The sequence below is a fragment of the Hibiscus syriacus genome, unplaced genomic scaffold, assembly GCF_006381635.1.
Source record: "Hibiscus syriacus cultivar Baekdansim isolate YM2019G1 unplaced genomic scaffold, ASM638163v2 tig00111996_pilon, whole genome shotgun sequence".
Lineage (NCBI taxonomy): Eukaryota > Viridiplantae > Streptophyta > Magnoliopsida > Malvales > Malvaceae > Hibiscus > Hibiscus syriacus.
The window spans coordinates 2,426,295-2,498,383 of NW_024063233.1; the positions used below are offsets into that span (position 1 = coordinate 2,426,295).

Here is a 72,089-nt window from a genome sequence, read left to right on the forward strand (position 1 = left end):
TTTGGGACTTATTAACTTAGGTGATTTTTAAATGCAAACATTGTATTATGTGTATTTTATGTGTGAATGCATACATTTTCAGTTAGACATTCATTAGTAACTTGAGTTTGAACATTGATATGATCTGTTCAGTTGTTATCATGTTGGGATTTTCTCTTGTGTTTGATTTTTTTGGATAGTTGTTCTCTTGCTTCTTCAAGTGTCCTTAACTTGTATTTATAGCTTGGAATATGTTTGATGTTGTATATACCTTGATGTTGTATGTTGCGATCAACGCGAAAGTAAAATTCGCAAACCGAAAATCGCGTTACGAATTTGTACCTTCAACAGGTCGTTTTTTCCTTCAAACATAATGCATATTGAATTTTTTAGAAACAACAAATCAACTTTTACAAATCAATTAAATAAGAAAAAAAAATAATTCTTATTTACAAATCAAATTAAACAAATCAACTTTTACAAATCAACTTTTACAAATCAATTAATCAAAAAATAAATCTTATTTCCTCATCAATTAAACAAATCAACTTTCAATGTAAAATTCAATTAAACAAAGAAAAAAAAGTGTACCCCAGACTGTTGTTTATGCACAAATACATTTCATGCAGCTCACTTCAGGATTAACCTGCAGAAACCAAACATTTGCTCAAACAACACTTTCTACACATCTAAAACCAACAAACAGCAAATTACTCTAGGTACTTAACCAAATATTTTCAAACCAATTAAAGAGTATATATGTTAACAACACTTGCTCAAACTTACCAATTGTTTATGTACAACTTTCAGCACGCGGATGCAGGTAGGCAGCGTCTCGCATATATCGATCTGGTCATATAATGCCGAAACCATAAGCCTACTGCAGCTCTATCTCTATCCGTGGGAGGTAGATACTGTATACTTCCTGTCGTCAAACGTTCCAAGCACAAGCATACGAGAGGACCATAATCCCCTCTGGCTCCCTGCATTTGTTGTGGCGCAGTATCGTATCTGATTATTGTAATTTTGAACTTCTTTGGCTTCTTGTTTCCAGAATTTGTCCAATAATCAATCGCATTCAAGTATTTAGCCAAATGATCGCTCCATCCCTTTGTAATAATATCTCTCAAATCAGACAATGGTATGTAATTCAACATGCTGTCATATACTATTGTCTTCAGGGATGGGAGCTGAAGCTCGACGAGAAGCCAATGACGATGTTTCATATAAACACCTGCAATCATAAATAATTGCATACATCAAATAAAATTTATGAAAACATTTAAAATATTCAAAAAATAAATACTAACCTTATCGACCTCCCACCACGCATGATAAAGTTTAGCTTTTCCATTAGCCAACTTATATGAAGCATCTCTCTGATCCTTCAAGTGAGCTGCGTGAAAAGTCGTCGACATAATAGTCCATCGAGTACCTCTTTTCTTCAATTTCCATATTATTAGAAGACGTGACACCCATGCATCAATATGCTATTTTATAAAAAAATAAATATATTAGTGAATTTATTAATAATTTTAAAAAAATTAATCAAAATTGAAATATAAGAAGAATATAAGACTTACCACCCCTTCGAGATAGCCATTATCTTCAACCCCTAATAAAACACCCCACCAAGACCGATCAAGAAAAAAATGAATAGCATCGTCGATTTGGCATAGGTCAGAATAACACCCCTTGCTCTGCTCATGTAGATAAAAATCAACTGCGGTCTTAGCCCAAAGGGTATTATCCGTAATTGTGTCCGGTAGTGTTTCCCTCTCCTGCTGAGGAATGGTACTGGCCGGTAACACATACGAAAGCCAACTCACATCCATCATATCGGACACGGGAGGGGGTTTATCAATATTTCGACATATGACGCCATATGAATCGGGCTCTTGAACGGCGGGCGGGACCTCTTGAACGATGACGATGACCTCTTGAACGGTAGGAGGGGCTTCTTTGATGATGAGAGGGGCCTCTTGAACGATAGGAGGCGCCTCTTGAATGATGATATGTGCATCGAGCTTATTCTTACGGAGTCTTGGCACTAGTGGGGTGAACGGAGACGTAATGGCACGTGCACGACGTCTGATGTGTGAACCCCATCGTGCAAGAAAAACTCGACATAAAGCATCTACCTTATAGGGCCGCTGAAAATAAATTAATATATAAATCAGTAAATAAATAAATAAATAAATAATGCCGAAAAAAATTTATTTGCATTTTTAGTATAGTATTAAACAAATTTACCTAATTGCGTAGAGTATTAACCTCATTCTGCAACAATGAAACAATCTCGCGTAGAGCAGCAACCTCATCACGTAAGGTAGATACCTCACCGCGTAGCGCACCATTGTCATCGCGTAAAAAATCCACCTCACCACGTAAAGATCGAACCTCATCACGCCATGCACCATTATCTTTACGTAAAGTACCGACCTCATGACGCAAAGCACCGACCTCATCACGTAATTCCCCTAACATCAAGGTCATCCATCCGAGTAAAATCATCTTTATCAAATAATATCTTCAAGTCATCGACATGTATACTCGGTTTCGACTTTGCCAGCTCAGGAAAAACCCGATATAACCATGATGGGCGGGCGATATGACTAGTGTACCGACCTACATCGTCGTGTCCGAAGCGTAGATCGGTGATTAAGCAAAACTCCTCCCGCCCAAAACAAGTATACGTCGGTGCCGGAGGAAAATGAAACCATATCTCCTCATCACCACGTTGTACCCCCTCGGGTAGATCGTTAGTCATGATCTGAATAAACAAATGTGTCAACAAAGCATCTCCACCCGTATGTTGCACTTTCAACCATGGCCCGAAGCAAGTATCATCAAACAATTTTCTTTGTAGAGGTGTAAGCGTCGACGCAATTTTAGTGGCTAGGCTTAATTTATTCCTTAAGGTCAATGCAGCCGAAAAAAATTTCTACAAAAACAATAATCATACCAAGTTAGATATACCAAAAACTACAAATTATACACTATAAACAGACATGATATTAAACAGTGAAAACAAAGCCAAATATGTTTCAAACTAGCATGGTATTCACCAAAGTCATTATTCCATCATAGTTCACAAAGTGCATCAGATAACATTCCGGAAGTAAGCACTTATATAAACATTTAAAAGGACAACATATAGGTTTAGTGCAGGTTCAAGGACAACATAAAGAGTAGTAGTTTATTCTTGAAACTTAAATTAGCAACACTGTGAAGTTAGTATTTGTCTTTGTTTTTTGGTTGAAGTAATGCAATTTATTCAAGTTTCAATTTGCAGAATAAAAGAAGTTTCTGAAACTTAAATTTGCAACGCGATTTTAGTTTCGCGTTGCGATTTTCATGTTCGCGTTGCGAATTTGGTGTTGCGATTTAGGGTTTCTTCAACAAAAAGACAAAACAAAGACAAATATTAACTTCACAAGGTTAAAGACTAAACAGTTTAGCAATATTGGCAGCAACCGAATGAATTTAGCAATCTCAGAGAAATGGTTAATCTAATAATAATACAAAATTTTCAAAATAAAAATAAGAGATTAAAAAAACTAACCCTCAGTGGTTGATTTTCCATTTCTGACCATGAATGGTTGTGAGGGTTGCTTTGAGAGATGGAGATAGACGGATTTCGTCGGAAATGTGGACAGATTTCGTCGGATATGGGGACGGATGTCGCCGTAGAGAGTGAGAGATGGAGATGAGACTGAGTTGTGCTTTAGGGTTTTAGGTTAGAGATGAATTGCGATAATACTGTTTACATTTGTGTTGCGAAATTAATATTGTGTTTCGCATAAAAACATTTAACTTTCGTATTACGAATTTGACTATCGTGTTGCGAATTTGACTTCTGTGTTGCGATTTACAAATTCGCGTTGCGAAATTGGAAACTGGGTTGCGAAATTGGAATTCGCGTTACGAATTTGTTGGTCATTTTGGTAAATCCAAAAAAAATTGGTTAAATTCGTATATTATAAAGTATTTTTAGTCACTGAGGTTATTTTCTCTAACGAATATCGCGTTCAAACAATAATGGTTTAAGATGTACCACTATCGCTATATAATATACGTTATTTTGATAACGAACTGCTATTTAAATTCGTGCTGCTAGGTTTCTTTTATTTAAATTCTCTTTTTCCTTTTACCAAGAATCAACAATCGATTAGTTCAATCAATTATAGTTCTTTTTTGCCTTCCCTCCCTCGGTTTATAAGCTTTCACCTGTATTAAAAAGTGTGAGAAAACTTTAAAAAAAAAAGGAAGATTGACATGAAATTTGATTAATTATAGATTTGCAGTACATTGCTATACATTGTAGGCTGCAGGGTGTAATAGTGCTCAAAGTGTAGTGTTATTGGATAACTCAGAGAGAGCCGAAAGGAGCACGAGTAATAAGAATCGGGTTTGCAGCAAATTTTTGTTTGGGTACAAAAATAGTGCGATGAAATGCTAAACAAAACCTACTCCTAGGCTATATAGATTTGAGTTATGAACCCAGCTGCATGCAACTATAGTGAATGATCCCAGGCCAAAACCTGCTACCACTTGAGTATGTTGGCCTTTTCGATGAAGTTTATCAATCATGATTACAAGGCTACATTTTGTTTGATGAATCCTATTAGAGAAAAATGAGGGATTTATGATTACTGTGCATTCTTGTATTCAATTGAGTTTTTGAGTGTGGTTCGGATCGGCCTTTGAAATATGAACTTTTTTTCATAGTTTGCGAACTTTCTTTTCATTTTTGGAGTTAGATGTGAATTTTCTATGGTTACTATTGGAGTCCATTTTGCATCCACTATAAATGGATTATATAATAAATAAAATTATGGTTGTGCTAAAAAAATTAGACGGCTTCTATTTAGTTTGCTGGTGAGGCAAACAACATTATTTTTTATTAATATGTAGTAAGTACAAAACAATAAATATTTAAAAAACATTCTCAACCTTTTGATATTGAACATTTACACTCTTGACAATCATGATACTTGAATTCGGATCTTAAAAAAATAACAACAATTCATTTACCACAAAAATTATTTGGTACATATATTAAAAATCACGAAAAAAGATTATCTAATCATCCAATCATGAAACCATGCTCTACGTGAGAGGGATTCCACCACCTCCTTTATTTGTTTTTTTTAATGTTTAATGTAGACCATTTTTATTTGTTGGATTTAACACTATGAGCACATATATATAATATGCAATACTATCATAAAATATGACCAAAAAATTAAATAATCAATTATATTATGTGCATGAAATTAAACTGCAAATATCATAAGTTTTAAAATCTGACAATGGGTAAGTCTGGCCTAGTATTCATTCTATATAAAAATGTAGTGGTTCTTAAGAAATATGTGTTGAAACGATCCATGCAGCTTTTTAGGGCTATAGAGGATCGATCTAACTTAATTTTGGGAAAATGTTAGGTTTTAAAATAAATGTGAAAATAAATAAATTTGGAGTCGCCATCGACCTTTGGGTTAGGTAGGTCGAATATCTAAAAATACATTTTAAAATAATTTTAAGAAAAATAATTTTAAAAGATAAAAAAATTGATATGCGTTTGACCATAAATTCATTTTAAAAAAGGGTTCAAGAGTTGGTTACGCGAGAGGAAGGATTAGCACCCCACAAAGCCCGAAATCAGTACCTAAGCGATTATATGTCATCTAAATATTGAAATTGGCAAAATCGAATAATATTTAAATTATGATACTTTTTTTAGAAAAATAAAGAGGATATTATTTTATACGAATAATCCTTGAAAATACCTCCCTAGTCAAATAAGGGGATATTTTTATGGATTCCTCATACAAAATAGTATTACCCTAAATTTTAGATACAATAAATATATAACAATAGATAAAAATAAATTCATTTAAAACATAAAAAATATTATTTTATTCAAGCAATCTTTAGAAATACACTCTTTGTTAGTTAAGGGGTATTTCTATAAATTACTCGTATAAAATAATATATAAAAATTTTATTTTATTAATAAATTTATAAATATGTACATTATTCAAAATTAAAATTTTAATTTAAGGATTAAACATCAAAGAAAATGAAATTTATGGCCATAAATAAGACTAACATGCAAAATAAGTATTGGAATTGTAATTTAACCATTATCACTATTAATGATTAAAATATAAACCACTAAAATAATAGGGACTAAATCAGATATTTATCCAAAATGCGTATAAATAAAAGCAATGTTTAAATCATAAATATAGAAAAATAGAAGCTCAAAACAAAAAGATAAAACTTTAATTCGATGACTAAAACATAAAGTTACAAAGCTCCAGGGACCTAAAACATAATTAACCCAAATATGGAAAATTACTGTTAGATCCCTTGCTAAACGGCGTCGTTTAGCCAGGGTATAAATACCTATTAAACCGGCCATTTGGCCTTCAACCTTTCATTTCCCTCTTTTCCTTCTCTCTCTTCATTTTTGAGAGAGAAAAATTATCTCCATTCTCTCCTCTCTCTTCCTCTAGCCAGTTATGGCGAACCCGACCAATCGTCGTACATCGGCGCCGGTGACCACCGCCGGCCACCGTCCATGGTGGCCGAAAACTTGAAAAATTACTCAAAATGATCCCGACTTTTTCTCTACGCAAATCTGAACACCACACACCATAAAAATAACCCAATTGTCCTAGATCAAAAGGTAAACAAAGTGTTACCTTCAGTTTTCTAAGGCTTTTTCCGGTTTTTCTCGCATTTGTTTATTGTTGTTGTTGTTGTGTTTGATTGTTGTGCTTGTTTTAGTTGTTGATGGTTATTTTTTGTCTGTTTTTGTTTGTATCTCATGTTCTTTGTTCCTCTTTTTGCTAGTTTTGTTGAGTTCCTTTTATAAGACTCTTAAGACCATCTTTCGGACCGGTAGAAGAAATGAGCCCTCTTAGTCACCGGGCTATGGCGGTGACTTTCTTAGGGACGGTGCCGATTTTAGGTAGATGGGGCATTTAATGCACCCAAATTTTCTTTGAATTGTTTGGTGATATCGATGGCGGTGGCTCGGGTTATACAAAACCCTTGCATCTTTCGATCTGGACCGTTGGATTGGTCTAAATCTGTGCGGTGACTAGGAGAATGATACAAAACCCTAGCAACTATCTTGTATGCGGGCCTGATCTACTGGGTTGCTTCCTGGGCCTTGAACGGACTCACATACTGGGTTAAGCCTTTGAGCCCGGTTGGGCTTGGACACTTACCAGACTTCTAGACTTGATTTTGGACCCGAACCCTACAATTAAATACAAATAAATATAATAATAATAATAATAATATATAAACTTTCAAAACCATAAATTATATTTTTAATACTATATTTATTTTTCAATTATATTATATATGTTTCAAAACTATTTTCAAAACTATATTATATATTATTTCAAAAATATTTTCAAAATTATACTATATACATATATTTTCCAAAATTATTTTCAAAACTATATATATTTTTAAAAATATATTATATATATATTTTTTCCAAACTATATATATATATATATATATATATTCCAAACTATATATTTTATAAAACTATATATATTTTACAAAACTATATATATAACCAAAATAAAACAAAAACAAAAAAAACTAAACAATAAGAAACTTTAGGATGAAAACACATGTCAGCTGCCCCTCTTTGTCCATTATCGTATAACGAAAATAGAACAAATATTAAAGACACAAGTTTTCATCCAAAGGCGACTCTTCTTTTAGTGGGAAATCCGCTTCAGTGCAATTTTAGGGTAGATCGGACGTGATCTGTTCCTCGTTTTCAGGTAGTCAAATTTGAAAAATTGTGATTCACTTCACTACTTTTCAGGGAAGATTGAGTCAAGATTGATTTTCTTCAATGCTCTTCAGAAAGATCAAATATGGAAAATGACGATCTGCTCTGCTACTCTTTACGAGAGATCAGATCAAAGGGAAGACGAGTCAGCTCCACTACTCTTTAGGGGAGATCAGACTCGAGAAAAGTTTTGATCCACATCGTTGCTCCTTTAGAAAGACCAAATCTGAATTAAGAAGAATATGCTCCACTACTCTTTAGAGGAGATTAGACTTGAGATTGATTTGCTTCTCTGCTTTTTCAGGAAGACCAAATCTAAAATAAGAAGAATCTGCTCCACTACTCTTTAGGGGAGATCAGACTCGAGAAAATTTTTGATCCATATCGTTGCTCCTTTAGGAAGACCAAATCTGAATTAAGAAGAATATGCTCCACTACTCTTTAGAGGAGATTAGACTTGAGATTGATTTGCTTCGCTGCTTTTTCAGGAAGACCAAATCTAAAATAAGAAGAATCTGCTCCATTACTCTTTAGGGGAGATCAGACTCGAGATTGATTTGCTTCGCTGCTTCTTCAGGAAGACCAAATCTGAAATAAGAAGAATGTGCTCCACTACTCTTTAGAGGAGATCAGACTCAAGATTGATTTACTTCGCTGCTTATGAAGACCAAATCTGAAATAAGAAGAATTTGTTCCATTACTCTTTAGGGGAGATCATACTCTAGATTGATTTGCTTCGCTGCTTCTTCAAGAAGACCAAATATGAAATAAGAATAATCTGTTCCATTAATCTTTAGGGTAGATTAGATTCAAGATTGATTTGTTTCGCTGTTTCTTCAGGAAGACCAAATCTGAAATAAGAAGAATATGCTCCACTACTCTTTAGGGGAGATCAGACTCGAGATTGATTTGCTTCGCTGCTTCTTCAGGAAGATCAAATCTGAAATAAGAAGAATATGCTCCACTACTCCTTACGGGGGATCAGACTCGAGATTGATTGGTTCGCTGCTTCTTCAGGAAGACCAAATCTGAAATAAGAAGAATGAGCTCCACTACTCTTTAGAGGAGATCAGACTCGAGATTGATTTGCTTCGCTTCTTATGAAGACCAAATCTGAAATAAGAAGAATTTACTCCATTACTCTTTAGGGGAGATCATACTCTAGATTGATTTGCTTCGCTGCTTCTTCAAGAAGACCAAATATGAAATAAGAATAATTTGTTCCATTAATCTTTACGGTAGATTAGACTCGAGATTGATTTTCTTCGCTGTTTCTTCAGGACGACCAAATCTGAAATAAGAAGAATCTGCTCCACTACTCTTTAAGAGAGATCAAACTCGAATTGATTTGCTTCGCTGCTTCTTTAGGAAGACCAAATATGAAATAAGAAGAATCTGTATCAATACTCTTTAGGGGAAATCATACTCGAGATTGATTTGCTTCACTTCTTCTTCAGAAAGACCAAATCTGAAAAATGAAGAATCTATTCCACTACTATTTAGGGGAGATCAGACTCGAGATTGATTTTCTTCGCTGCTTCTTCAGGAAGACCAAATATGAAATAAGAAGAATTTACTCTACTACTCTTTAGGTGAGATCAGACTCAAGGAAACTTTTAACATTATTCTTTGGTTACTCCTATCTTGAAGTTTCAATATATTAAACCTTCAGCTTTCTTTTCGGAAACCTGAAGATACCATATTACATTTGTTACCGTGCATTTATGAATGGCATGATCCTATTTATGCATAAAATGTGTGCAATGATATAATTTTAGTGTATTTTCTTTTTCGAATGAGGACCCTCTCTCGTTGGCCATCTTATGACTCGATTTCATCTAGAGAACAGAAAACATGTGTATATAACTATGCCAAACTCGGAAAAGATCAATAGGAAAGCAACATTTGACTCTTGAAATACATTAAAAAGATGGTATATCCTAATTCCTTTCATGTCTCCACATCTAATCAGATCTCAAACAAAACTGCTTGTACCATATCATGCTAAGAGGTTTAACAACAACCCATCATTCAATCTTAGTTGGCTCCACTAGTTTCTTGCTGTCAGAATTCCATCGTCCATTATGTGGAAAAAAATCTTCACTATTCCTTACTTTTAAACTTAGGGGTTGTAGAAGACAACCTTTATCTTGGGTAAAAAATGGAAACATCATATGATCGTAACATTGGTTCAGCACCATAGTTATTGGTTCGTAAAACATTTAACAACTCATTCATCCTTTCATGTGGCCTCTGTCTAGATTTTTCAACCAGGGAAGCTCTTTGTATGGTGTTCAGAGCTTTTGTATAGTGTTACAAGGATACCAAAACTCAGTGGGAATATATGTGGGACTCTTTGGCTCTCCAACATTAATGCATGTAAAATCATCAGAGTAATACAAACGTATGATGGACAAAATAATTATATATGTTAAGTTCCACTGTCTCTATTTCACTATTTTCATTCTTCACACCCTTATATCTAAATAAATGTCTGCTCAAATCAATGATCTTGTATTCCCGTATGATATGAGCCTAAAAAAAATGTCCCAACATTTATTTATTTCTTACTGTTATGGGCCTTCAAAATGCCCCAACATTACACGAGCCTTGAAAAACGCCCTACCATTCATCATTTCTTGCTCTAGCACTAAATCTAAGTATGAGCTTTGTATCTGATAGATGTGCGTCATCTATCAAGATCTACTCCACAGAGATTGTCTTGTTCAAAAATGTTTTTCTTCTTAATTTTATTTTCAAAATTTTAAAAAGGAATTTTGAAAAAAATTTAAAAAATTTAAAATATTGCCCTTTTTTAGGTTTCGCAATTGAAACAAATCATTAACATGAGTTCATAGAATATCAAAAGAATCTATAACTTTTTTAATATTTTCAAAGTTATAGCTTTTTGAAAAGTGTCAAAATTGATAGGTTGGCTTCAAGTTGGCTTTCCTATTTTCTATGTTTTTAGTGATCATTGAAGTCTTTTATTCCTTGGTTCTTGTGAACATTTCCACATGCTCCTCTTTCTTGGCTTGGTATTTTAACTGAATACAGACAAAATGACGCAACAAGCATATTCAATTACTAAACTTTCTAGAATACTTCTATTTGGTTCTATAAAATCTTCCATTTGTTCAAGCTTCACAGACTTCTTTAGCAGAGGTAGTTCATAGAAATCAATCTAAATATAAAATTCCCGAGTTCTTGTGTGAGGTTGACTATAACAGATGTTCCTCAACTCCCTTAGTCCATTTTACTGAAACTCGTTATTAGATAAATTTGATTTAATTTGTAATTATTTGGCTAGCTTAATTCAACTTTATTGTAATTACCTTTATTAGGCTAGCTGAAGGGTTCATCTCATCACAAAGTCTTTGACATGACAATTACAGTGGAGCTTTTGAGTTTCCTCTATAACCAATTGCTTTAGTGGAATAGCTCAACTTTATTGTATAATCTATAATAAATCTGTTAACCTTTTGAGTATTAAGATTTAGAATTTCTTAAGCTCATCAAGAAGAGCATGTTATAGTCTATGTGTCTTTGATGGTTAGACAATCCCATATTTAGAATTCAGTTCCCAAACAACTGACCTATATTAAATCCATCCACTCCACCATTCAATTTGTCAATATTAGGATCATCACTGAACATCCTCAACAGAAGTATAGTTTAGTTAGTTTGGCAATGTCATACACAAGAGTTATCCTATGTTGTCCACTCTTATGCATATCTAAATACCAAGTCTTTTCTTCACTTCCTTACGAGAGGAGAAGGCTATATTGGTCCCTGTAAGAGAATGGTATGGTGTTCGAATATATCTTTTGGGGTAAGGTTCAGGGTCCTTGTTTTATCAGTTTTCAATCTTGTCACTTTGTCAAAAGATTTATAACTCTAATTATTTAAAGAGTTTTTAATTCAATTGATACTCAAAGAATTTCAATATTGCAAATTTGATTCAATGCTTTCGACCTTTAAAAAGTAGCATAAATTTATTTAAATATCCTTACAAGATGCTTTCAATGTAAGATACAACTGTGGTAGATAACAACCTCCACTTGTTCATCTATAATGCCCCATTACTCCTAGAATGTTGGGTGTGTAATCGGACTAGGGTCTTTGTCCATATTTGCTCCTCATATCTTGATCATTTATCGTGTCAAGACTCCCTTATTGATGAGATTTTCTATTTCTTCCATCAATGGTATGCACTTGTCTGTGGGATGGGCCAATGCCCCCAGATGAAAATCGTAAGCACTATTCGGGTCGTAGCCATAACCAGATGGGCTAGTCTTCACTCATAAAGGCCTTGGAGTGAGGTATTGACTCTTGATTAAAGGGGATAGCAAGTCATAAATGGTCACTTGAAAAACCTTGAGGGTCGTATTTTTCCAAGACATCTTTTGCGGCCAGTCTCGGATTACCTCTCCTTTAACTTCTTTCTCATCATTTAGCATCAGAGAGATATCGAGAGTTGAATCTCTTATCTCTGCCTCAAATACCTCACTTTCCTTGATTTCATTATTTTCTCTTTTTACACTTTATTTCGTATGCACTTCACTCATTTTAACCCTATCAACTCCATTTTAAGGATTGACTCCCAATTGTTTGACCAAAACAGACTGATTGTTATCATCCATCTATATAAATCCATGAGCCAAAAGATCTTGGACTTTTCAGTTGAAGTTGCTGCAATTCTCAATGGAGTGTCCTCGGGGCTCCGGTGTGATATTCACAAGAAACTTTCTCATTATACCAACTCGGATAAAGGGGAAGCATAGGGTTAGCCGAACGTGGAGCAATCAGCTGGGCTTGGAGCAACTTGGGATATAATTTGCTGTAAGAAAATCAGGGAAGTTGGGTAGAAGCTCTTTTGACCTCATTTTCTCCTTGCCATTATTATGACCATCTTGAAGACCTTGTGACTGATCATAGAGATGTTTGCTTCGAAGATTTAACTTTTGACCAACGTTTTGGAAGTGACATTGGTTTGCAGATCTCCCTTCATCGACAAGTTTTCAGCTTCTGGGGACCTTAGGTTTTCCATCTTCAAAGAATATCAACCATTCCGTGATGAGGTTTTGAACTTTTAATCTCATAATTATACAACTTTCCGTAGAGTGAATAAATTCTCTAGAATGATAGCTGCATGAATTTTTGACACCTTGCCAATATGAAAGCAAATAAGTATTAGGCCTTAGAGGAAGGGGCATTAGGAGGACACTTTCGAAGAGAAAGGGTAACAAGTCTGAATATGAGATTGGAATTGGAACGAGAGGTGTCTTCTTCTTTTTCTTTCTGCTCTTTTTAGCCTTTTTTAATGGCACTTGAACCTTTTCCATGCCTCTCTTCTTTGAGACAGGCTCAACTTTCATGTTAGAAGTTTCACCCTCAATTTTTACTTTTCCCAGCATGATCTCTGTCACATTTTCTAGAATCATACCCGATTTTTGGAGTTGAATTAGATTACCACATTCCCTAACAGGTTCTTGATCCTTTGTTATCATCGCATTGGTTGCTCCACTAACATTCAAATTTAAAGTTTTCATCATTTCTTAAATAATAGGGTCCTCTACAATTTCTCCCATATATTACTGTAATCATCATACTCATCAGCTTGAACATCTGTTCCTTGGACTCAACTTGGAATTTTCTTGCTTCATCAAACATTTATTGTTGGATTTTTATGAGTTGCTCCAATTCTCTCGATCCTACTAACACGTGCTAATATTTCATTTATTGCTTTCGATCTTTTTAGAGACACGTACTGGGTGACTTTAATTTGCTTTCAGAACTTCTGTCATAATATACTTCACAAGTTACTCTTACGTTTTCATGATTGACGCATGTTAATATGCAATTTGTGCTATGCAATGTATGATGTATAGATGTGAATGTAAATATACAAAAATGCAAATACAAAAATATAGAAATTAGAATGCAAAATATGCAATGTATAGGCATGCAGAAAGGCATTGATTTATAAAACGTGTTCAATCTTAGAACAACTTTGATTTGGGACAAAAGCATCAACATTATAAGATGATTCCATTACAGAAAAGGCCTGACTCTATTATTCAGCTCGATTATCTCATTGACAATCCAAGTGACCCTTTTTCCCAAATCTAATGTTGGATTTACATAGTTTTCGATGACTCTTGCTTGGATATCCATCTCTCCCAGGCATCTTGCAATACCACTTAATTGATTCATGGTTTCAATTATGACCCTATTCATATTTGTTTTCTAGTTCTCAAAGTGATTACTTTCGTTTTGCCACTGTCGCCTGGTGCTTCGAATAGTGCGCTCAAGATCAGTGACCTGTACTTGACAACTCCGTAAGGTAACCTCCAGATCATGAACCTTTCTTTGTAAACAGTTGTTTTCTTTGAGGCTAACCCTTAGATCTGTCGGCCCGGGCTGACTATTTTCTGTAAATAAGGAATTTTCTAGCTGCAGAATATAAGCATTATACTTTTCATTTTTGCCTGAGCCTGATCTAACTCTTCCTCATGTATTTCTTCCATATCTTGCATCTCTTGATTGAGGACCTCTATTTACTCGTTCTTTGTCCCACATCTTTGTATCCAAAGGAAACTTTCATCGTGTTTACCTTGGAGCACATGATCTCGATGTTGCCTTTCTAATTTCAATTCTTCAATGCTTCACCTATTCCCAGCTTCAAGTTCATCTATTTTTTTCTTCCCCTTCTTTATATTATTTAATCTTCTCTAATTTTCAACTTTGAACCCCACAGTCTCAGCTTGGAAACCTTGTACTTGCTCAGGGTATGCCTTCGTTTCAATTCTTTAGCTTCTTTTCTTTCACCACTCAGTGTTCGAGCCTAGGATTTCTTCTCTATCTCAAGCTCTTATTCTCTTTTCTTCTTTTTTGCCTCTAGTTCTCTAACTCAGCATTCTCTTTTAGCTCTAACGTCCTTAACTCGATGATTCTTTTCGTCCTTAATTTCAAACTTCTATTATTCTCAAGTCCTTCCTAGTCCAGCAATTTCCCAGGCTCGATTCATTTTTCGGTAATCTTTCTGTAAATCTGCGAAATTGGCCTCAGCCTCATATTTCCTTTTTCGCATGAGCTGAAATTGTTTACTATGGAATCAATTATCAAGGTCTAACATGAAATTTTCTTGCCTAAGACTTTCATACTATTTTTCCTTCCTGGCAATTTTTGCTTCATACTCATTCCTTAGTATTTCCAACTCAGACGACACGTATCTGAATTGCTCTTCTAAAGGAATAACTTAATCATGGTCAGCTAAGGGAATGGTGTCATTCTTTCTTACAGCTCTCCAAACCATATAATATGGTGTTAATATGACCTCGGCTGTTACCACATTGGTTTGAAAGGTTAACTTCCATGCGTCTAACATTAAACGAGCGGTTTTCTTGTAATGATCTCCGTGGTACACAATTCAGACTTACTTAGGCCTAAGGTAGCTGGGATGAATTGTCGAGCCCCATATTGCCTTAACACCATTAGTCAAGCATAACCTACTCCACCCCATAACCCTAATAGAGTTACCCAATAAGAATCCCCACATTTGTATTATATATCAACAAAGGCTAACCAGGGGACGCACCATACTATATCGTGGTTGTAACACTCTCACCCTGTACCCGACCCGGATACGAATCCGAGGTGTCACATTGACATTTCAAAACATTTACTTGTACAAAATAGTGAACAATTTTAAAATTTTTACTAATATTAAGAACATAAGATAATATACTTTGGAAAGGAGAAACTGGCCTGTCTTGCTTAACTTTTATCATTTTCTTCTTCTCATAACCTACGAGTGAAACAATCATACGCTAAGTCATTGACTTAGTGAGGCATATAAAATATATAATATTACTATAATTATATCGATGCATAAACAATTAATACTATCATATCATATAAAAAGCATATATCCTTTCATATAACCAATACACACATATACATGTATCACTAACATGCTTATCAGTACCTATACTATTATCAGTGCTTCTATTATTATCACTAATTCCTTTTTATCATATAAGCATATACTGAACATTTCTACACACATCATGGAATACATATATCATTTCACAACAGAGCACACAAAGTATTAAATATATTAATTTATTTACTCTTTTTAAAGCCTATGTACATTTCTGAGAACTTAAAGTATGTGAGTACATTGAGGTTGTTCACTATGCTGTCACCACAGCTTGTATAAGTCCAACTGAGTGGCATATAAATTTGTCCCAAAGGACCTATGTATGTCCCGAAGGACCTCTGTATGTCCCGAAGGCCTCTGTATGTCTCGAAGGACCTATGAACCCTCGACTATTGGTATGCCAAGTATACCTCTAGCCCTCATAAAAAAGCATATATCCTTTCATATAACCAATACACACATATACATGTATCACTAACATGCTTATCAGTACCTATACTATTATAAGTGCTTCTATTATTATCACTAATTCCTTTTTATCATATAAGCATATACTGAACATTTCTACACACATCATGGAATACATATATCATTTCACAACAGAGCACACAAAGTATTAAATCTATTAATTTATTTACTCTTTTTAAAGCCTATGTACATTTCTGAGAACTTAAAGTATGTGAGTACATTGAGGTTGTTCACTATGCTGTCACCACAGCTTGTATAAGTCCAACTGAGTGGCATATAAATTTGTCCCAAAGGACCTATGTATGTCCCGAAGGACCTCTGTATGTCCCGAAGGACCTCTATATGTCCCGAAGGCCTCTGTATGTCTCGAAGGACCTATGAACCCTCGACTATTGGTATGCCAAGTATACCTCTAGCCCTCATGACATATAACATGGGCATTATTATTTATCATTTCACATATTCACATGTACATATCTATTTTCATATGTTTTCATATTCATATATCACTTATCTTATAACACTTCCCATGTGTTCATATAACATGTATATCATTTCCATCTCTTGTTCACATATGTTTACCGTATATCATATATATATCACATACACATATAAATCATTTTCATATTCCCATATCACATAACTTATTTCTCATTCTTATATTTTCTCATATACATATCAACACCTATTTTCTCATCTTATAATTTATATTACATATGCATGTAATTTCATAACTTATTATCAAGTAGTTCAGGTAACATTCTTGTAATGTTTCCTAGATCATTATCATATACTACAAATCATATAAATGCATATCACATAACATGTAATACAAGAAAAGCATATTCACATATTACACAATCCTAATCATGCTTTGAATCATACTATTATATATTCAAAATATTGAAATAGACTTATCACAAGTCTGGTTTCCATGTAGAAATACACATATTCTAAGAGTATGCACTCACCTATATCTCCTTGCCTTTCCTTCGATCAATCTTACTTGTCCCTTGTTTTGAAACTCAATTAGGCTCGATATCTACATAAACATAAATTCTGAGATGATTATTAGAAGCCTAAACCTTATACTTCGATTCTATTAACTTAAACGAATTTAATAGACAAATATTCACTTTTTTCTTTAGGGGGAATCAATACACTCCTTAGAGTATCACTACCCTTATTGCATTCTGTAATTTTTCGTTCAAGAGGTTATTGGTACACATACATAGGGTACCGATACACTCTGCCCAAAACAGGTTTTTTCTCCCGAAAATTCATCAACTCTTCACTGAATTTCCTCATATACAACTCCTTTCATGTTCTTAACTTACATATACATGCTTAAACTCATTTATATCCATTTATCCCATCTTTAACCTTAATATCCTCTCCTCTTTATGAACTTCAAGAATCATACCCAATTTTTAACATGTTTTAAATCCAATCCTAATACTCCATATTCCTTAATTAGATTGATGACAAGTCAAATCCAACTTTCAATTCTTATTATAACTCTATTTTAAGATTTCACTCAAGAACTCCAAATCTTTAATCTTCCCTAACTCCTTTATCTTTAGATTTTAAGATAACTTAAGCTTTCCTTAAGCTTAGTTATCATCTAATGATCAAAACCCATACTTAAAATCAACAAACAATCAAGAAATTAGAAAACTCACCTTTGCTCCCTTGGGTTCATGGTGAAGAAGAAGAAACAAGAAGAAGAAGATAACTCTCCCCCCAAGTGATTCATTCATACAAATGGGAAAAAATATTTTTCTTGTCAAATGACCATTTTTCCCTTTAATTCCTTTGATAATTACTAACAACTTTCAGGAAATATTTCCAAATAAATCATTGAACTATTCAACTATTCCACTTTAAATCACCAAATTCTAAAATTTTACAATTTAGTTACTAACCCGATATTGAGGATGTTACAAATCTCCCCTCCTTTTAAGAAACTTTGTCCTTGAATTTTCATTGTGCATACCAATAAGAATATATATTTTAATGTTCCTTTCACAACTTTATCCCTTCGCAACTTATAATCAATGATTTGTCTTCAATTTTTGAAGAACCCAATTCATTTCTATCTTTTCTCTCCTTCATGCCACTTATTATATAGATAGTAACCTCTATTCTCATCACTCCGTATCATAAATCAATCTATTTTTTTTATTAATCTCTAATTACCTTCTAACAATATCAAACTTTTATTTCATCATCATTTGACCAAAACACAACTTTAAATCTTATTTACATGTGATTAAACATATACTTTATGGAATCAAACAATCTTTTCACATCACCTTGCACACTTTTTGAATTTCTATATCGAACTTATCATCTACACTTCCATATAACCTTAATCATACTTAACCCTTTAATTTCTATATCCCTTTACTCCTCCCCAAATCAAAATCTCCTTGTAACATAGATCATATCTTTTCTTCAGGCTCTTATACTCTTTTCATATCGCTTATACTTATCCCTGATTACCGATCTTCATCGCATCTTCGTAACTTTGATAATCCCCTTTATTTACACAGAACCTCTTCCTTTGACATCTCTTGTACTGATAATTTCTTCCTTAATCTTATAAAAATACTTATTTCTTTGACTATATCTTATTTATATGATCAGAATACACAACCAAATCTAGATTCACATCATACTTGATTAACTTAACTTATCAAATCCACAATTCTTTCTCATACACCATGAAATTTTCTTTGTTCACACTTAACATTTCAACGTCTTCTATCTTATAAAATAATCACCAATGTACCTATTTCTTAAACTCTTCCGAAATAATATTCACATCAATGAATCTTCTATTATTCCCATTATAACATTTGTTTACCATACTTTAGCTCAACTGCATAGCAACTAAATTACTTCATATAAATTCTCCACTTTAGAATAGTGGAGATCCTCTAACATTATTCGATTGCACATTCAATTTCCTGAATATGCCTTCTTTTCCGTCGATATTTTCCTCAACGGTATCTTACTCAACTGTTCAAACTCAGACTCTTATTCACGCACAGTACTATTCCTCTGTTTCAAAATCAAAAGTTGTAACTTTCTTTGTCTTATAAATTGATCACCTATATATCTATTCTTAAACTCTTCTTATTAATCCTTAACTTTACTCAACCATACGAATCCTCACTTCCTTCACTATATCACATTACTATGATCAAAATACACAACTGTATTCGAATCCACTTCTTATTTGGTTATTTTAACCTAACAATATCTTAGAATTCTTACTTCCAATCATTTTTATCTCATAATCTTGTTAGCCAACGCTAACTTTTTCCATCCAGAATGCAAACTCTTATCATATTCAATATCATATCCACACTTTGCTTATACACAATACTATCCCTTTCATTCGTTATCCATTTATCCTTTTTATAATCAGCATTGCCTTATACATAACTAAACAATCAGTCCCTTCATACTCCCATGCTATTTTATATCACACTTCCTTCACTATATCACATTACTATGATCAAAATACACAACTGTATTCGAATCCACTTCTTATTTGGTTATTTTAACCTAACAATATCTTAGAATCTTATACTTCCAATACATTTTTCATCTCATAATCTTGTTAGCCAACGCTAACTTTTTCCATCCAGAATGCAAACTCTTATCATATTCAATATCATATCCACACTTTTGCTTATACACAATACTATCCCTTTCATTTCGTTATCCATTTATCCTTTTTATAATCAGCATTGCCTTATACATAACTAAACAATATCATGTCCTTCATACTCCCATGCTATTTTATATCACATATATTTATCCTTAACTATCACTTCTTATCACATTTTCATGACTTTGATAGTCAACTTTACTTATACCGAACCTCATTCTTTATCATTCTTATACTTGTATTTTCTCCACTTGTTTCAATAATTACCAGATTTTAATACTCATATAATCCATTTAAAATGCTTTCTTTTTTTGGCTTCAATTTACATAACTTCTAATAGAGCTTTTAACCCAATTCACAAAGGTTGTCTTTAACCCTGACTTATTATCAATTAACTCATTGTTTAATCTTCCATTATCAGACCCTACTGCTTGAGCCTGTCTGACTCTCATCTGATTTGATTCTCTGGTGGAGAATACAACTAATTAATATCTGGTTTAAAGTTGAAAACCAGAATCTCTACCTTTCTGTGATGGTTCTTAACTCTATGAAGTACTAATTCTCTTAATCATCTGAGATTTTTGTTCTCCAATCCTTTCATTCTAAGCTCTCTCTAGAGCTTTAACGCGATTAACCATTTCTTGAAATGAGAACAAATTCAAAACCGGTAACACTCTTTTAATTTAAGGCGCAAGCCCTAAACAACCAATCACATGTATCATTCTTAATCGGAATCAACTCAACAACCAATATGCTTAACTTATTAAACTTACATTCATACACATGCACGTGTAATTCCCTTGCTTCAAGCTCGTATATTCTAGTTTCATTTTTCTTATAAACTGGTAATCGATGTACTTATTCTTGAACTCTTTTACAAACAATAACAAAGTCACTTGATCTTTTAACATTCTTATGGTGACATTTGTCCACCATACTCTAGCTTGCCCATGTAGTAACGAAACTACTCCATTTAACTTCTCTACTTTGGAGAAATGAAAATGTTCTAACATTATCTTTATATCATTATCCAAAGATCTGTAACAATATAACTTTCCCCAAATTCACTCTTGAGCTCGGGTGCTCTTAACTCTTTTAATTATTTCCATACATTCATTCTATGAGTTAAAGAAGCATAAAATTGAAAACACATCAGAATATTATTCAACATTATGAAAAACATTCTCTAATATTATACAGGGACTCCCTGAGGTGTTCACTCTTCTCCCTGCCGGGCCAGGGTACGTGAATTACTATTATCTTCAGTCTATCGCCTTGTGCTTTACTTTGGAAGCTCTCATGATCATACATCTAATATAACAAAACATTTTAACTCTATTAACAAGACAATACACTCCTTACACTCTCAGATCATAAATTTTTTCACTTTGTGTTGACATGTATACTTTATAAAACACTTTTGACTTTCATTTTAAGCCTAGAATCGTCTAAATCGTAGCTCTGATACCATTAAATGTAACACCCCCAACCCGTACCCGATCCGGATACGAATTCGAGGTGTCACATTAACATTTCAAAATATTTACTTGTACAAAATAGTGAACAGTTTTAAAACTTTTACAAATATTAAGAAAATAAGATAATATACTGTTGAATTATGTTCGTTATAACAAATTTAAGGAAAGAAACATTTTTATGAATAATATTATACGGTATGAACAGTACTGTGAACAATAATTAATTGTTCACATTACCATGAACAGTAGTGAACAATACCATGATCAGTATTGAATGCTAAAATTTTCCAGAATACTGCAGGGGTATCGATACCCTGCTACAGTGTACCGATACCTTTTTACAGTAATTCCGTCCAACATATATAAAACTCATAAAAATTTAACCTTTGATCACTATAAAGTTATCATTTACATATATACGTTTAAACCATTACAAAACTCAATCATATGATTTTACAAAACCGATTAAAACATATCAGATTCAAACCTTTATTTACATGCAAACCACTATAAGTATTACAAAATACATACTATTAAATTCTTTTCTAATCTGATCTTTGGAAAGGAGAAACTGGCTTGTCTTGCTTAACTTTTATCATTTTCTCCTTCTCATAACCTACATGTGAAACAATCACACTCTAAGTCATTGACTTAGTGAGGCATATAAAACATATAATATTACTCTAATCATATCGATGCATAAACAATTAATACTATCATATCATATAAAAAGCATATATCCTTTCATATAGCCAAAACACACATATACATGTATCACTAACATGCTTATCAGTACTTGTACTATTATCGGTGCTTTTATTATTATCACTAATTCCTTTTTATCATATAAGCATAAACTGAACATTTCTACAGACATCATGGAATACATATATCATTTCACAACAGAGCACACCTAGTATTAAATCCATTAATTTATTTACTCTCTTTAAAGCCCATGTAAATTCCTGAGAACTTAAGGTATGTGAGTACATTGAGGTTGTTGTACATTATGCTATCACCATAGCTCGTATAAGTCCCACTGAGTGGCATATGAAATTTGTCCCGAATGACCTATGTATGTCCCGAAGGACCTATGAACCCTCGACTCTTGGCATGTCAACTATACCTCTAGCCCTACTGACATATAACATGGGCATTGTTATTTATCATTTCACATATTCACATGTACATATCTCTTTTCATATGATTTCATATACTTATGTCACTTATCTTATAACACTTCCCATGTGTTCATATAACATGTATATCATTTCCATCTCTTGTTCACATATGTTTCCCGTATATCATATATATATCACATATACACATAGATCATTTTCATATTCCATATCACATTACTTATTTCTCATTCTTATATTTTCTCATATACATATCAACATATATTTTCTCATATTATAATTTATATTACATATGCATGTAATTTCATAACTTATTATCAAGTAGCTCAGGTAACATTCTTGTAATGTTTCCTAGATCATTATCATATACTACATATCATATAAATAAAGATCACATAACATGTAATACAAGTAAAGCATATTCATATATTAGACAATCCTAATCATGCTTTGAATCATACTATCATATATTCAAAATATTAGACTTATCACAAGTCTGGTTTCCATGTAGAAATACATATATTCTAAGAGTATGCACTCACTTATATATCCTTGCCTTTCCCTCGATCAATCTTACTTGTCCCTTGTTCCGGAACTCGTTTAGGCTCGATATCTACATAAACATAAATTTCGAGATGATTACCAGAAGCCTAAACCTTATACTTTGATGTTATTAACTTAAACGAATTTAATAGACCAATATTCACTTTCCTTTAGGGGGTATCGATACACTCCTTAGGGTATCGATACCCTTATTACATTCTGTGATTTTTCGTTCAAGAGGGTATCGGTACACATACATAGGGTACCGATACACTCTGCCCAAAACATGCTCTTTCACCTGAAAATTAATCAACTCTTCACTGAATTTACTTATATACAACTCCTTTCATGTTCTTAACTTATATATACAAGCTTAAACTCATTTATATCCATTTATCTCATCTTTAACCTTAATATTCTCTCCTCTTTATGAACTTTAAGAATCATACCCAATTTTTAACATGTTTTAAATCCAATTCTAATATTTTGTATTCCTTAATTAGATTGATGACAAGTCAAATCCAACTTTTAATTCTTATTATAACTCTATTTCAAGATTTCACTCAAGAACTCCAAATCTTTAATCTTCCCTTACTCCTTTATCTTTAGATTTTAGGATAACTTAAGCTTCCCTTAAGCTTAGTTATCATCTAATGATCAAAACTCATACTTAAAATCAACAAACAATCAAGAAATCAGAAAACTCACCTTTGCTCCCTTGGGTTCATGGTGGAGAAGAAAAAACAAGAAGAAGAAGATAACTCTATTCCCCCCCACATGATTCATTCATATAAAGGGGAAAATATCTTTTTATCAAATGGCCATTTTACCCTTTAATTCCTTTGATAATTACTAACAAAATTCAGGAAGTATTTCCAAATAAATCATTAAACTATTCAACTATTCTACTTTAAATCACCAAATTCAGAAATTTTACAATTTAGTTACTAACCCGGTATTAATGACGTTACAGTGGTCTTGTAAATTATTGAAAAGTGACATCCATTTTTTTCTTGTGAGATGCTCACTCTTTTACAACTTCTAAGCGACCTGAATGTCTCTGCTAAGATATCAGGAACAAGATTTATTTTCCTTTCCACACGCTCAAATAAATCAACCACGTCGGATTATATATAGAAAATAACTTTTGGGAAAATTACTAATATGCAAATTCACAAAGCAAACATTTCAATGCTCTTCTCAATATCACTGTGTTTGAAAACCAGTTCCTTAATGCACGGCCAAGGAAAATAATCAGACCATCTTTTCTTTTAAATTCGATCAACTACCCATTTCTCCTCTATTCTGGTAATCTTTATGAGTTTTCTTTTGAAAGGTTGCGCTCTTGTTGCCTTTGAGTAGATTCTATCCAAGTATATTGTTTCGAAATGAAACAAGGAGGTGTACTCTTCTAGCGTGGGAGTCATGTCCTCCTTGTTGAAAGTAAAACAACTATATATTGTATTCCAAATCTGGATCAGAGCTTTGATCAAGGGTTCATTTACTTTCACATACAACAAAAGAGTTATGTCCCCATATTTTTTTCAGAATGCATGCCTTGTATCAAATTACCAGCTGTCCCAGATTTCACGTAGTCCTTGCAGATCATTTTGCTTTAGACTGACTGGAGCTATCTCTGGTATCACTGATATGTAGTCTTATTGAGTTAATCACTTGACGGAATCAGCCAAGATGGGGTGAATTGGCAATTAAAAAATTGGTGGAAGCTTTTGCAGAAAATTGAAAGTAATTGCACAACGATTTAGAGTGGTTCGACTTTCTCAACCAAAGTCTACGTCCACTACCTTAGCTATCCACACTAAGGATTTTCCACAAATTCACTAATTTTTCTTTCTTTTGAGGATAAAGAGTAACCTTACAAACCCTCAAGAATTATACCCCAAATTCTTGAGGACACTCTCTCCCAAAGAGAACAATACAAATTTGTAAACTTACAAGGAAACCCTCACAAGGTAGATTATTTGCACAATTCTAGAACAAAGAAAAGAACACTCAAGATTGAATAAAATTGAGTACAAGTAGTGTTCTTGAAAGCAAAATGAATATTGAATGAAAAATAGGCTTGAAATGCTCAAACTTGAGGTTTGCTACTTTCTCTTTGGTTCTCTCTTGTTTAAATACACCTTCAAATGATTCTAACCGTTTGGGGTGATTAGTAGAGTCAATAGAGTCGTTTAAGTGTGAAAACAATTAATGAAAGTGGATGGGAGCGTCTGTGCATTGATGCATGCCCTAGGTGCATCAGTGTAAAATTCAAATATTTTGACCGTTGGACTCTCAGTGCATCGGTGCACTAAGAGTGCATCGGTGCATAAAATGCATTCGATGTTTTGAAAAAGCCTGAGTGCATCGATGCATGGTCTTGTGCATCGATGCATTAAATGCACTGAGTGCATCGATGCACAAGACCATGCATCGATGCATAAAATGCATTCGATGTTCAAGAAATTAATTGATGCTTCGATGCATGGATTGGTGCATCGGTGCATGCCCTGGAAAAATTGATTTTAGGCTTGATTTTGGTTCAAAATACTTTGTGAAAATTTGTTTAAAAATAGTTAAGTATAAAACACAAATTTACACATTTAGTAAGGTTTAAAATTGATCTTGAAAGACTGGGAGTAATAGCTTGATGTGCGAGTAATTAAATCGAATATACTTTTAGAAAATCATTTGCAAAATCTTAAAATTCATTTAACTTAATTTGTTATATCGAAACATCAAAGTGTATTTAACAATCACCCCCTTTTTGATATAACAAAACACTTGAGTAATTTTAATATTTTCTTTGAAAAACTATTTTGAAAATCTAGTTTGAAATTACTCCCCCTTACTATAACATTTCTCCCCCTTTAAAACATTTTACACTTCTCCTCGTTTTTGTTAAATCAAAATGACTCTAAAATAACTTTACACAAGGTTTTGAAAAACTTAGCCAATTTATATTTAGAAACTTAAAGATTAAGCTGCTAAGATCAAAGATCAAAAGAGAGATTAGCCATTAGTTTCATAATCAATATTCATAATAAAATGTGAAATGGCATAATTGGTCATAATGAAACTAATATGTAAATGATGCAAGAATTAAACCAAACCAAATATTTATAATAAGTTCAAACAACAAATCATTCAACTCCAAAAATAGCAAATTGTTTAATCAATCCAAGTTTTAAGTTTAATCCCAAATACAATCAAACTAAAATAAGTCTAATCATCCATAGAAGGATCGGGAGATGGAGGAGGAAATCGGGCTTGCATCTCAAGAGAGAGAGCATCCATACGTGCAAGCAACTCCCTTTGAAACTCCATCTGACGAGCTTCCAAAGTTTCTAAGCGTTGATTTACTGCTTCGTGAGTAGTAGTCAAGTGGGATCCGATGGAAGCATACCGTAAATCAAATTTCTCCAAAAATGAACAAAAATATGGAGGCATTTGATCTTCTTGTGGAGCTGGTTCTGGTGCAGGCTCATCATCGGGCATGTGATCATCGATGTCTTGCATAAGCTGTTGAAATTCAGGATCATCGTCAGAAGCCGGAGCCGGAGGAGGAGGAGGAGCACGAGAGGAGCTAGGAGCAGCTCGTGAGGAACTAGCTCCCGAAGTTTGCTTACCGGGTCTAAAAACCCATTGACCGATTACCTCGTCTTGTTTTCAATCCGCTTTCTTCAAGGATGTGAGATTGATTGGGTTTTGGAGAGGAATAGAATTGTCAAGAGAGACATCCAAACCGAGTTTGATAAAGAGATTGCTAAGAAGACAACCATAAACTAATGTTTCAACATGTTTGGATGGGATAATGTTTACGGTATCGACTAGCACACTAAAGATAATATGTGGAAGATTTATTTTGATCTTATTCTTAATACAGTACTTCCACCATAAATCCCTAGCACGAAGAGTGGAGTACCTACCCGCTGATGGTCAAAACCACCATGAGATCATTAAATGAAGAAAACGATCTTGATGAGATCGAAGGGTACTAACACTAGCGTTTGGGAGATATGGATAATCCACAGTTTCTTTTTCGTCATAGACACCATCGTCATCTAACCCAAATTTTGAAGCTATAATTATGGAATCAATAAGAATATATTGTCCTAAAAGGTAGGATCTAATTCCTATAGTTCCACATTGAGTTTCGTTTTGAATACAAACCGCATTAGAATAGAAAATGCGGACTAATTGATGAAAGACGACAGGTCTAAGAGAGAATAGTTTATCAAACTTCCATGATCTAAGAATCGGGAGGTATTCAAATTTAAAGTCTATCATGGCTTGTAGAGATGGAATACGTTCTTCCCTAATTCTATAAGATTAGAAAGAATCCATGTACCTATGGTACAATTCTTCTCTTCGACGTTCAAGCATATTAAAACAAGATCCTAATAGGCTATTAGGAGGTTGAGGAATGGGATTAGGAGGTTGGTTTGAACGAGAACGATTTGACGAAGTTCTAGGGCGTTTAGGATTAGACATGGTTTAGGAATCGGAATAAGAAATATAACCTGCAAATTGAAACATATGTATACAATTTAATCAATTCCAAAACTCAATTGAGTCTACAATAATCAAGGTTCTCTAAAACAATCCTAATGGGCAAAGTTTTGAAAACTATTTGAAAATATCATTGGAAATATTGCAATACATATAGTTTTCATAAAAACAATATAATTTCGAATTTCAAAGAAAATTTTGAAAAATTATGTGTTTTTGATGAAATTTGTTGTAAAATCTAGTTTAGAATCATCATATAATCAATGCCCGATATAATGTTCATCCTAGAACTAATCAAAACTATCCCTAAGATAGAGTTTTTAGAAAAGTTTACCTTGAAATTTCGGATTGAGAGGGATGTAATGATGTTTTGCACGAATTAATGATTGAAGTAGGATTAGAAGTTAAAAACTTGAAGATTCTGACCAAAAATGATGATTTTGGAGCAAGAAATGAGATTTTAAGAGAGAGAGAGAGATGAACGGTGGGTGTATGTTTAGTTTTAGGGTTTTGAAAATAAAGGAAAAATAGGCATATAAACCCACAAACCCGACGGATGTATCGATGCATGACCCTGTGCATCGATGCACATTCACGGCGTGCATCGGTGCATCAACATGATGAATCGAAGCACATTCAAAGGGATGCATCGATGCATGAAGCACATAAATGTCAAGAATCCGTTTTAAACACTTAAAATGCTAAATTAATTAGATTTAGTGGTATTGGAAACTCATATATTGAAGATTAATCATGTTCAATCAATCAAATTAATCCTTTAAATTTCATTTGAGCATAAAATTAATTTTCATCAAGCAACATAAACTCCCCCTAACTAATAGCAATGAATGTAATAAAAATTACTATTATATGCATTTTTCATTTATTCTTAAAAGTGCTAAAATTATTTTAAACACTAAGTGAAGATAGGTCAGTTAAACCTAATTCTCTCCTAAGTGTCCAAAATCTTTCTTTGTCTAAAGGTTTTGTAAAGATATCCGCTAATTGGTGCAAAGTATCAACATATTCTAGAACTACATCTTCCTTAGTGACATGGTCTCTAATGAAGTGATGTCTAATTTCAATATGCTTAGTTCTAGAGTGTTGGATGGGATTTTTAGTGAGACAAATAGCACTAGTATTGTCACACTTGATAGGAATGATACCTACTTCAATTCCATAATAAAAAAGTTGTTGCTTCATTCATAAAACTTGTGCACAACAATTACTGGCTGAAATATATTCCGCTTCAGTGGTAGATAATGTGACACAGTTTTGTTTCTTTGAAAACCAAGAAATTAGCATATTTCCAAGGAATTGGCAAGTACCGGAGGTGCTTTTCCTATCTAATTTCATCCTCCATAATCCGCATCAGAAAAGGCATGCAAGCTAAAGCTAGAGTCTCTAGGATACCAAAGTCCTAAACTAGGAGTGTCCTTAAGGTATCTAAAGATTCTCTTAATAGCTAGTAAATGTGATTCCTTAGGGCATGATTGAAATCTAGCACATAAGCAAACACTAAACATAATGTCCGGTCTACTTGCAGTTAGATAAAGTAAAGATCCAATCATTGACCTATATAATTTAACATCTACACATTTACCTCCTTTATCTAAGTCAAGCTTTGTTGAAGAGCTCATTGGAGTGTCATGAGGTTTGCCATTTTCCAGTCCAAACTTCTTGAGCATATCTTTGACGTACTGAGCTTGATTGATGAAGATGACATCTTTTCTTTACTTGATTTGGAGTCCTAAGAAAAATGAGAGTTCCCCCATCATGCTCATCTCAAACTCACTTTGCATTAGCTTAGAAAATTCTTGGCAAAGAACATCATTAGTAGAACCAAATATTATATCATCAACATAAATTTGAACTACTAATAAATCTTTACCTTTATGCTTTAAAAAAATGTAGTGTCAACTTTCCCTTTTGAAAAACCTTTTTCAATTAAAAAGTTTGACAATCTTTCATACCAAGCTCTAGGAGCTTGTTTTAAACCATAAAGCGCTTTTGTCAATTTAAGAACATGATCCAGAAATTTTGAATCTTCAAAATCTGGAGGTTGTTCCACATACACTTCTTCTTTTATAAAACCATTTAAAAATGCACTTTTAACATCCATTTGATATAATTTAAATTCATGAAAACATGCAAATGCTAATAACATTCTAATTGCTTCCATCCTAGCTACGTGAGCGTATGCTTCATCAAAGTCTATGCCCTCTTCTTGAGTATACCCTTGGGTAACAATTCTAGCTTTGTTTCTCACTATATTATCACTCTCATCAAGCTTATTCCTAAATACCCATCTAGTATCCACAGTAGATTTATTACTGGGCCTTTCAACTAATGTCCATATTTTACTTCTCTCAAATTGATTTAACTCTTCTTGCATAGTCATAATCCAATGTTCATCATTTAATGCTTCTTTAATATTCTTAGGCTCTATGCATGAGATAAATGCAACATAATTATAAATATTTCTAAGAGAAGATCGAGTTGTTACCCCTTTGGATGGATCACCTATAATCTCACCATCCTTGACATAGTTGTATTCCCTTGGGTAAGAGACTTCCCTTTCTTCAATGGTTGGATTCTCGAGAGGATCATGAGTTTCCTCATTTTTCATTTCTTCCTTTGATGATGGTTCTCCAATGTCATGTCTAACGTCAATTGTATTTATAACACCTACATCATCATTCACACAAGAATCCTTCCTTGGAAAGAGGTTATCATCGAAAACAACATGTATAGACTCTTCTACAACCAAAGTTCTTTTATTAAATACTCGATAAGCTTTAGAATTTAAGGAATAACACAAAAAAATTATTTCATCGCTTTTAGCATCAAATTTGCCAAGATTGTCTTTACCGTTGTTTAAAACAAAACACTTACATCCAAAAGGATGAAAATAACTACTGTTAAGCTTTTTATTTTTGAAAAGTTCATACGGAGTTTTCTTTAAAATAGGCCTAATCATTACTCGATTAATAACATAACAAGCGGTATTTGTGGCTTCCGCCCAAAAATATTTTGGCAAATTATTTTCACAAAGCATAGTTCTAGCCATTTCTTCTAAAGTTCGATTTTTCCTCTCAACAACTCCATTTTGTTGAGGGGTTATAGGTGCTGAATAATTATGGCTAATACCATTAGAATTACAAAAATCAGTAAATCCAAGATTTTCAAATTTAGTTCCATGATCACTCCTCACACTAGTTATAGAGTAACCTTTTTCGTTTTGGATTACTTTTGAAAATGTGATGAATTTTTCTAATGCTTCATCTTTAGAAATTAAGAATAGAACCCAAGTGTATCTAGAATAGTCATCTACTAAGACAAATGCATATTGTTTTCCACCTAAGCTAGTAGTCCTAGTTGGCCCAAAAAGATCTATATGGATCAATTGTAATACTCTACTAGTTGATGCATCATTAATGTATTTAAAAGAAACTCGCTTTTGTTTTCCTTTAGCACAAGCATCACAGATTTTATCATTATCAAATTTTAGTTTAGGAAACCCTCGAACTAAATAACCTTGAATTAGCCGTTGCAAAATACTCATACTAGCATGTCCTAGTCTCCTATGCCATAACCAACTATTATGCTCATCCTTAGCAACTAGGCATAAATTAGTCACATTAATAGAATCTAAATGCACCATGTAAATGTTTCCTATTCTATGACCAACAAGCATAATCCGATTAGATGAAATATCAATAACTTTACAACCATTAGTTTCAAACATGACATTGAATCCTTTATCAGAAAATTGACTAATACTCAAAAGATTATGCTTTAATCCATTCACATATAAAAAAGTTTTAATTTGTATGGAAGAGGTATTACCTATTGTACCTATGCCTTCAATGTGACCTTTTGAATTATCACCAAAAGTCACTTCTCCTCCATTTTTGGCGTTAAGCTCTATGAACCGGTTTTTATCCCTGATCATGTGTCTCGAGCATCCACTATCAAGGTACCATAAATCTGAAGTTTGTTTCTCGTGCCTTGTAGCAATGCTCATTTCCCTACAAATATAGATTAATTTTTTATTTTTGGTATCCAAATTCTTTTGGGTCCATATTCATTAGTTTCCAAAATCCTAGTCCCCTTAGGTATCCATTTGTGTAGGATATCTTTATCTTTAGTAGTAATAAGTTCTTTAGGAACCCACATACTTCTAACGATCTTTCTATTAGAGGTTCTTTGGGGACCTCTATGATTGTAGTTTTTAAAACATTTTCTAACAAAGTTGGATTTTGAATTTTCTCATTTTTCAAAATGTTTTGTTCCAACTTTATCAAAAGAAGTTTTAAGATCATCAATTTTCTTTTGATGATCATCATTCACCTTTGAAAGTAAATTTTGCAAATCCAAAATTGTCTTTTCAAACTCTTCTAGTTTGATTTGCAAATCTTTAATTTTACTTTCAAGATCGTTGTTGGTTTTGGATATGAGTTTATTTTCATTTTTCAATTTTGAAACATCATTTTTATATTTTAAAAACAATTTCTCATAATCCGAAGCCAACCCATTATATTCCTCTAATAGCTCATCATAGGATAAATCATCAAAATCAAATGAGTTAGAGGTTACCTTAGAATCTTCCCCGAATGCCATCAAGCGCAAGTTTGCTACTTCTTATTCCTCTTCATCAAAACCTTCTTCATCGCTCCATGTAGCCACATGAGCCTTGTGCTTATTCTTTGATTGACCCTTTCTCTTCAATTGTGGGCAATCATATTTGACATGCCCCGATTTTTTGCATTCATAACAAATGATCGGGTCCTTCTCTTTTGGTTCATTTTTAGGTATTCATTTCGTTTGAATTTTCTTCCTCGGTAAGGTCTCATCATTTTTCTGAACCGTTTGGCAAACAATGCCATTTCCTTGTCATCGTCATCTTTATTCGAATCACTCTAATCTTTTGTGGATTTGAGAGCAACTCCAATGTTTTTCTTCTTCTCATTCTCCTTTGGTGTCTCGTCAATCTTATCGAGGTCCACCTCATCTTCAAGCATCATTTCATGAGTGAGGAGGGAACTGATTAGTTCTTCAAGAGTTAAGGACGTTAGGTCCTTAGACTCGATGATTGTCGTCTTCTTTGATTGCCATGATTTTGGAATGGAGTAAACTAACTTCCTCACAAGCTTTTCATTTGAAATGATCTCTCCATATGATTTGAGACCATTGATAATCATTGAGAATCTATCCGTCATAGCTTTGATATCTTCATTTGGTTTCATCCTGAAATTTTCATAGCTATGCTTTAGAATACTAATTTTTGATTTTTTTACCTCATCGGTACCTTCATGAGTGACTTGAATCTTATCCCATATTTCTTTGGCGGTTGTACAAGATGAAACTCTTCCGTATTCATCTGGTCCAAGAGCACAAAATATGATATGAATGGCTTTAGAGTTGAGCAGGAACAATCTTGTCTCTCCTTCACTCCACATTCTTTGATGAGTAAGAGTCTTGATATATCCGTCTTCTACAACATTCCATGCTCTCATGTCACTTGCTTGAATGAAGTACATCATCCTATTTTTCCAATAGGCATAGTTAGCCCCATTGAAGAAAGAAGGCTTGTTGACGGGCATCGAATCGAGACCGGAGTCGAAGTTTAAAGTGGAGGCCATTGATGACTTTGATTATCGATGTAACTCTTCCCGAATCGACTCAAGAGGCGATTAAACCTTCAAATTAATTAGGTTCTGATACCAATTGTTGAGTTAATCGATTGACGAAATCGGCCAAGAGGGGGTGAATTGGCAATTAAAAATTTGGTGGAAGCTTTTGCAGAAAATTGAAAGTAATTGCACAGCGATTTAGAGTGGTTCGACTTTCTCAACTAAAGTCTACGTCCACTACCTTAGCTATCCACACTAAGGATTTTCTACAAATTCACTAATTTGTCTTTCTTTTGAGGACAAAGAGTAACCTTACAAACCCTCAAGAATTATATCCCAAATTCTTGAGAACGCTCTCTCCCAAAGAGAACGATACAAATTTGCAAACTTACAAGGAAATCCTCACAAGGCATATTGTTTGCACAATTCTAGAACAAATCAAGAATGAATACAATTAAGTACATGTAGTGTTCTTGAAATAAAAATGAATATTGAATGAAAAATAGGCTTGAAATGCTCAAACTTGAGGTTTGATGTTTTCTCCTTGATTCTCTCTTGATTCTAGTTGCTTGTTATTTCTTGTTGTTGATCAATGGCTTCTAATCTTGTTTAAATACACCTTCAAATTATTTTAAACATTGGGGATGATTAGTGGAGTCAATAGAGTCGTTTAAGTGTGAAAACAATTAATGAAAGTGGATGGGAGCGTCTGTGCATCGATGCATCCCCTAGGTGCATTGGTGCATCAGTGTAAAATTTAAATATTTTGACCGTTGGACTCTCAGTGCATCGGTGCACTAAGAGTGCATCGATGCATAAAATGTATTCGATGTTTTGAAAAAGCCTGAGTGCATCGATGCATGGTCTTGTGCATCGATGCATCAAATGCACTGAGTGTATCGATGCATGGTATGTGCATCGATGTATAAAATACATTCGATGTTCAAGAAATTAATTGATGCATCGATGCATGGATTGGTGCATCGGTGCATGCCCTTGAAAAATTGATTTTAGGCTTGATTTTGGTTCAAAATACTTTGTGAAAATTTGTTTAAAAATAGTTTAAGTATAAAACAAAATTTTACACATTTAGTAAGGTTTAAAATTGATCTTGAAAGACTTGGAGTAATAGCTTGATATTCGAGTAATTAAATCAAATTTACTTTTAGAAAATCATTTGCAATATATTAAAATTCATTTAACTTAATTTGTTATATCGAAACATCAAAATGTATTTAACAAGTCTTTATTCAGACTATCCCCCTTCTTTCTCTGAATTTATTCAGACAATGACCTCACTTCTGCATTCTTTAATTCCTTGTTATGAAAACTCTTGTCCATTTTATGATTGCTTTCTACTCTGATGACCACTTCGTGAACTAACACATTTTTTATGAATGATCATGAAATGCAATAGTATCAAAAATAGAGACAAAAAATAAAACTATGTCAGTATGTATAATGAACAATCAAATAATCAAGAAAATATATCATAAACATTACCCTCATGTTTTTGTTTGGCTAATAAATCCTAACCACATTTTTCTAGTTCGCAGACTTCGGATAGAGATATAAAACCTAACCGTATAATTTTCTAGCTCTCATGCTTCTTGCAAAAATAAATAAGTAGATTCGAGGAAAATGTTAGAATGAGTTTCCCCCATGGACATAAATTCAGTATAAAATGGGCAGAAATTCGGTACTACTAACAGGGCACTCGAATTGTCCTTTGCTGGTGCCCACTTGAGCCTACCAGACCTTGATCCTCACCCATTATATGTTTAAATAGATTGAGTTTAATTCTAGAGGATGCATTTCCCCATGTTCATGCAAGGAAACTCGATGTCTCACTCGTAAACATGTGGCATATGTACCCCTAGAGTTTACTTGCTAAAGCTCATACGGAGAAAAATAATTTTTCTCACGTAAGCGTAGCGTTCACCCCTACGTAACGGGATAAAGCACAGTTAGAATACTCTAAATATCAAAAAGTTATGGTGTGTGTAAGGGGAAACTCACAATCCTTTGGCTCAATCCAAGAACAATCAAGCCAAAAAGGTTATAAATTTGAAACATGTAAACCAATCACATTAGTATGACTAATAAAAAATTCAATGTGATACAAACAAAACTTAATTATCAAAATTTAAATATCATTCATATTTTCTATTTTCAACTAAAAAGATGACGTATAATCGAATACAACTTGACTCTTTAAAAAAAATTATCCCCAGCGGAGTCGCCAAGTTGTCAAAACGATCCATTCAGCTTTTTAGGGCTATAGAGGATCAATCCAACTTAATTTTGGGAAAATGTTGGGTTTTAAAATAAATGTGAAAATAAATAAATTTGGAGTCGCCATCGACCTTTGGGTTAGGTAGGTTGAATACCTAAAAATACCTTTCAAAATAATTTTAAGAAAAGTAATTTTAAAAGATAAAAAAAATTGATCTGCGTTTGACCAGAAATTCATTTTGAAAAAGGGTTCGGGAGTCGATTATGCATGAGGAAGGATTAACACCCCCACAACGCCCGAAATTGATACCTAAGCGATTATAAGTCATCTAAATATTGAAATTGACAAAATTGAATCATATTTAAATTATGATAATTTTTTTAGAAAAAAAAAAATTTTGTAATTTTATACATATAATCCTTGAAAATACCTCCCTAGTCAATTAAGGGGTAATTTTATGGATTCTTTGTACAAAATAGTATTACCCTAAATTTTAGATACAATAAAAATATAACAATAGAAAAAAATAAATTCATTTAAAACATAAAAAAAATTATTTTATTCAAGCAATCCTCAGAAACACACTCTTTGTTAGTTAAGGGGTATTTCTTTAAATTACTCGTATAAAATAATATATGAAAATTTTGTTTTATTAATAAATTTATAAATATGTACATTATTCAAAATTAAAATTTATATTTGAGGATTAAAATGCAAAGAAAACAAAAATTATGGCCATAAATAAGACTAACATGCAAAATAAGTATTGGAATTGTAATTTAACCATGATCGCTATTAATGATTAAAATATAAACCACTAAAATAATAGGGACTAAATCAAGTATTTATCCAAATGTGTATAAATAAAAGTAGTGATTAAATAATAAATATGAAAAAAGAAGAAGCTCAAAACAGAAAGATAAAACTTTAATTTAATGACAAACACAAAGTTACAAAGATCCACCTAAAACATAATTAACCCACACACAAAAAATTACTCTTAGATCCCTTGCTAAACAGCGTCGTTTAGCCCAAGGTATAAATACCCATTAAACTGACCAGTTTGCCTTCAACCTTTCATTTTTCTCTTTTCCCCCTCTTTTCATTTTTTGAGAGAGAAAATTATCTTCCTTCTCTCATCTCTCTTCCTCCCGCCGATTATGGCCATCCCGGCCGATCGCCGTACATCGACATTGACGACCACCACCGGCCACTGTCCATGGTGGCTGGAAACTTAAAAAAATTACCCAAAATGATCCCCGACTTTTTCTCTACCCAAATCCGAACACCACTCACCTTAAAAATAACCCCACTGTCCTAGATCTAAAGGAAAACAAAGGGTTACCTTCGATTTTCTAAGGCTTGTTCCAATTTTTCTCACAGTTGTTTGGTTGTTGTTGTTGTAGTAGTTGTTGTGTTTGATTATTGTGCTTGTTTTAGTTGCTGTTGATGGTTGTTTTTGGTCTGCTTTTGTTCGTATCTCCTGTTGGTTGTTCCTCTTTTTGTTGGTTTTGTTGAGTTCCTTTTATAGGACTCTTAAGACCATCTTTCGGACCGGTAGGAGGGAGGAGCCCTCTTAGTCATCGGGCTATGGCGGTGGCCGTTTTAGGGGCGATGTTGATTTTAGGTAGCTGGGGCATTTAATTCACCCATATTTTCTTTGATTTGGTCGGTGATATCGATGGCGGCGACTCTGGTTAAGAAAAAACCCTTGCATCTTTCAATCTAGACCGTTGGATTGGTCCAGATCTGTGCGGCGGCTGGGAGAATGATACAAAACCTTAGCTACTATCTTGTATGCGAGCTTGATCTGCTGGGTTACTTCCTGGACCTTGAACGGGCTCACCTGTTGGGTCAGGCTTGTGAGCCCGATTGGGCTTGGACACTTACCAGACTTCTAGACTTAATTTTAGACCCGAACCCTACAATTAAAATACAAATAAATATAATAATAATAATAATAATAATAATAATAATAATATAAACTTTCAAAACCATAAATTATATTTTTAATAATATAGTTATTTTTAAATTATATTAAATATGTTTCAAAACTATTTTCATAACTATATTATATATATTTTTCAAAACTATTTTCAAAACTATACTATATATATTTTTCTAAACTATTTTCAAAATTATATTATATATTATTTAAAAAATATTTTCAAAATTATACTATATATATATATTCCAAAATTATTTTCAAAACTATATATTTTTAAAACTATATTATATATTTTTTCCAAACTATATTATATATATATATTTTTTCCAAACTATATATTTTATAAAACTATATATATTTTACAAAACTATATATATAACCAAAATAAAACAAAACAAAAATAAACTAAACAGTAAGAAATTCTAGGATGAAAATACATGTCTACAATATGTTAACTTGTATTACTCTTATAGCGTCAAAGAATTTTTATGACAAAAACAAACCTATCTTCTTAGAACATCACAACCAAAGCAAAATTCAAAAACTTCAACCTATCAATTAATTTAAGTATACTTCGGCATCTAGCATTACATTTTATTCTTATTGATCTAACATTATAAGATTTTGTGTCAATTAAGTTTTAATTCTACCAAATGACATCAATACCTTGTTACGTCAATTGAGAATATTTTTTTTATAAATTTATTCTTAAATTTTCATTGTTAAATGTGATATTTTAGATAAATATATGTTCAATCTTTGTGAGATTCGCTTGCTAGAAAATTTATTCTTAAAAGTACAACATAATAATATTGTAAATAAAAAATATGAATTTGTTTATATTGTAGATTTATATTTTTAGTATCTTTTAAAAGATTGTTAATGATAAATTTATTATTATAATAATTTTAAAAGAATTTAAATGATTTTAGATTATATTTATTGGGTTTAGAGTATTTTTTAATGAAACAAACACTAAACTTGTGTTCATGAGGCTAAAAAGGAGTGAACTAAAGGCTATTGCACTACACCAATGAAAAAAACATGCAAGGTCTCGGGGTTAATGTTCTTTTTTAGGATAACAATGCAATCCAATAATCCCAATATGTGATTCCTGGGGTGGTTAACAGTTGATGCTTGCAGTGATCCTAGCCAAAGATTTGGTTTAATTTCAAAATAATCAGAGAATCAGTCATCATTACACTTGCATTCCATGCACATGCGTGAGCAGACAGATAGAAAATTTCGGAATTCAAACAATGACATGCACATTGACCATCAAAATGTCTGCATGCATGAAGGTGCATGAACACCGGATGATGTAAACATCAGATTACATATTAATGAAAATAAATCAACTTGTAACCAATGGGGATAGTTTAAATTTATGCCAACAGTAAAAAATCTAACTCTTGGTCTTGAAACAACCGGTCTTGTTTGGAAATTTATGCCAGGCACTTAAGTTACTATGGATATCATTTAGTAAATTATTACTTGTGAGATAGATTGAAAACCTTAGCAAAGAGGCTGGCCAGCTTAAAATCTTTGACAATACTACTGAAGTTGCAATACAACCACCCAAGCCAGCGGTAGCTCCTTCCCATGTCTTCTTTGGACTCATATTAGTAAGTGGTCTCCTGCCAATGGCCTGCATCACAGCAGGGGACAAACATAAGCACGGTTGTTGAATGATATGTTGACCACTTAAAATGCAAAGAAAGAATCATTCTCATGCCAATAAATAACTGTAACTAATGTAGCATTCATGGCATCTTAGAGTCTTTAAATAAGTGAAACACGATCATGTATATGAAGACTACATACCTTTCCACCCAAAAAGGCATATGTATCCGCCGTTATTATGCTGATGAAAGAAATCAAGGTTGCCACAAGGCCTACTGTCCAATGAACTTGGGCACCAAGAAGATAAGGACATCCAGCTCCTATTCCTGCCGAAAAGAAGCTTTGGTAATGTTGGATCATAAATTTGATCCATTATGGGAGCCTAAATCCAAACCCAAACTAAATTGATGTCATTGCTTACATCAATTAGATGAAGATGTCATTGCTTACATCAATTTAGTTAGGTAAGAGTTAGGTATTTGTAGACTTTAATGGTTTAAATTATTTTATTTGTATGGTATAAGATTGTTCGAGTAGTATAAATACCCCTCCCCATTTTAGTTTAAGCATCAAGAAAAATTAAGAGCTTTAAGTGAGCGAAGAAGCATAGTCCTATAAGAGTGAGTTGTAGTTCTTGTTTTTGAGTGAGATTACTCTTGTAATATTTGTTTGAGTTCCAATAAAAGTTGTTTGTGTGAGTGTTTCATTTCCAACAAAATGGCATCAAAGAGAGTTGGAAAGATAGAAGGTCTCGACGAGAAGAATCTGACGCCGCAAAAATCTTCCCAATCTAGTTCTGAACTGCCACCACGCACCGCCGAAAGACTGCTGCCAGAAAATCAAGTTGACTCACTGAGTTGAGCCGAGTCAGCCGGGTTGGAGCCCATTGACCGAGTTGTCCAAGTCCTTCCCAAGGTTTTTCGGCGTTCCAGATTCATCCGTGCAATCGGATTTTGCAAAATCTTATTATATTGAGAGATATGGAAAACGGTATGGCACCATTCCAAGTTTCGACACTTAACAACAAGAGAAAATAACCTCAGTGACAAAAAATCCCAGATAATATACGATTTTGACCAACTTTTTTTGGATTTGCGAAAATGACCAACAAAATCGCAATGTGATCTCTAATTCGCATTGCGATCTCCACTATCGCAAATTCGCGTTGCATTTCGCGTTGCGATAATTGAAAATCGCGTTGCGATTTTCCATTTCGCGTTGCGATAGTTGAAAATAGAAAATCGCAACGCGAATTTCCAGTTCGCGTTACGATAATCTACAGTTGTCGTTGCGATAGTCTACAGTTGTTGTTGCGATAGTCTACAGTTGTCGTTGCGATTTTCCAAATTCGTTGCGAAAATTCGTTGTGATAGTTAAAAAAAAAGATTTTGTTTCTTAGGAATTTTCTCTAAAAAAATAGTATCCGCGCGGACGTGTCGAAGACACGTATTACCACGACCACGACCACGACCCGACCCGACCCGACACGAGACGGACGGCGGCGGCGGCGCGCGAGAGTCCCTCTTGTTCTCTATCACTCAACAAGAAAGTGGGAAAGCCAAGCCTTAAATACCATTCTCAATAGTGCTTCCAATACTATGTGGGATTGAGCATTACCAACACTTGATTCCAATACAATGTGATTATTCAGGAAACAATTAACAATCATGCACCTTAAAACAACTGAATCAGCAACCAATTGCATTAGTATTATACGATTAAATATGTCATAATTAAAAGTCAATCTACAATCAATCGCGATTATTGCAATTTTAAGCAAAACATTCAAAAATAATATCACTATTTAAGGCTCAATCCCACATAGTATTGGGAACAAGTGTTGGTAATGCTCAAATCCCACATAGTATTGGAAACACTATTGGGAATGGTATTTAAGGCTTGGCTTTCCCACTTCCTTGTTGAGTGATAGAGAACAAGGGGGGCTCTCGTGCGCCGCCGCCGCCGCCGCCGTCCGTCTCGTCTCGGGTCGTGGTCGTGGTAATACGTGTCTTCGACATGTCCGCGCGGATACTATATTTTTAGAGAAAATTCTTAAGAAACAAAATCTTTTTTTTAACTATCGCAACAAATTTGGAAAATCGCAACGACAACTGTAGACTTTCGCAACAACAACTGTATACTATCGCAACGAATTTGGAAAATCGCAACGACAACTGTAGACTATTGCAACGCGAAATGGAAAATCACAACGCGATTTTCAACTATCGCAACGCGAAATGGAAAATCGCAACGCGATTTTCAACTATAGCAACGCGAAATGAAACGCGAATTTGCGATAGTGGAGATCGCAATGCGAATTAAAGATCGCATTGCGATTTTGTTGGTCATTTTCGTAAATCCAAGAAAAGTTGGTCAAAATCGTATATTATCTGGGATTTTTGGTCACTGAGATTATTTTCTCTAACAACAACAACTACAACAATTGGAGTATCAAAATGAAGGCACTTCTTGGATCACAAGATGTGGGGGATGTCATAGAGAAAGGCTATAACGAGCCTGCGGATGATGATGCTTTTGCTACTCTTACACCAGACCAAAAGACAACTTTGAAGGATTCAAGAAAGAGAGAAAAGAAGGCTCTCTACCTCATCTATCAAGCATTAGATGATGATGTTTTTAAAAAGATTTCGAGTGCAAGCTCTAGAAAGGAAGCGTGGGAGAAGCTGCAAACCTCTTACAAAGGATCCAAGCAAGTGAAGAAGGTATGTCTCCAAACATTAAGAGATGAATTTGAATCCTTACATATGAAAGCATCCGAGTCTATTTTAGATTATTTCTCAAGAGTAGTAGCTGTTTCTAATCAATTGAAAAGAAATGGTGAAAAGTTAGAAGATGTGAGTATAATAGAGAAGATACTTCGTTCATTGGATCCCAAATTTGAGCACATCGTCGTGACAATTGAAGAAACTAAAGACTTGGAAGAAATGACGATCGAGCAACTCCAAGGATCATTGCAAGCATACGAAGAGAAACATAAGAAGAAGCATGAGTTTACTGAGCAACTCCTCAAGCTGCAACTCAAGGATATGCATGAAAGCCAACGCAATGATAGAAACCAACATGGCCTAGGCAGAGGTAAAGGCTATGGACGAGGTGGAAGTCGTGGTCGTGGACGAGGTTAGAATTACAACAACAACAACAATTCCAACAACAACTATGAGAAATGAGAAAGCTCAACACGAGGCCGTGGAAGAATCAATCCGAACTCGAGATATGACAAATCTCAAGTTCGATGTTATAATTGTCAGAAGTTTGGGCATTATGCCTCAGAATGTAGAGCTCCCAACAACAAAATTGAGAAGGCCAACTATGTGGAGGAAAAGACAGATGACAAAGAAACTCTTCTTCTAGCATGAAAGGAAACTGATGGTGGCCAAGCAAATTCCTGGTATCTTGACAGTGGTGCATGCAATCACATGTGTGGAAGGAAAGACATGTTCGTGGAGCTAGATGAATCAGTAAGCGAAAATGTTTCGTTTGGAGATGATTCCACAATAGCAGTGAAAGGGAAAGGTAATATTCTTATCCGTTTGAAAGATGGGAGACATCAATTTATTTCAAATGTCTACTACGTGCCCAATATGAAAAATAACATCTTAAGTTTAGGGCAACTGGAAGAGAAAGGTTATGATATTCATATGAATAATTATAATCTTTCTATAAAAGATGATAAGAATAATTTCATTGCTAAAGTGTCGATGTTAAAGAATAGAATGTTTTTGATTAACATACAAAATGATGTTGCAAAGTGCCTGAAAGCTTGCTACAAATATGCATCATGGCTTTGGCATCTTCAATTTGGGTATCTGAATTTTGGAGGTATAGACCTACTATCTAAGAAGGAGATGGTGAAGGGACTACCTCGCATCAACCATCCTGACCAACTTTGTGAAGGGTGTCTAGTCGGGAAACAATTTAGGAAAAACTTTCCAAAGGAGTCAGAGACAAGAGCCAAAAAGCCACTTGAGCTCATCCATACCGATGTGTGTGGACCGATTAAGCCAAGCTCTCTCGGTAACAATAACTATTTTCTTCTCTTCATTGATGATTTTTCAAGAAAAACCTGACTATATTTCTTGAAATAAATGTCAGAAGTTTTTAAAGTCTTCAAGAAGTTCAAAGCAGTAGTGGAGAGAGAAAGCGGTAGAAAGATCAAAGCCATGAGATCCGGCCGAGGTGGAGAATTTACTTCCAGGGAGTTTCAAGAGTTCTGTGAAGTAAATGGAATTCGTCGACCAATGACAGTTCCTAGATCCCTCCAACAAAATGGTGTAGCAGAAAGAAAGAACAGAACAATCCTCGACATGGCACAAAGCATGCTCAAAAATAAGAAACTACCCAAGGAATTTTGGGCGGAAGCAGTAGCGTGTGCAGTCTACTTGACAAACCGATCTCCAACAATAAGTGTATGGGGAAAGACACCACAAGAGGCATTGAGTGGAAGAAAAGCTGGCATTTCCCGCTTGAGAACCTTTGGATGTATAGCTCATGTTCACATACCATACGAGAGAAGAACGAAGCTTGATGATAAAAGAGAGTTTTATCTTTATCGGCTATGATGCAAATTCGAAAGGCTACAAGCTATACAATCCAGACAATAAGAAGATTGAGATCATTCGAGATGTGGTTTTCAACGAAGAAGGAGAATGGGATTTTAACTCTCATGCAGGTGGCTTAAATTTCTTTCCTCAGTTTGAAGAAGATGAGCAGACAATGAGGGAACAACTAGGTGAACCTCAACAAGAGCTTGAAACTCCACCCACTTCAAAAACATCAGCCAATCAAGGAGACTCACCACCTTCGTCATCGTCAAGTGGAAGTCAAAGTGAAAGAGTTGTGCAACGTACAAGAAGCCTTACAGATCTCTATGAGGTAACTGAACAACAAGATAATATTACATTATTTTGTTTGTTTGTTGATTGTGAACCAATGAGCTTTCAAGAAGCAGTACAAGAAAAGAAATGGAGAGATGTGATGGACGATGAAATCAAGGCCATCGAGAAGAATGACACATGGACTCTTACCTCACTTTCCAAGGGACATAGGGCGATATGTGTCAAATAGGTGTACAAAACAAAGCAAAACGCCAATGGAGAGATTGAAAGGCACAAGGCGAGGCTAGTTGCTAAAGGTATAGTCAAAAGGCTGGAATTGACTATGGTGAGGTATTCGCTCATGTTGTTCGATTGGAGACACTACCAAACTAATCATTTCTTTGGCAGCTCAAAACAAGTGGAAGATACAACAAATGGATGTAAAGTCTGCCTTCCTAAATGGAGTTCTTGAAGAGGAAGTTTATATTCAGCAACCATCAGGCTATAAAGTCAAAGGGCACGAAGACAAGGTGTTGAAGTTGAAGAAGGCTCTTTACGGGCTAGAACAAGCACCAAGGGCATGGAATAGCCGAATCGACAAGTGCTTCCAAGAGAATGGCTTCAACAAATGTCCTTACGAGCACGCTTTATATATCAAGATCAAAGATGAAGATATTTTGATCGTGTGCCTCTACGTGGACGATTTGATCTTCACCGGAAGCAACCCAAGCATGTTTAATGAATTCAAGGACGTGATGATGAAAGAATTCGAGATGACAAACATGGGGCTCATGGCGTACTACCTTGGCATTGAAGTTAAGCAACAAAAGGATGGAATTTTCATTTCACAGGAAAGCTATGCAAAGGAGATCCTGAAGAAGTTCAAGATGGAAAACTGTAAGCCAATAAGCACACCAACAAAATACGGGATCAAGATGTCCAAACATGAAGAAGGCGAAAGTATAGATCCAACATTCTTCAAAAGTTTGGTGGGAAGTCTACGCTATCTAACTTGCACGAGGCCTGATATTCTTCACGCAGTTGGATTGGTTAGTCGTTATATGGAATCTCCAACAACCACCCATTTTAAACCCGCAAAGAGAATTCTTCGCTATCTGAAAGGTACAATTGACTTTGGCTTGTTCTATTCAGTTTCTAATGATTACAAACTTGTTGGATATAGCGACAGTGATTGGGGTGGAGACATAGATAATTGAAGGAGCACTACTGGATTCGTATTTTTCATGGGAGATACTGCTTTCACATGGATGTCAAAGAAACAACTGATTGTCACATTGTCCACTTGTGAAGCGGAATATATTGCTGCTACCTCATGCGTTTGTCATGCAATTTGGCTTAGAAATCTATTGAATGAGATAGGTTTGATACAAGAAAAGCCTACCAAGGTTTGTGTCGACAACAAGTCAGTCATTGCCTTAGCAAAGAATCCAGTATTCCATGATCGAAGTAAGCACATCGATATTCACTACCACTATATAAGGGAGTGTGTTGCAAGAAACGATGTGGAAGTTGAATACATTAAGTCACAAGATCAAGTTGCCGATATTTTTACCAAGCCCCTGACAAGCGAAGACTTCATAAGATTAAGGAACTTACTAGGAATCACAAGATCAAGTTTAAGGGGGGTGTTGGATCATAAACTTGATCCACTATGGGAGCCTAAACCAAAACTAAATTGATGTCATTGCTTACATCAATTAGATGAAGATGTCATTGCTTATATCAATTTAGTTAGGTGTGAGTTAGTATTTGTAGACTTTAATGGTTTAAATTATTTTATTTGTGTGGTGTAGGATTGTTCTCGAGTAGTATAAATACCCCTCCCCATTTTAGTTTAAGCATCAAGAAAAATTAAGAGCTTCTAAGTGAGTGAAGAAGCAAAGTCCTATAAGAGTGAGTTGTAGTTCTTGTTTTTGAGTGAGAGTGCTTTTGTAATATTTGTTTGAGTTCTAATAAAAGTTGTTTATGTGAGTGTTTCATTTCCAACCGGTAAAACAGTTCGGTGAACATTCATAACCCGTTCTCCTTTCCACAATGGCACAACCACACATGCAAATGAGTCAAACCCAAAAATAAAGATGAATTAAGTTTCAAATCCAAGGAAATAAAAGGAGTTTACAAATTACAGGACGCATTTGAAAATATAATACATAGAGGAAATAAAATCAGTTTCGAGATCCTTCATCAGAAACTCCAAATCATAAACCAAACCACCCAAAGTTTAGCAACAGCAGCATAGAAGTAATTATACCATTTTCAGCTCTCACTTTCAGCTGAGCAAATATTACTGGCCACTGTTTATAGATAAATTTGTCTAAAATTTAGATTCACAAACAAAAAAAGTGTGTGAATCCATATTATTACTGGTATTTAAGGAAGGAGCTGCAAAACCACATCTGAGCTTAACCCAGAAACAAGGGAGGTAGCCACAATAAAATAACCCAAACATGGTACTGCTAAGCTGAGCAAAACGAGGGTTTCCCCTTTGCATGAGCAATGCCATAGCCACAACAAATGCAGCAGATGTCACTGAAATATCAATCCTACAAGTTTCATTCTCATTTCTGTCAATATATGAGCCCAAGCATAATTAAAGGTACCTCATCGGCATTGCATTCGTTGAAACTTTCGGGTTCAACACGAGCCACAGCCGTAATTAACAGCCGGTTGGAGTAAATATCGGTAGGACGAAGCTGGAAGACCGGTTCAGAAGCATGAAAGAGTAAGTTAAGGTTGAGTTTAGGGGTTATTGGAGAGCGGTTGGATAAGAGACGGCATGGGCAAGCACAGAGAGAAGTGAGTGAGTGGAATCAGATTGTATCGGTTGATTTCAACGAAAAAGGCCATAAAAGATTTGAAGCAAAGAAAGGAGATATTTTTTTATATAATAAATTGTTAACCGAAAGAATAGGAACTCAATTTTGATTGTTGATGAGAAATGAGAATGAAACTTGTAGGATTGAGAGAGAGATGCGTTTGAAGAGAATTTGAGAAATTTTGTTTAAGCAAAACTCTACTGATTCAAAAAATTACTTTTTTTATTTAATTTGAAAAAACTTAATTTGAAATAATTTCGAGTTGTAATTTTGTAAATTCGAATCAACTCAAAATTTCAAGTTTAAATCGAGTTATAAAATACAACTTGAATAACTCAAAATTTTTAATAATTAATAGATGAATTATAAATTTGAGTCGTCTCTCAATTATATATCATATATATGTATATCAGATATAAAAGAAATATATATATATATATATATAATATATATACATGTATATATATATATATTATCAAAAATTACACCATAATGGATTGTTATATATAATTATAAAAAATCATTTTAATTGAAAAAATAATATCATACTATTATAAATATTTATAATTAAATTTAAATAGAAATTTAAAGTTTTGACTCGAATCTAATTTTATAAACTTGACTCGATTCGAAAAATATAAAATTAACTTCAAATTGTAAAATAAGGCTTACCAACTTAAATAACTCAAATTTTTTTACTCTTCTAGTTCAAATCCTGGATTCTACTCGAACGGTTAGGTTCCTCTTTTTCCGTACGCAGTGCGTTCCTTTGGATGGATGGTGTTCTCTTCTTTTTCCCCTTAACATTTTTATTTTTTATTTTTTACTACAATTTAAATTAATATATTTCATGTATTATAATATTTAAAAAATAAATATGCATTTTGTAACTAACAATAATATATCTGAAATGCAGGAATGGCAAATGGTCGGGTTTGGGGCAGATTTTGCTCGCCCCATCTCCGAACCCAAAATGAATCATCATCTATGACCCCGACGGGTTTTTTATCAGGACGTCCTGTCGGAGATTTTTTTTGCCCCGAACCCGACCCAAAATATTATACCTAAACACGAACTCGAACCCAAAAATATTTTATATATAATTAATATAAAAAATATAAAATATTATATATATAATTAATATAAAAAATATAAAATATTATATATATATATATATATAATCGGGACGGGGCGGGGCGGGGCGAGGATACCTTACCCCGAACCCGACCCGAAAAAATTCCAAAAAATATCTCCGATATCCGACCCGATATCATTCAACCCAACCCGACCCGAACTTGATCGGATTTCGAATTTCCCCATCGAGTTCAGGTCATACTGCCATCCCTGCTGAAATGTCAATTATAAGTACATGTTAATTAATAATACTAAACAATTACGATTTCAAGAGGAATACCAAAATGACTTACATTTTTTTTCTGGTTTGAAGTTAAAGAATTTTACGTTCATTTATCTTATCATACGATCACAAAACAACAATAAATAACCAAACACTTAAATTATTTGAAAAATATCATATTCCTCTTAAGAATTAAATCTCAAATATTTATTATATATAAAAAAAGAACAAATTAGACAATTTATTAATAAATGCAGATGAAGGAACCAGAAGCATGCATTTTCCTTTCATCCTTCCCCATAATTTATTAAGTTAAAATTATTCAAACTGCTACCAGTAGTCAGGGAATCAAACCAAAAAAGAAAAAGTGTCGAAGTTGGCAAGTAATAAGAGGTGGTTCAAATTTATTGGCAGAAGAACCGCATTGGGTGAATGATGAATGCCCTCATTGACCTGTACAAGTAGCATTTTGAGACACCATTAATAGGTTTCTCAGGTGTGGGAATGGCCAAAAACCCAACTCAAAACCTCTTCATCTTTCCCCAACACCAAAACAGTGCAGTGGGAGTTTAATTACAACTCCCTCAATCCACATACCTCAAAGCTTGATTTCATGAAGGTTTTCCCCTGAACTGGAGGGAGTGTAAGGTATGCCTAGGGCTTCTTGTGGAGGTTTTCTTGTGGAGGGCTTCCACTCCAAGATGCTATGCGTCGAGAGTTGCCATCAGATGCTGCTGCTATGCTTTTGTGCACGATATTATCCATGCTAGGAAACCTTAGCATATTCGTTGATGGTGGTGGTGGTGGCAGAGATAAATCTTGCTTAAAAGATGTTGCTTGACTTTCATTGCCCGTGTTTGCTTCCTGGATGCTTTCCCCACTATGTTGAACCATCTCTTCTCCAGATGTAACAGAAGAAGGGACGAAAAACTTGGGATTAGAACCAGCCACTGGTTTTGCAGATGGAGCAGGAGATTGGAATAAATTTACAGGGCTGCCTCCGCCCTTGTTGAATGTGTCAACATACCTGAAATGATTTTGAAATGGTTCGTCGTCAGATAAAGGAGAAAACACTTGGTTAAAACATTGACTAGCAACTAACATAAAATTAGTAATTAAGAATAAGGCAACAACTACAAGCTAAGGAGACTAAGCATGCAACAACACTGTGTGTGTGTGTATGTGTGTGTGTGTGTGAGAGAGAGAGAGATCTTATAACATTCTAATAAGTTAAACTACAATACCTCGAGCGGACACCCATTCGAGCACGAGCAGAGTACTGGTTTGCACTGGGTGGAATTGGTGGAATTCCAGAGCTCCGTTCAGAAGAGAGGGAGCTTTTATTTTCACTACTTGTGTGAAAGCTTTCCGTTTTGGGGATATCTTTAAGACTCGGATCATTTACTCCATTCAGGAAAGCTGCATTAGTGGCTGGAGGTGGCAACGCTGTTTCCTTGGCAGGAGGTTCAGCTCCTTCCTCAACCCATCTTTTGAGCTTTTCATCATAATAAAATTTGTTCTCCCCACCCAGTTTAGCCTGCAATGTTCAACATGGAATGCAGCAGAAGTTCAATTAAAATAAGATACATGCATTAAGAGTAATTTTCAGAAATTCAGTTTCCTATAAATTACCTGGCAATCAGGTCGAGATCTTAGGACCAAACCAACAGTCTTTTGGAATAGCTGTGAACCAAAAAGGCCAAATCGAGAAGGCCCACTTGACACAGCTGCTTTTTCTTGTTTTCCAGATGAGTTAGCTTCATTGGATGAATTAACCTTACCAAAAACAAAGAAACACACATAAGATCACAGCCATTTGTTGTTGCACCCTTTGTCCAAACAAGATAATAAAGGCACAGTGCAAATGGGGAGAGACAAACTTTCCTTTACAGGGAACTTGAAAGAAAATGATATCTTCTCATCTTAATACCTGATAACATATAAATTTAAGGGGTAAAAGGAAAATGGCATTCACATTTGCCTTGTTCATGATGCTTCTTGTAATTATGTTATGTTATATCACAGATGCTATTTCAATAACTGTCAGCTATAACCACGATTATAACGAAAAAAGAAATACAACACCTCCAAAACTTGACTCGTGAGATATACAGTGCTTCGACTCTATTTTTCTTGGAGAATTGTGAATGACCCACATTTGGACATGGGCAGCATAGAGGGTACGATCCACCAAATACATGGAAAAAGTTCAGAAAAAAATCAAACATACCAACATCCAACAGATACCCGGTATCTGACTCTCATACCAAAGTTCGAGTAACATAGTTTGCGATTTATACTACCAAAAATTTCAAAACACAACTACCGTTACACGCTGGTAAAGTACAAGACTTAAATAATATGAACAGAGAAACCAACAGAATATGATCCTTAGCTTCAAATATTTGCAACTAAATAATAGCCCAACCACCAATATAATACTCACATTTCCTAATACCTATCCAACAAAATCTTTCAAGCACAACTATAGCAACAGTCAAACTACACTAATCTTATGTCATATGAGCAAAAAGTAAAACCAACAAAACAGTTGGATCTTCAAGTTCAAGATTAGTATTTTTTTTGTCATAAAACTTATCCCAACTCTTTCAAAGGAACATATTGCAACGCTCTTAAAATCTTCCTACGTTAATTTTTGGTGGTGTTCCCATTGCCGTGAAACATGTTCTGAAAACCCAGACATACCACCACTGTTCCAAGGATTCACATGGACTAGGACAAGTGTCTTTGAGAAAGGATCGTGAACAATTAAGTATAAAAATGGTTGCAAAATGATTCCTCTGCATGTTTGTGTGTAAAGAAATTAATTCAAAGCTATTTAAGCAGTTACCTTTCTGTCACTTTGAACAAAGTCTGGTTCAGAGTTGCTTCTACTAGGCATTGATGCTAGATCAGTATAACTAGTTGATTGACTAATGGGTTCCATTGATGCAGAAGGCACCATTGATGGCATGGCCATTGTTGAATCCATTGATAAAGAAGATGTCAGCGGTTGCATTAACATTGTAGGCTGACTTTCAGATGTGTTTGAGCCTCGTGGTTGGTGAGCAAACTCATTTTGACGAACATTGCTATTCAATGTAGAAGGAAGAGGTGGAGATTGGCCTCCAACACGAGCAGTATTATCAAAGAACGTGAGCAATTTACCGACCAATTTAATAGGAGCCAAGTTTGTATAGTAACCACCCTGTACATTAAATTGTCTTCTTAATTCTATAAAGAAAAAAGGCTATGTGATTTAAGAACTAAAATATACCTGCTGGTGGATTCTTAATCGTTCCTCAAGAGATGACACTAATTGTTTCCAAGTTTCCACTTCAGTTGTTCGGCCAGTTCTCAAAGACTTTAAAATGGTTTGACAGTATCTGAATCAACATACAATGAAAAATGAAAAGAGGCTTAATCTACTTTAGTTACATCATCAAATAACATGTGTGCCTCAGGACTTACTTCAAAGAATCAGCCATTTTCCCAACTTCAGCCAGCATATAAGCATAAATAAGCTTATATGGCTGAAAAGGTAGGAGGAGAAACTGAGAATTTCCAAGTACCTTTGAGTACTCGTATAGTTCTGTCCTCTGCCAAAATAGCAAAAATGCTAGTTAAACAGTGCTACTGCAGAAGGTGGAGATAAAACGAACAATAAAACGATATCTGAGACCAGTAGTTGGTCAAAATTCAAATTAAGAACTACTCCACAAAAGCAAAAGGGAACTAAGCAGTAAGCGCAAAACATTTTTGTATGAAGACAATGAGAAAAGAGCTGAACTGAAATAGCTATCAGTATGTAAAAAGCATGTAATAAAATAAAGGTCAACAGCTGCATCATTAATTGAATGGTCCTACCAATGTCAGAAGAAAGAGTAATGCTTAGATACCTGTATTGCCTCGGGACTAACATATGTTCGTGGACAATTCCAATGATCAGCACCAATAAGACAAAGTCTAGCACCATCAGAATAAGGGTCAAAGTTGGCTTCCGCAACTAAATAGCATATGTGTGCAGCAGCAGCCTGTGCAGTGTTTTTTTTTCAAATGCAAAGAGAAATCATTTGGTGAACACAGAAAAATTAGTTAAAAAGAAGAAGAGAAATACAAGTGGGGAAACGTACAGAGGAGATAAATTTACTTAAACTAGGAAGAACTGTATTACCTCACTCCTCTCCTTCCACAAGCAATCTCCAAGATGAATAATGACAAGTTCATCATCTTTTGTCCTATTAGCCGTTAAGATGGCTAAGTTCTCTTCCCATCCATCCAACATATTTGCTGCAACCTGCAGTATACAATATATATTTGTACAAGCTGAAAAAAGAAACGGTTCAAAGACTCCGAGAAAGCTACAGAAAAATTAGAAAAAGGAGAATGATCTTTAAAGAGCAAGCACTCAAATTATGTAAACCTGTCCGGACTGGTTGGGAGTATTTACATAACCGGGGAGATTGCTACCAGATGTGGAAAACACATTTTCTGGTTGGCCTGCAACTACTAGGCATAATGTCCGCAATGGTGACCCATCTTTTAATTGCTTCAGTGCCATTTGCTTCACAGTATCACCATAAAACTGGCATTCATAAATTCAATTATCAGCAAGCAGAAATCAAGTCTCAAATACTTGCAGGTTTATTCAGTAACAATGGAAGATAGATCAAACATGGTATATCATGTAAACATGGATAAAATAGAAAAGCAAATAAAATATATGTAAAATATGATCACAATAACCTGATCACCAAGCTGAGATGCAATAACAAGAGCTGGCCCCCACAGTTGACAATCTTGTGCAAATTCTAGAGCTTCCTTCTTTCTACCAGACACAAGAAGTCTCTGCACCTCTAGAGCAGTAACCTTAACCAATAATAGATCCCAATTACGGAAAATCTCATTAAGTTTTTTTTTCTTTTTTGGAAAATGTGTGAAAAATATAAAATTAGAATTATAGGAAACTGAAAACGGTAGCCCATCCATACCTGCATCTGTGCTTCTGATGGCAAGTTCTGCAAACAATGAAAGACAGCACTGTATGAGCCTGATTGCACTCCCTTCCCTTTCACAGACCCTAAAAGATTAGCAATGACTAGCTCTGGGTAATCACTCTCCTGAAAGTTAAACAAAAAGGATAAAAAGGTAAAAAGAAGAAAAAGAAAGAATTAGGCCAGAGCTTAGTTGACTGTCCACAAGATAGTTGAGTAGTAACAAGATAAAGGGATTAACCATTTAGGAGTAGTTCACCTTCAAAGTTTGGTCTGTACCAAAAGGAGACCGAAGTTTTCCATAGTACTGATATGAAATTTTCAGTAAAGAGAAAAGCAACCTCCAAACTTCTCCTCTATAGCCCACACTTGAAGATTCACAGTGTGCAATCCTTTCATCAATCCACTTATACAACTCCTTATTTCCAACATTCCCACCAACCAGAGGACCAGGTAAAGGCTGATGGCACAATGTCTGAAAGTAATCTTGGGCACCAAATCTGAAGGTAGACGCATTATTGTTGTCCGTGACAACTTCCACCAAATTTAGTACATTTAACACACCTCCTACAGAGCCCTTCACCCAAAAAAAAACAGTGACCTGATGTCTACAACAGAAGGAAAGAGTGGCAACAGAAAGGAAGCAAGAACTACCTGAAATTAAGCAAGAAAAGAATTTGTGCTACCTGGTTCCCATAAACTGTACTGGTGTGAGACAAACTGTTGTTGCTCAAGACAAGAAGTTTTCCACCAAATCCAAAAGTCACTAGTGCATGGGGAGGGCGCCCAGCAGAAGATATTCCCTCATTGTGTGAAGAAGAAAATGAAGTGCCTACTTGAAGTGGCTGTTGAGGATGATTTCCTAATTTCTCAGCATCAATGAAAGCCGGTGTGAATTGCAGCTGTTGCTCCGGCTGAACAGGTGTCTGATTATTGAATGGAGTATAATTCTGAGCTGGATCAAAGTTTTGAAACATAGACACTCCACCACCATGTAGAAAAGTCTGAGTTTGCTGTTTATAAGGAGTAATCGATCTAGAAGATTCAAATCCAGTTTGTTGATCTGCATGATTATCTACATGATCTGCAGGATTGTAAATGTTTCCTGATTGCTTGGTTTCAGAAGAAAAATTGGTTCCGGTCTTGGAAACTGATAAATCTTGGAAACTATTTGAAAATTGTTGATGGTGGTAGCCTGCAGATTCAATCTGATTCATATAGAAGTCTTGACTACCTAAAGCTTGAAACTCATAGCTTTCAATACTTTTACTCTGATATTGTTGATCATTATTCATAATTGCTGACTGATCTACTGTTGAAGTATACTCCAACATCTTCCATTCTAGGGCAATTGTATCATAGTACCAACCAGGGTACTGGGGATCAAACACCATGTGTGCAGGGTAAACTGCATTTCTTTGTGAAAACTGATTCCAGTTTGTGGTATCTGAACTCCCAAAGTCCTTTCAGAAAGTTCCTGAAGCAGACTGATTTGTTTTCTGAAAAGACTGTGCGTCCATCTTTCCTTCTGAAATAAGGTAGCCACTATCTGAATGTGTCACACCAAAGCTCTCCTGAGAATTCATAATTGTATTCACATATCCCTCCACCTGATACAATTGCCCAGTATTTGGATCGTATCTCCATCCTGGATAAAGATTTTCCCAGTATTGATAATTGCTAAAATCCTGCCCATCTACATTTTGTTCTAATCCCATGCCATAATATTGAAAATCATTATTTTGTTGATGATTGGACAAAGACAAATCGGAAAATGAATTATCTGATATACCAACTGTCGCATCAAATTCCTTCACCAGATCATCCTTATTCCCCACTTCAGCAAAAGGGTCCTCAGAATTATCCCCCAAATCATTAAAGATTTCCGAGAATGGCCTAGATCCACCACCAAAATGAACATTTGAATCAGAGCCAAATGAGCTCCACTGAACCTCTTTCGCATATGTACCTGAAGCTAAATCGCTCTTTCTGGACTCACTATTAAACGCACCCTCCTCGCCCATCCCTGTCATACTGGACTCCTTCACATTACTAGGTACCAATGAACTGCTCTCATTAGCAGCCAAATAACACTCTTTAGCATCCAATAATGCCAAAATATCATCATCATCTAACCCCTTTTCAGCTTCTGTACCAATATCAACATCCTTTCCAATAGACTCAGCCCCTGAAAGACTCATTTCACTAATAGTAGAATTAGCATTACCCAGTACCAGTGAACTGCTCTCATTAGAAGACACGTTACCCTCATTAGAACCCATTAATGCTGATATATCGGCATCTTCTACACCATTTTCGTCTTCTGTACCAATATCAATATCCTTTCCACCAGACTCAACCCCAAAAGGAACCGGTTCACTCATAATCGAATTAGAAAAAGCTTTTACTTCCTCGGAATCAGCAGGTTCTACTCAATGCTTATGGGTGGATCCAGAAAAATCAAAGTTATCATCTTCATCGACCAATTTGTCAAAGTAATCCTCATCCAATTGATCCTCCACTTCAAATGGAGGAGAAGCCATTTGCAATTGTGGGGGGAGGGGGACCCTAAATTCTTCCTATTAATTCTTCACTCCAACGATCCCACTTTTCTCTTAGAAACTAAACAACACGCTTTTCATTGTGTAAATATCAAAATACAGCTTACCAAAATCTAAGACAACCCAAATCCAATTAAACCCTGAAAATTCAAAAGAAAAGGGATTTTGAAGATTGCATTTCGATTCAAATAAAAATCAGAAAAAGAAACATAAAAGGTTGAATTGCGAGATGAATCAAAATGATTAAACAATATCAACGAGGGATATTGTTGAAAGGAGATCGAGAGATTTACCTAGGAATATATAGAATTGGCGAAGGACAGAGTGGAAGAAGGATTTGGAGACAAAAAGAGGAATTTGGAGCAGTAGCAGACAGATTTGCCGCAACCCGTAAACACTAAAAAGTAGAGAAAGATTGCTCTCTTGATTTCTTCCCCTTCGGCTGAACGTGTTCTGCATTGACTACAAGTTTTCTTTTGTAAACAAATATTAAAATTAACAAATAATGAAAAAAATTGTGGATTGGTTGTATAAAGTAAGAATGCAGCAACTATTAATGGTTTTATTCCTGTTTTTCTTTTTATTAAAAGGATTAATACGATAAGTGTTTAAATTATATTTAAAATTAATTTTAAGTGTTTAAATATTTTTTTGTTAAAATTAGATATTTAATATTTCTAATATTATATTTTTTTTCGTATTTATCATTAAAGACGATGTTACTATCAAATTTATATTTATAAAAATATTATTTTTTAAAATAAAAATATTATTAATTTAAAAAACTTCATTTTTTCTGATATTATAAAAAAACCCTCAAAACCTTAAAATCCTCATTTGAACCCCTGACAGCAACATGCACACTTATCGCAGGCCATGAACAGCTCTTGTTAGCTCAATTTCATCCCCACATATGTTGCATGTTTGGCCGATCAAATGGTCCCTTGTTACTGCAAATTTTACACCGTTTGCTCTTATTTTCCATGTTGGAGTCGTGAGTACCAACAACTAAACCACAATTCACTTGCATATCGGTTCTGCTTGCTGAAGTTTCCCAAAAAAAATATGAAACCCATCATCATGATCGCATAATAATCGAATAAATTTGAAATTTGAGTTAGAGATTTGGAATTAGGGTTAGGAATTTAATTTTAGGGATTTGTGGATCTAGGGGATTGGCAGGGACAAGAGACAAAGTTGATAATAGAGGTTCGACAATGGGTGTGTGGTCGTTCGACGAAAATGAAAGTGGCCGATGATAGCCGACGATGATTGATATAGGGATTGAAATTAAAAAATATTAGGATTTTGGAATTTTTGTAATTTGAAAAAAAGTTTTTAATTAATAATAATTTTTTATATTTTAAAATAAAAATTTCAAAAAAAAAAGAACGACATAGGTCACTTAACAATTTTTTAACAACAATTACAATATAATAACCTAAAAATATAACATTATTCATCTATTTTTAAAATATAAGATTATTTTGTTCGTGCGAAAACACTCATTTATTGAGAATGCATGTTACATAAAATAAAAATACCCTTTATATATTTACATTTTTCAAAAGTGTGAGCAACAATTTTAGTGTCCATCTTACGTAACACAATAGTCAGTAAATGTGAATTTTATTTTATTTAAAATTTTTAATATTTAAAGTTGATTTAGAAGAAAATGTAATTATAATCTTATCTATTTGAAACTGTTTATAATTATATGAATTTTTATAAAATTAAATAAAATGCATACTATCAAAACTAATAAAAGGAATTCGGGACGGAAACAAATCAAATATATATACTATATATTCTTTAATAAAGTATACGCAATAATGGTTCAATAAAATATTAATTTCAAACAAAAATGCTCCCGACTCCTGCCTCTGGAAATTCCCAGGATCCCTCGCTCGCCAAGGACAGCTCCAATGAGGAACAACTCCAACCACCCGATCCGGTGGAAAATCAAGATGCAGAAATGGCGAATGACGAATCGGTGACAACCATTCCATCACACGCTTTGATCCTCTCTGGAAAACCAAATGGGAAGGATGTTTTACTGACAACCTACTCGATGACGAGGAAGACATCGACCTAACAAACAAATATCTCATTACCGGAATCCGATGTGGGATGTCTTCGTTACAATTCTCGGAGCGCACATACATACTAATGGAAGCCAGCATGTCCAGGACGATAGTTTTAAAGCTGCTAGGCCGGAACATCGACATCCATGCCACGACGAACAAAATGTTTTCCTTATGGCGTCATTCTCAACCTTTCACTCTAAAGGATTTGGAGAATGACTATTTCCTTGCTAGATTCCAAAACGACACCGATTATGACAAGGTCTTGGCCTAGGTTCCTTGGATCATTTACGGCCTATACCTAACAGTCCAACCGTGGACCAGAAGCTTTAACACATCCCAAGCATACCCACCACTGTCATGACATGGATCCGATTTCCAGGTTTACCGGAATTTATGTTTAACTCTACAAATCTTATGAAAATTGGTTCTCTTGTTGGTAGGGTCACTAAATTGGATTTCAGGAAGGATACTTGTAACCGGAGGAAATTTGCGAGTGTCACAGTCTATATTGATCTCAAGCAACCCCTTATTTCACGTGTGATGGTCGGTGACAAAGTCCAAATGGTGGACTATGAAATTTTGTCGCTTATTTGTTCTCATGCGAGATATTCTGGCATCTAAAGAATGCGTGTCTCTTCTTTAAAGAACCCGAAATGATAGCTCCCAAGGAGGCAATACCCATGGAAACCTTCATACCTTCCCTAGGAGCATTGCTAAGACCTCTGAGGTGATAGATATCCCCACTTCCGTGTCCCTGGATGGATCCCCCTATGGCTCATGGATGGTCATTGAACGTCGACGACATCATAACTAGGGGTGCTTAATGAGTTGATCAACTAGTGAGTAGCTCGAATTCTATTCGGTCAAAACTCGATAAAAGTTCAACTCGGGTTGACTCAACTCGAACTCGATTCGAGATCTTAAAGAGTTGAGTTGAGCAAAGTCCAACTCGACTCGATAAGTTCACGAGCAGCTCGTTAATTTTTTAATAATTATTTTAAAAAATTGTTTCATTCAAAAATTACTAATTTACTAATAGATAATAAAAACATGATAAATGACTAATCTATTAATTTATAGTATTTGTAGATTTTACTTATAATAAAAAAATAAGATAAAAATTTCAGTGAGCTTATCGAGCAACGAGCTGAGCAATAGGCTTAATGAGCAACGAGATTAAAGAACACGAGTCGCACAAAATTTTAACGAGCTTAACGAGCAACCAGTTGAGTCAAACAACAAATTTTTTTAACGAGCACAAGTCGAGCACTGCCAAACTCACGATCGACTCGCTCGATAAGCACCCCTAGTCGGAACATACCCGAAAAATAAAGCAGTCAACTATTAAGGGAACCAATCACACTGGATCCCGTTTTGCTTCCCTAATCGTTGCGCCAAACCCGAAACGAAAGGATCCGACAATCATGAAAGGCAATTTCGGAGAGAAAGTCGTTGAGTCATAACCTAAATCACCTTCCAAAAATATTAAGATTTCCACAAATTCATCTGCTGCCTCAACGTCCAAAAATCCCAGGATTCATTCGGCCCCAAATCGTGGTATTATTAACGTGGACAGCTCGGTCCAAAGCTCCACAATCACTACACAGCTGGCGTTGACGAAACCAAGTCCCAAAGCCAACCATCACATTTGGGTGGGGCCCTCTCTATATATCAACGCTTCCCCTGGCACGAGTTGACATACAGATGCAATTCATATCCAAAATCCCATGCAGCAAGTAGTAGGACCTTCAACTTCATCTCCTACCTCCCCCGCTAGTACGTTTTTTTTTTGCCGAACATCCCTGTTCCTCGCACAACCTCAAATCCGGTGAGTCCTAATGGTACCCATTTCATTTCAAACTTTAATCCTATTTTTCAGAACTCCTTAGGTATCAATGGGAAAGTGCTTAATTCTTTGCTGGACCTGGCTCTTCACACGGTGGTCAGTTTCGGCCAAGACCACCGTGATATCCTCCCTACACCTCTACATGATCAAACTAACCCAAGAAAACAACCATTTCTCGCAACCGCGCCGCTCTGTGTGTTATTCAGAATAGGACCCCCAAAACTTAAAACCATAATAAATATAGAACATCTATTAAAAAAAATGGTAGAGGACATTGTGAACTCAATCCAAGTTCATCTCCCGCCTCAGTAGATCACGACCGTGTAAGGAGATGCTGAATCTCGACCAGACCAGTAGCTGTCTCCCCCTCCCTTTGCTTTATCCCTTTACATGGATTTTTCGTGCTTTGTTTGGAACTATAAAGGATGCGGTGGGACTAAATCCCTAGAGTTTTTTTCGGAATATATGAGAGATCATAAACCCTCCATGGTTGACCTCCTCGAACCACATATTGGTGGTAAGAAAGCGGATGAGGTCATCACCAAACTTGGTTTTGATAGATCCTATAGAGTTGAAGCGATGGGTTTCTCCGGAGGGATTTGGCTCATCTGGAATTCCTCTCTCTTGGTTGAGATCCTTGTGTCCCACCCTTAATTTATTCACACCAGGATATCTAGCTCTTTTATTCCGGATCCTATTTCCATCATTACCATTTACGGTAATCCCAACAACGCCAAAAGGAGAGCCCTTTGGCCCAACCTGAGCATGCTATCAACCCGGAGCACTCCTTGGATCCTCATTGGAGATTTCAACACCATTATCTCTGAATCTGAGAAAAGAGAGGGAGCCAGGAGCGGGAAAGGGTGCAAGCTCTTCCAAGATTTCTTTACCGGTATGACCTTTTTAACCTAGGCTTTAAAGGCCCTAACTTCACCTGGACCCAAGGGGGCATTTTCAAACGTCTTGATTGTATGGTAGCTAATGAAAATTGGATTACCTTGTGCCCAAACTCCACGGTTCACCACCTCTCCCGCCTTAAATCTGATTATCGGCCACTTTTTCTTTGTACTTTGGATAATCCTCATAATTTTCATAACCGTCCTTTCTATTTCTTAGCTGATTGGACGAGACACCAGACCTTCAGCTCTTTCATTTGTGAGAATTAGACTTTTGAGGGTAACATTTATGACTCGATTATGAAGTTCTCTAATGCCCTCAAAATTTGGAACAAAAACATCTTTGGTAACATTATCTAGGAAAAGAAGAACCTTAAGAAGCGCCTCATCCAAGCTACTATGGACAAATATGGCTCTTATCATATCCAAGATGAAGTTAGAATTCAGACCAAGCTACAGGAGGTATTTGACCAGGAAAACTTCTTTGTAAGCAAAAATCCCGTGACATGTAGATTTCTGAAGGGGACAGGAATACTAAGTGCTTACATAGTCTTGCTCTTAATTGTCGTAAAACCAATCATATCCAAGCTTTATGTATTAGAGATGGAAACTGGTGCAATGACGATGATGAACTATGCATAGAAGCTGTTAACTACTTCGCTACCCTTTATCGTGACAACGGTACTCACCCTGGTGCTTTCCCTATTCTAGTATTTCCTCATTTATCTGACCCAAACTCCACTTTCCTGGACTCCATAGTAAAAGGAAATTAGGCTTGCCTTCTTCGATATAAACCCTCTCAAGTCCCTTAGAACTGATGGCATGCACACCCTCTTCTTCCAAAACCAATGAAACACCGTTGGCCCTTCAATTTGCTACTGGGTTAAAGGAATTTTCAGTGGCAATTCTATTGACCCTGAGCTTAACAAAGCTTTACTCGTTCTCATTCCTAGAGTTAAAAATCTGGAATCCTTTTCCGATTTTCATCCCATTAGCCTGTGCACTGTCATGTTTAAGCTGGTCATTAAGGTCATCACCAACAGGTTTAAAACTATCTTCCCTAAGCTTATTACCCATAACCAAGCCAGTTTCATCGCAAGTCATAGTATCACCTATAATATTTTAATTGCTCAGGAAGTTATTCACTCCACATGAGGACCAAAAAAGGCAAGACTCATTGGATGGCGATTAAAGTTGACCTGGAAAAAGCCTATGATAGAGTTTCTTGGGACTTTTTATCGGACTCTCTCCGGGACATGGGGTGCCCTAACTGTTTCACTTTATCATCATGGATTATGTCTTTTCTTTTAAACTTCAAATTCTTTGGAACAATTCCCTTTCTAAGGAATTCAAACCGACGAGGAGTATTTGTTACGGTTGTTCGCTTTTCTTGTACCTTGATAACGTCGTAAAAAGACTATATTTTAGATCTTTTTACTCAAGTTATTGATTATCTAAAAGCCATTGACATAGTATTTTAGTTGCATATAGTTTCATTTAGGACATTTTTGCATGTGGTGGATAAGTTTTGCCTTGGCAAAGTTTATTTGATTAAACTGATGCTGCTGATGAGAAGGGTTGAGTGTTGAATGTGATGATGCAAGTGATAGGAAACGACCGAGGAAGAATTTATTTAATTTATCGTACTTGGATAGCTGGTGAGACCATCAAATTTTTGTTTCCGCTGCACCATGGGGTAAGCCGACGGTCCCAACATCCATGTGGCCTTCCAAACACTCCAACCTCTCTCTTGTCTCTTGGGTGGCAGTAACCATAGTAGCCATTCGTGCCATGACAACGAATTTTGCACCGCGCTTTAGTCCTTCACCTAAGGAATCGTTATTGAAGCTCATCAACTCCGGTACCTTATTCTTTGTAATGTCTTTCTTGGACCGGATGAATTCCTCTAGGGACTCCTCAGGCACTTTCTTTTTCCTACATAAGGCATCGATTAAATTTGGAAAAATTAAATTACCTTTAGCCTTCTTGGCACACTCATGGATTTGCTCGAAGATGATCTCTACTACGTCAGTTGACTATCCATAGATGATGGAGAGAAGTAGCATCAGTCACCTCAGCAACACAGTGGAATTATGAGATGTGGGCATCATCTTTCCCCTGAATAAATGGTCCCAAAGCTTGGTGATCGACTTGAGGAAACAACGACCAACTTGTTTGCGGTTGAGAGCATTTCCTTCAAATTTGGCCCAACCAAAGCACAGGTCTTTGAGCACCCCATCACCGTTTTAGAATCCACATCGGTAACAAATTTCTTCTCCCAATTCTTAACCTTGCCAAGCTTGAAGTAACAGTTGATAGTGGAGTGGGTGAACCAAATGAACTTGCCTCGGACGTACACTAAGTGCTGAGAGGGGTCTCCTAAATGGGCGTAAAACTCCTTCACCAACGCCGGTGCCACAACTTTTGGGTGCATGGCAAATTTCTCCCAACTGTGCTTTTTAATAATCTCCATTACCTCAGGCCGAAATGGCTCTTCATCGTTAGTGAGAAACACAAATCCACCTTCGAGATAAACCTGTCATCGTTGTAACACTTGAAATTTTGTCTAGGCTTATGCACTTTAAAAATGATGGAAATTTGTGGCCTTGGTTGGATGCACCAAAGTTTGGTTTTGAGTGAACTATGTTGTTGCAGTGACAATTTTTGAACGGAGAAAGAAAACAATGTGAACTAGATGTGGCAGATATGAAGGTTTTTAGAGGAAAAAGAAAAAGCAAAAGAAAAAGATAAAGTTGAAGATGAAGAAGAAAGAGAAACGACGAGAGAGCAAAATAAAGTGGGTGGGTTTTAAGAAAACTGTGGGTAAGTGGGGTGGTTTTTTAGGGTTAAAAAGTAAAAAGTAAATAGTGGGGTTGGGGTAATAAATGAGAAGATATTTTATTGGATGATTTTAAATTAAAAAAATAAAATATTAAGGAAAAGTAAAATGGAAAAGAATTTTCCCTCTTAAAATTATTGCCCAAACCCAATTACTAGGTTTTGCTTCCTCCAATGTGTGAGCCTTGATCCTAAGCTGTCACATGTCAAAAATTAGCTTAAGAGGAAAAGTTAGAGACAAAGTTAGAAAATAAAATAAATAAAAAATAACTCATGCAAATTAAAATAAAAGAAAATTATTTATGTACACAATGCAAAATATTGTTGCCGAGGCAAAAATTGTTCAGAGTGTAGGGGCAAACTCTTAGGCGTCATGGAGTAGCAATGACGACTTTTCGAGCAAGATGGGTGCTCCGTTTTAGGCCTTCAACCTTTGTCCATTCACTTTAAAAGTTGTTCTATGATCCGAGTTCTTGATTTCTATCGCGTCATGGCTATGCACTTGATGCACTAAGAAAGGTCCTGACCATCTTGACTTCAGCTTGCCTGGAAACAACTTGAGCCTTGAGTTGTAGAGCAGTACTTGCCGGCTAGAAAAAAATGCCGTGGAATTTTTTTTTCTGTTGTGCCACCTTTTTGTCTTTTTCTTGTAGAGTCAAGCATTCTCATACGGTTGGGCTCTAAATTCTTCCATATCATTTAACTCCAACAACCTCCTTTCCCTAGCAATTTGTTCATCCATGTTAAGTTTCTTGATAGCCCAAAATGCCTTGTGTTCTAGTTCCACGGGCAAGTGACATGCCTTGCCAGAGGCTAACTTGAATGGAGACATCTCTAGTTGTGTTTTAAACGCAGTGAGATAAGCCCACAGTGCCTCATCTAGCTTTGGCGACCAATCTTTTATTCTTGGGTTGACCACCTTCTCGAGTATTTGATTGATCTCACGATTTGATACCTCAACCTGCCCATTGATGTGGGGGTAGTATGCCATGGCAATTTTTCGGCGCACCCCATATCTTTGCAGTGCATTGGCAATTAATTTGTTGTCAAAGTGGGTGCCCTCATCACTGATAATTGCTCTTGGAGCTCCAAAACATGTGAATATATTTTTGTGCAAGAAATTTAGCATGGTCTTGGAGTCATTTCTAGGTGTTGCCACGACCATAACCCATTTAGATACGTAGTCCATAACTAACAATATGTATAGACTGCCAAAGGACGATGGGAAAGGTCCCATAAAATCGACCCCCCATACATCGAAGAGTTCCACTTCCAAAATATTTTTGCCATAGTATCTCATTTTTCTTTGATATATTCCCAGTGTGCTGGAATTGATCATATTACTTATAAAAGTCTTGCGCATCCTTGAACAAGGTAGGATGAGGCACATAAACCTATGCAAGTATACACAATCGATGCAAGTAATATAGTAGTGAGTGAGTATCATCTCCAAAGGGATTGGAAGGCTCTTAAATGATTGCTACAGTTAAGAATAAGTGTCACTAACTAATCCTAAGTATCTAAGTCTAATGATATAAACAAGGAATATATATATATAGTGGCAAATAAAATTTGTCGGGGCAAGAAAAATGTGAAGTGAAGTAAGCAGATAAATTTTTTCATGGCAAGAAAAATATGCAATAGTAAACAAACAAAAGTTGCTAAGGCTAAAAATGTTTTAGTTTTGAATATAGATTGAAAACCTCACACACTCATACTTCTAACGGAACATTTGGGTTGGATATGTTGCGCGAGAAATTAATCCATGTCTAGGATGATCTAGAATGCTAGGCCTATATTGCCTAATAGGATTTACTAAAATGTTCCAAGAGTATCTCTAGCATGGAACCTGATAAACTTTTGCTACGACAATACTACTCAGCGTAAACTACAACCCTTGGTTTGTCAAACTGTTTCTATGACAATACTCCTTAGTGTAAACAATAGTGCTAGCCTATCTACTGAAGCATTTATCTTTCTTAGTCACATGAAATCCTCTCCATGTACCTCTTTGTGCTTTGCATGGAAAGATTTGGCAACAACATTCACTACGCCATGGACCTTGGGCTTTGGGAACCCATAGTCCTATCACAAGATGACCCTCCCCTATCCCATTTGTTTTTTCCCTGATGACCTTCTCATGTCCGACAAGGCCTCTCTTAGCAAGCAAATCTTATCCGGGCTACTCTTGATCAGTTTAGCAGATTCTCTGGCCATAAAGTGAACTCTAACAAAACACTTGTGTTCTTATACTTGAATATCGATGTAACACCCCAAAATCCTAGCCTAGGTGAATTAAGCTACATTGCCAAGGGTAAAAACCAAATTAAATTGAAATTTAAATTAATGGGATTAAATAAAGATCTAATTGATTTGTCTAAGGTAAAAAATTAAGTTGAATTGAAAATTTAAGTTAATTAAATTGAAAGAGGACCTAATCGAATTGTCTAGGATAACCATTAAGCGAATTAAAATTTGGATTAATTAAATTAAACAAGGACCTAGTCGAAAAGATTAAAAGAGCGGTGAACGAAATATAATGACCTAATTGAAATAAAAAGCAAATAATAATGTTGCATGATAAATCCTTCAATTATAGATTTTCCCTTGAAAAGTTAATTACTTAAACATTAAGTGAGGTTAAAGAATACAAATTACATGTATTATTTATGAGGGAAATAACATTATCTTCTTCCTCCATTTGGTGACCAAAATTGAGAAAGAAAATTGAGAGAGAATTGAGAGAATGCAAAGGGAGTATTCGACCATGCATACTTGGATTTCAAACTTAGATTCACATAGCCTACAAGTAAGCCTTTCCCTCCATTTCCATTTAAAATTTTAAGGTGGCGTTTGGTTGGATGAAATCCCTTGGAATTGGGGGGGAATTGGAATCCAATTCCACCACTTTCCCATGTTTGGTTCAAGTTTTCCAAGGGAATTGGAATCCCTCATGGCTTCAACTTTCGATCAAATGAGGGAAAGTGAATTCCATCCAAGAATGGATGGAATTCAATTCCCTTGTTGGAGGGAATTAAAATTTGATCATACTACCCTCATCAATCTTTTGATAACTTATTCATATATTGAGTAAAAATATTTTTTTATTATTTCGGGTCGGGTCGGGTTTCTAATTCATATATTCGGGTCGGGTAGGGTGAAATTTTATTTTGGTCGGATCGGGTCGGGTTTTTTAAGTGTGATATTCGGGTCGGGTCAAGTTTGGGTTTAGGGTGAAAAATATCCGACCCGAAAATATATATAATTTTACCTTATATATTTAGGAATAATTATAATAATACCCCTCTATATATATATTTTTTCAATTAAGTCACTGTTTATATTGAGTAAAATAATTTTTTATTATTTCGAGTCGGGTCGGGTTGGGTTTTTTAAGTGTGATATTCGGGTCGAGTCGGGTCGGGTTTTTTTAAGTTTGATATTCGGGTCAGGTCGGGTTTTTTTAAGTGTGATATTCGTAGGGCCGGGTTCGGGTTTAGAGTGAAAAAAACCAGACCGACCTGAAAAAATATATAATTTTACCTTGTATATTTAGGAATAATTACAATAATACCCCTCTCTATATAAAGTTTTTCAATTAAGTCAATGTTTTTATTGAATAATATTTTTTATTATTTTGTGTCGTGTCGGGTCGGGTTTCTAATTCATATATTGAATAAAAATAGTTTTTGGTATATTTTTGGTAACTAATTAACATACTCCGATTGGAATGTATCGAAATATTGCTCTATATTTTGGTAACTTATCAACATATTTTGATTGCGATGATTTTAACTTATGATGTTTATTAGCATGATTTTATAATTTATTGAAATGAATAATCAATCAATAAAATGAAAATTTAATATTTTTTAATTTTTTATAATATATTACTACATGTAAATTGTAAAACAAACTAAAATAAAGCAAAAAACAATAAGGGCAATTATGTCATTTTACATTATTGAAATCAAATTCATCTTACATGTCTGCAAGCCAAACAAAATATAAAATTGGATTCCAATTCCATTTCCTGCCAACCAAACAGAATATGGAATTGGATTTCAATTCATGACAGATTCCAATTCCTTCACAGATTCCAATTCCCTCATAAACATTCTAGCGAACCAAACGCCACCTAAGAGTTTAATTGAATTGATTCTTAAGAAATTATATGTTTGATTATGGAAATAATTCCAGTTGTTGGTGCATGATATTAGAAATATTTGATGGTCATGTTGAATAAAGTTTAAGAGAGTGAGAACCTTGCTAAATTGGACAATTATGGGTTATCATCTTGAAGTGATAACCGGAGGAATTATTTATTTATGTGACCAAATTGAGAAATTTAAAAGGCTGTATACTGAATTGGAAGAATGGATGTAGGAAAACATTGTTAAAAATTGAAAATTATAGCATTAAACAATAGAAAATGCTATAAAATTATGAAAATTTGATCTTAGAAGTGAATTTAATTACTATTGCTGTGAAAATTTGATTAGGGATTGTTTTAAACAAATTGAAAAATTTGGGACTTAATTTGATAATATTGAAGACTTGTTAAAATAATTGAGGATAGCAAAAGAACCAAACTGAATAAATAATAAAGTTTGAGGGCTCTATTTGAGAGAATTAGAAGGCTTATAGGTGATACATGGGTAAAATAGTGGAATTGGGCAGTTTAGGGAAAACTGTTAATTGGAGGACTTAATTGAATTGTTAGAGGTTAAAGTTAATATCAAAATACATGGAAGGGATAAAATTAAATAATGGTAAAATTATCTAAGACAAATTGATAAGTATTCTAGGTGAATTAGTTCACCAAAGTGCATTGAATTACAAGAGTGACAGATTGGTCACTAGAAAATTATCTAACTTCAAATGCAAAACTGTAATTATGTAGAAGGAATTAAAATATGAACCATACATGGTTGATAAGATAATTTCATTATATTTGTGTAAGTATAAATTAATTGAAAATCCGATGAGTAAATTAAAAGTTATGGACATATTACTCTAAGGTGTACAATCTACCAGAACCGAATCTGTTTAGTGTCATGTTGCTTAACTGAAGTTGAATTGCTATTGTATTGATTCTAGTGACTTTAATATGTTGGGTATAATTTGTTAGAGCAAGGAATTGTGGAAGTGGCTGAAGGAACTGAGGGAGGATCTACCAAAGATAGGCAAAGGGGTGGTTGGGAATTAGGTCCCAACCACCCCTTTTTATTTTATGTTCAATTGCTCATCAAATTGGTATGTTTATAAATGAAATTAATTATATTGGTAAATTAAATTAAGTGGAAAGAATGACAAATTAATAATTATAAAGTTAATGAATGCAAAATGAAATTGATTTGTAGTTAGACAATTACTTGCTGACATGATTGAATTGGACTGTATATATTATCTTAGTTGGATTATTGTTGCTGCCATGATTGAATTGGACTATATGTGTGATCTTGGTGCTTAAAAGCTTGCTGATTTATGAGATATAATCCTTGTTACACTGCCATGTTTAAAGGCCTAAGTGCATATGGTGAAAATGAGTCATTGATTAGTGTAACATGTGAATTGCTACTTGAATAATTTTGACATTGAAGGATTCTTGATGAATAAGTAATTAAAACATTATGGTTTTCCAAATAAGATTCAAGTCCTTGGTTAATAGTTAGTCTAAGATAGAAGGGCATGACTTAGAGTTTAGAGCTCAATTGTGAGTGGGGGACTACGGTCCAGCACTACGGTCCTTATTAGCAACAGACGGAGGGCACAATATATGGTCTTTGGCGATAGTAGGAGGGTTGATCAAGACTACAGAAAAATTATATGGCGACAATTGGTTAGATGCATGCTTATCTAGACTAAACTAGCAACCAAGACTTAAATTGAATGATAAGATTAAACCAAAATAATTGTGTATATTTACATGAATTGCATAGTTTGATTATATATATGTATGTGTGTGTGCATATAATTGAGTGTTTCATTCTTGTTCGAATAGAGGAAAGAATGTTATGCATGTTGAATTATGAATCTGATTTCCATATAGATTGCATGAATACATATGTGGTGAATTACTTCTTGTTTGAATAGAGGAAAAATGTTATACATGTTGAATTGTTTAATCCGATTTCCATATAGATTGCATGAATACATATGTGGTGAATTGCTTGTTGCTCGAATAGAGGAAAGAATGTTATACATGTTGAATTGTTTAATCCGATTGCCATATAGATTGCATGAATACACATGTGGTGAATTGTTTCTTGTTCAAATGGATGAAAGATTGAAATGTATGATTAGTTGGTTAGATTGATTGCTAAATTACATGTATATGATTATGAGTTTTCTTCTTGTTCGAAATTGTTGCAAGATCAATTGGAGTGTTTAATTGAATGCAAATCTAGTAGATTGTATAATGACTCATGAAACCTGTAAACACTAATTTTTTCATTTCGTTTTATTTTTTTATTATTAAAATTAAAATTATTATTAAAATTATATATTATATATATTATTATTATTTAATAAATATTACAAACCATTTTACAAATCTGGAAGCCCAATCAGATTTGGCCCAGACTTAGATGGCCCAAGACTAACCCTAAATGAAGCTCGGGTTTTCATCCACAACCCCCAGCCGCCAATGATCTCAGCCGTTGGATCTGAGAGATCCAACGGTCCACAGATGATTCCAGCAAAGGAAGCCCTAGGGTTTCCTAACCCTAGGGACACGTCCCAGCCGCCGTTGCCTCTAGTGCCATGCCACCTTGCCGTTGAAGCCTCCAGAAGCTCTGCTGCCACGATGATAGCCACACACGTCGCCTCTATGGTGAGTCACCAGCATAGGTTTGGTGACTCACCAAGGCTTTCATCCTCTGGACTGGTCCAACGAGAGCCTCACCGATGCTATAAAACCTCGTTTCCCCTGCAAACAAGAAAAAAAAGGAGGAAAAAATAGAAAGAAAGGACGACAACTAACAAAGACAACAGCAACCAATGGGGGGGAAACAAAAGAGAACCATGCCCAACACAACAGAAAAAGGGAAAACAGATAGCAACAACCCAACAGCCAAATATCGGAAAAAAAGAGAAGAAAGAAACTTACCGAGGAAACTGCAGTCATCGGAGCCTCCTTGTGCCGTCGGAAAGCCGAAAGTCAAAGGTAAAAAAAACCTTAGATCTAGGTCGATCTAAGGGGATTTAGGGTAAAAGGAGGCTGGATTTGGCCTTTAGGAGTTCAAATCCTTAATTTGGTGTAGTTTGGTAATCTCCGGCCACCGGAGACTGCGACCGGCGGCAGTGATCGGTGCCGGAATGTGGCAGCCGGCCGTCCTCCGGTTGGAGGAATCTAGAGAGAGGCGAGAGAGAAATCTCTCTCAGTTAGAGAGAGAAGAGAAAAGAGAGAAATGAGATGCTGGCCCTTCGGGCCAGCCATAATAGGGTATTTATACCCTCTCTTAAACGGCGTCGTTTAAGGGAGGACCTGTGTGTAATTTGATAAGGGTAAAACCCTTTTCGCAGCCATTATAATTTTATAACTTTATATTTTAGTCACTGAACCCAATTTTGGATCTTTATAATTCGGTTCTTTAATTTTAATTTTATTTATTTTAGTCCTTTATATTAAATAATATATTTAGGATAAATATCGCATTTAGTCCCTTATAGTTTAGTAATTATTATTTTAATCACAAACAACATGTTTTAATTTGTTTTAATTTAATATTTGAATTTAATATAATTTTATTTTAGTCCATAAATTAATAAATGAGTAAAATAACATGTTTAATCCCTGTAATTTTAAATAATTAATTATGAATTAGGTATTTAATTCTATTAGGTTATAATTTAGTCACTAATTTCAATTTTTATTTATTTTTTACAAGTTTTATTTATTTAAATATATAGTTTTAATTTTATTCATTGTTTAGTTATATGTTAATTTTATATGTTTACTTTTAATTATTATTACTATTATTATTATTATTTAGCCATAAATATATATATTTATATAATAAATAATATTTATTTTATTTATTAAAATCTTATTTAATTACTTGTAACTTATTTTAATCCTATTTTAATATTTATTTATTTTTCAATATTAAGAAAGGGCAGTCTTAAAACAACTAGATGTCCATTTTCTGATATTTTTAAATAAATAAATATCCTATTTTATAAATTATATATTAATTGTTTTAATTATTTATTTATTTTTTAATATCGAATAAAAGAGCTGTCTTAAGGCACCTAGAAGTCTTTTTCTGATATTTCTAAATAAATAAATATTTTATTTATAAATATATATAAATTAATATTTTTTCATAATTATAATTTTGAAATAATAGGATTATAAATTAAATATATTTTGAATTTTTAAATTTCTAATAATAGAGATAATTTATAATTAAAAAGTACCAATTTTGGGCGTTGTAGGGGTGCTAATCCTTCCCTAAACGTAACCAACCACGAATCCCTTTTTTATTATTAAAAAGAACGATTTTTTGGTTAAAACGCAGATCAATTTATCTTTTAATCGATGTTTTTTAAAAACTCTTTTAAAGGATGATTTTTAGGTATTCGACCTACCTGACCCAAAAGGCCAATGGCGACTCCCAAATTATTTTAAAAACCATTTATTCACATCACTTTTCCCGCCAAGTTAAAAATTAGTGCCCGGACGAAAACCGGTTAAGACAGCTTGGCGACTCCGTTGGGGACCGTCAAACTTTAAAATCAATTGTAAATTGTCTCTATCAGTTGGAAATTAAAAATTCATATATTTAATTTTTAATTCTTTTCTTTCAAG

General features: G+C 34.7%; 1 protein-coding gene and 1 pseudogene across 1 annotated transcript; both read right to left on the reverse strand.

The window, feature by feature from the left end:
• Positions 1–6,416: 6,416 nt before the first annotated feature.
• On the reverse strand, positions 6,417–46,469 carry LOC120173994 (phosphatidate cytidylyltransferase 5, chloroplastic-like; the record flags this gene model as incomplete). Its single annotated transcript, XM_039181001.1, has 4 exons — positions 6,417–6,628; positions 38,895–39,048; positions 39,225–39,349; positions 46,244–46,469. Coding segments are annotated over 4 exons (717 nt in total), but the record flags the coding sequence as incomplete, so codon positions are not given.
• A 1,849-nt stretch (positions 46,470–48,318) lies between these two features.
• Positions 48,319–56,077, reverse strand: LOC120174030 (annotated as a pseudogene).
• Positions 56,078–72,089: the final 16,012 nt, after the last annotated feature.